Genomic DNA, 72089 nt, shown 5'->3' on the forward strand with positions numbered 1-72089 from the left:
GAACCTTCCACAATCCACAGGCTCCACATGAACCTTCCACAATCCACAGGCTCCACAAGCCTCTTCCACAATCCACAGGCTCCACAAGAACCTTCCACAATCCACAGGCTCCACAAGAACCTTCCACAATCCACAGGCTCCACAAGAACCTTCCACAATCCACAGGCTCCACATGAACCTTCCACAATCCACAGGCTCCACATGAACCTTCCACAATCCACAGGCTCCACAAGCCCCTTCCACAATCCACAGGCTCCACAAGCCCCTTCCACAATTCACAGGCTCCACATGAACCTTCCACAATCCACAGGCTCCACAAGAACCTTCCACAATCCACAGGCTCCACATGAACCTTCCACAATCCACAGGCTCCACATGAACCTTCCACAATCCACAGGCTCCACATGAACCTTCCACAATCCACAGGCTCCACATGAACCTTCCACAATCCACAGGCTCCACAAGCCCCTTCCACAATTCACAGGCTCCACAAGAACCTTCCACAATCCACAGGCTCCACATGAACCTTCCACAATCCACAGGCTCCACAAGAACCTTCCACAATCCACAGGCTCCACATGAACCTTCCACAATCCACAGGCTCCACATGAACCTTACACAATCCACAGGCTCCACATGAACCTTCCACAATCCACAGGCTCCACAAGAACCTTCCACAATCCACAGGCTCCACATGAACCTTCCACAATCCATAGGCCCCAAGATCAATAAAATATAGAATTTGGAAAATGTCTGACGTCACTTGTGATGGGAATAAACCATTGGTAAGCGGGGTTGTACGTCCAGTGCTAACCATTTCCATCTTCCTCCTGCAGAATCAGGTCCTGGACTTTTTCTGTAGTCAAGATGAACCAACCGCACCAAAGAGAAAGAGGTTTAGCGAGCCAAAGGATCCCATATAAAGGGTGTGCCCCTCACAAGTTACCCCCGGCCATGGTTACCTCTACCCAGGTTCCTGATAATTACTAGTTGTTAGTTGAAGGCCCTTTATGACTTATTAAATGAATTTGAGATGATAGTTTGTGTCGTCCTGTGCGCTGCAGTGTGAGACTGAAGATAGCGTGAAATAGCGGAGCAGTGGGCACAGCCCCTCCCTGACCATCCCAGACATTGGGAGATAGAGAGTTCTCGTGAAAACCCCTTAATCATCCTCATATGTAAGTTACTTGGGTCTCCGCACAAGGCAATTACATCTGTTTATTCCCGATAATTGCCTGCTCTTCAGAGGAGGTAGGAGCTGATTTCCATACAGCAGTCACTTCCTCTGTGTGGGGAGCGATGGCAGCAGGGACCCTTCGTCCCCGTACACAGGAGATGATTGCTGTATGGAAATGCAGCTCTCACCTCCTCTGAAGAGCAGGCAGTTATCAGGAACAAACTATTCATTCCCAATAATTGCCTGCTCCTCAGAGGAGGTGAGAGCTGCATTTCCATACAGCAATCATCTCCTGTGTACGGGGACGAAGGGTCCCTGCTGCCATCGCTCCCCACACAGAGGAGATGACTGCAGCAGTCAGCTCCTCTGAAGAGCAATTATCGGGAACAAAGTTGGTCTACGTGACGGGGCCTTTAACCGCCATCTACATCAGTCTTTACATCCTGTCTGGTGTGAACAGTAGTCCTATATATGCACATTGATGTGAACAGTCATTTCAGTCTACACCATGTCCCATAAAGCAGCGTAATCCAAAGCTGGCCAGACATTGGGCTGACACCTCTCCTGACCACATGCATGTGACCTGGGATGGAGTTAGGAGAGCAAGCTGGTGCTGGACACCTCTGATGCCAACGTATCTCTCCGAGGACGGGCACCTGCATCGGGAAAAGTCGTGAAACCCCCACATATGTGAAAAGCTCTAATGACTGGGCAGAGAACGTGGCATCACACCTGTATCTTCTCAGTTTTATAGAATGGAGCTCAAGAGACCCCCGTTCTCCCAGGAGGTGGGACCTCCTAATATGTTATGTTCTCATAGCTGACCTGTCTGCAGCCCGATAGGTAGCCACAGCCAGGGTAACACCAGGAAACCAGTTCCACCAGTCACCAGGACCAGTTCAGCGACCTGGAAAACACAAGTGCCAAGCAAGATTCCTGTGTCCAGCTAGGAAATTATGGGACTGTCACCTAGGACGGTCTGACCATGTAACCAGGACTGGGACCGCTCCCCGATCAGCCGCTGTCATGTGTACATCATACATGAGCCCCCCCACGATATGAGCGATGGTGGGGGAGACGCCCCACTATATCATCAGATCAGTTTTAGACTAGGGCGCCGCCAGGTGGTTGTGCTAAAATTGCAGCTTGCCACCATACCAAATTGCAGGCCTCTTGGGATAACCACATGAGGTCCACCTGATGGGCATCTGGAATTGGGCAGACTCATGGGTTCATACAGAATAAAGAGGCACCATTGTAGATGCATCGTGTGAATCTGGCCTTAGGACATCCTTTTATAAAGGTGATGTAATAATCACCTCTATATATCACTACCCCCTTGGTATCTACACAAGAGAGTCCTTATTCCCTAAACAAAGATGGCCGCCGCGCGAAGATCACATGACGTAGTTGTCTTGGGCTTCCACCAGGTCCCGCCTCCACTCCGCTTTTTCGGTTTCTGATTGGCAAAGGCTAAGCTGTCACGGCATCCGCTTGTACGAGCCGAGGCCTGGGCGACGCAGGGCGGGGCCAGCGCCTTACATCGCGGGGGCCGCATCTGATTGGTGGATTGTGCTGTCAGTCAGTGGCGACACCGAGCGACGTGAAGGAGCGCTGCCCGCCCCGAGCTGATGTGTCCCAGACCAGGAAGTGAAGTTTTTAAGGAGCTGAACTGAGTGGAGCAGGTAAGACGGGGGAGGACGGGGGCGTCGTGACCGTGTGTGTCGTGTATGTTATATGTGCAACTATGTCACCGTCCCATGATACATGTCAAGCTGGCCTATGCGGTTATCACGATCGGACATATCTGTCACGATATGTTATTATCATAAGAGGAATCCTACTTGTGCAGATAAGGTCATCACCCCCATCAGGATAGGGTTACAGAGGATTGTCCTGGGGTCCAGATCGGTGTCCCCTACACACAGAATGTCCACAGAGATACCAGAGGTGGGCGACCTGTCACATAGGGTGTCACCTCTGATGCCCCACACATTTAGCCACCAGGGTCGCAGAGGGTGCCAGTAGTGGGGCTCCTGGCATCACTGATGGTGGCAATAGTCAGGCTTCCGGGATCGCTGCGGGCCCCTGTAGCTGGGCTTCCGGGATCGCTGCGGGCCCCTGTAGCTGGGCTTCCGGGATCGCTGCGGGCCCCTGTAGCTAGGCTTCCGGGATCGCTGCGGGCCCCTGTAGCTGGGCTTCCGGGATCGCTGCGGGCCCCGGTAGCTGGGCTTCCGGGATCGCTGCGGGCCCCTGTAGCTGGGCTTCCGGGATCGCTGCGGGCCCCTGTAGCTGGGCTTCCGGGATCGCTGCGGGCCCCTGTAGCTGGGCTTCCGGGATCGCTGCGGGCCCCTGTAGCTGGGCTTCCGGGATCGCTATTGGAGTGCCGGCTGTCTTACTCTGAGGGCGCCAGTAGTCGGACTCCGGTTGCCAGCCTCCTGGGATTGCTGTAGTCAGGCTTCCCCGATCACTGAGGCCCACAGTAGTCAGGCTTCCCAGGTCGCTGTGGATACCAGTGATTGGGCTCCCGGAATCAATGAGGACGCCGGTCAAACATGTTTGGCTTTCCTGTCAATACACCATAAATCTGCAGAATGGAGAAACCTTGTCCAGATGATGCCACCAAAACAAGAGTCATTCCAGTTGCAATCACCAGTGGTTTAGGGTAAACTGCAGTACAACCACAGCGGAGGTTGGGGTAAAGTTGTGAGCTACAGGTGACGGCCTAACCTATAACGGGGTAGCTTCTGCTGATGGGTTCCTTTTAGGTTGTCCATCCATGTTATTCCTTATTATCCAGAGGTGAAGCTTGGATCTCCATCTCCTGGTGCCAAATCTGCAACTCTGAGCCCCCGAATGACAAGCCATTTATTGTATCGTCTCTCAGATGTGAACCCCGTATCTATGCACTTAACAGTACCCCCATAATGTGGGTCCAGTCTGTCCTCTAACCCATCATATATCAACAGCCCCAGTGCCCCTTTAACAGTGCCTAATTTATTACCCCCATACTATTGCTAGTGTCACTCCCTGTAAATCTTTTACAGACACAGTGCCCCCATAACATTGCCAGCTACTGTGCCCCCGTCACATTACCAGCCATCGTGCTACATAACATACAGTGCCCCCATCACATTACCAGCTATAGTGCTACATAACATACAGTGCCCCCATCACATTACCAGCCATAGTGCTACATGACATACAGTGCCCCATCACATTACCAGCCATAGTGCTACATGACATACAGTGCCCCCATCACATTACCAGCCATAGTGCTACATGACATACAGTGCCCCCATCACATTACCAGCCATAGTGCTACATAACATACAGTGCCCCCATCACATTACCAGCTATAGTGCTACATAACATACAGTGCCCCCATCACATTACCAGCCATAGTGCTACATAACATACAGTGCCCCCATCACATTACCAGCCATAGTGCTACATAACATACAGTGCCCCCATCACATTACCAGCCATAGTGCTACATAACATACAGTGCCCCCATCACATTACCAGCCATAGTGCTACATAACATACTGTGCCCCCATCACATTACCAGCCATAGTGCTACATAACATACAGTGCCCCATCACATTACCAGCCATAGTGCTACATAACATACAGTGCCCCCATCACATTACCAGCCATAGTGCTACATAACATACAGTGCCCCCATCACATTACCAGCCATAGTGCTACATAACATACAGTGCCCCCATCACATTGCCAGCCATAGTGCTCCATAACCTAATCGCCTATAGTGCCCTGATAGCATTTCCAGCCATAGTGCTCGATAACATTATCGCCTACTGTGCCCCCATAGCATTGCCAGCCACAGTACCTCATAACATACAGTACCCCCATAGCATTGCCAGCCACAGCACCTCATAACATACAGTGCCCCCATAGCATTGCCAGCCACAGCACCTCATAACATACAGTGCCCCCATAGCATTGCCAGCCACAGCACCTCATAACATACAGTGCCCCCATAGCATTGCCAGCCACAGCACCTCATAACATACAGTGCCCCCATAGCATTGCCAGCCACAGCACCTCATAACATAATCGCCTATAGTGGCCCCATAGAATTTCCAACCATAGTGCTCCATAACATACAGTGCCCCCATAGTATTGCCAGCCATAGTGATCGATAACCTAATCACCTACAGTGCCCCCATAGTATTGCCAGCCATAGCACTCAATATCGTAATCGCCTACAGTGCCCCCAGAGTATTGCCAGCCATAGTAATCGATAACATAATCACCTACAGTGCCCCCATAACATTGCCCCATTATTCCATCAGGCAGAGTGCCCTGTAGATATGACCAGCCCCTATGGGATTGGGTACCGCAGTACCCCCATTACATCATCGGCCCTTACGTTCACACCCATGGCATAGAAGTGTGACCTGGGGGGACAATATAAAGACCCCTTTAGGTTGAAGCCTACATTATGGGATGTTTCCTTACAAAGTCAATGCGTTTAAAGGGGACCCCTGAAACCAGGTACTTATTTTGGCAGGGTGCAGCAGTGACATGCGTGTGATGGAACCGGTGCACCGATGACAGATGAGACTCTTATTTTTAACCCCTGCACCTTGCCTGCTAATACAAAATGGCTTCCCGGTCTTGGAGAATCCCTTTAAGGCCTTGTGCACATGGGCGTTCTCCTACACTATAGGAACAGCGTCACACACATGACCCACACATATGGGGCCCAGCGGTATTTTACAAAATACTGCGCTATTTTGGGTCACGTTTTTTACAGAATCGGTGACGGAGGTCCTTCCCGGAGCCTCCAGCACCGAGGTGAACATGACCCTCATGGGGGACTTTTCTAAAGCTATCTAGAAGACAACCTGCCTTTGTTGCCCCTATCAACCATTCACAGCGCAGCTTTCATTTCTTAAACTCCTCAGGAAAAATGAAAGCTGCGCTGTGATTGGTTGCTATGGGCATCGACAGCTTTGATAAATGAGGCCTATAGGGGAGATTCAGCAAAACTGTTGTAAAGGAAAACTGGCTTAGTTGCCCATAGCAACCAATCAGATTCCCCCTTTCATTTTTCAGGCCTCCTTTGGAAAATGAAAGGTGGAATCTGATTGGTTGCTATGGGCAATTGAGCCAGTTCTACTTTACACCAGTTTTGATAAATGAAGCCTATAATATAGGTTTTATAATCTAGCTCTCGGCCCACAGACTCCTATAAAATGGCCATCGCTCGCAGGCACGTTTGCCCACTGTAGTGACAGGGGGCAGTCTACCCTGCCAGTCAGTAAAACCTCTCAAAGAGAGAGTCTGACAGGAAAATTCTCTTCGACCAATCGGAGCACAGCTTTCATTTTTCCAGAGCCGTTTTAGAAATGGAAGCTGAGCTCTGATTGGTTGGAAAGACTGTTTTGAGAAGTGAGGCTGTAACCCATAGGTGCCCCATTTAGCGTGCACCTATGCACCCATATTAATAAAGGTGTCCTCATGTAAAAGATAGAAACTTTAGTTTATGTTCACACAGCCTTTCTTGTGTATTTTACTCCCCAAATCTGCGTTAAATCCCCATTCCATTGTTTCCAATGGGACTCTTATCCGTACGGATTTGAAATCTGCGTCAAGAAGTGACCTGGCATATGAAAAACGTGATTGGGTAGTCGCAAACTGCTGATCTGCAGTGAACATACCTCTCGGGTGTCCAAGATTAGAAGAACATGGCTGTTTCCGCCCAAAACAGCGCCACCACTGTCCTCAGGTTGTATCCGGTATTGCAGCTCAACTTCAAATGAATTTAGCCAAACCCCAATACCAGGCACAACCCATGGACAGGTGTGGCGCTGTTTTTAAAGAAAGCAGCCATGATGAATGAGACCTTTAATGTCCATGTAGTCACCATGTATCTGACTGTTTCCCCTCCCCCACTTTATTAAAAGGATGACCACTTTAATTCGGCGTGGCCGACGTGGAGAAGAGGGCCCGGACAAGAGGGCCGATTCTGACGATTCCAGCAAAGACAAAGATGAGGATGCCGCGGGGGACTGTAAGGACATGAGGCTGACGCTTATGGAGGAGGTTCTTCTCCTGGGCCTGAAGGATAAAGAGGTGAGAATCAGAAGAAGCGGCCATGTTCATGATGTCCTGCTGCAGCTCAGACTTATTCAGGTGTATGGGGCCGAGCTGCAGTACCGGGTACTGCCAAATGGACGGAGAACTGCCATGTTGGGTACTACAGTATCTGACACGCCGGCTGCTGTTAAACTGTCAGTATGCTCGGCTGTTCTTTGTACCGCCGAGGACTGGAGCATGCTGGGAATTGTAGTTTCAGAGGAGATTGAGTGCCACCTGTCTTAGTGAGACACCGAAGCTCCCAACACAGCAGTTCTCTTGTCCACATGGCCATAGCCGCACATGCATCGCAATGTGGCTGAGCTGCAGTACCAAAACCAACCATGCAAGCGTGGGTGGCGCTTTTCCATTCCGTAAGCTGAAATTGTGTTCTTTGCGTGTGCCGGGGCCCTCCAGTTTGCCGTATAGAGAGAGAATGTAAGAAGATAAAAGTGAAAGACATGTGGCAGCAGTTTTAACCCATGGGGGTCCAGGTGCCGAGACCCCCAACTATCACTAAAACAAAGTGGCTCTGTACAAGTAGACCTAATCCGAAATGAAGTGAGGGGGTATGCTCAGCTGACAGCTTCCATGTCCATGTTAGATATTGGTAGCAGGGGTCTCCAACCGGACCCCCACTGATCAAATGCATTTTAAAGTGATAGGTACCCTTTAGGGTTTGTACACCCGCAGCAGGTTTTTTTGAGAGCTAGACTAAACACTTTTAAATATCTACCCTGCTCCTATTCAGACTGCAGTGTCTCCATGGTTACAGACTACAAACATCCCTATGTAGTCTGATCCTGCAGTCTTGTGTCAGTCCCTTTTTTCAGGGTTAGTTTGGAGACACATGACTCTATGGACGCCGTATCCCCGCAGCACTGGCCACACCAGCAGCTTCAGTTTAAGGTGCGTTGAGGCAATAGAAAGGGTTTCAGAAGTAAGCATACCCTTTAACAGTATTATTTCTAGTGTGACGGGCGAGGTGATCTGTGACCACCGCCCAAGTGTCCACCAGCAGGAAATTCCAGCCGGACCTGATTTAGAAATGATCTACAGGGTCCCTGTTTCAGGATTTGTGCTGCTGAAGATTTCCTTTTCTCACTGGTGGTCTAGTTGCTTGTGGGAGTATATCCACCTCTAGGATCCGCACCTCCCGTGTTACTGTACCATATAGTGAGAACTGCTCATGTGCGCAGCCACCTCTTCATTCATTCTTCATTCTGCTGTGGTTGTCTCCTCACCTGATTAGACTGGGGCAGAAGACCACCCTACTTTAGGGTGTTACTACCCTAATTAGCTCTTCATGCATGGACGTCCTGGTGAACTTGTGGTTCCACACAGCCACCAGTCTGAACATGCTGACCTGCAGTGTAAAGCATGGAGGAAGCTTCAGATGGCATTTTTTCCCCGATGATGGCGCCTCAGTCCTCGGACCACGTAACGGTGCATTGGATCTGTTTGGAGGTTCATAGGATTGTCCCATCTCCCTATGGAAACTTAGGCAGCGTAGCTTGTTCTGCCTCGCTTTTTGCGTAGTGCCGGCATGCCCAGCTGTTCCCGTAAGGCCGGGGCTGAGTCCCATCTTACCTTGGCAAGGGACACTCCCCCCTCTGTCAGGCTGTGCAGGGACATGCCCCCATCTGGTAACACCCATCTGGACCCTCGCTGCAACCTGCTTGTAATTATTTTGTAACTTCTTGCAGGAATAATAAAGGAATGGCACACCGCGAGTCATAGGGATAGATGCTGCGGAATTGTTATTACATGGAGGATGCAAGTAGTTCCTAAAACAGGAAAGGTGTGGATTATTTATTTTTTACGGAAAGTCGTGCGAATTTCTGCACGACAACCCGCAGGAGCTGTGATGCTCCGTTATTGAGTAGACAGTGCGCAGGCAGCAAGGCCCCATGCAAGCAGTGACGAGGCTGTGGAGATTGAATTAGGGCCACAAGCTGATCTGCGGCGGTGCCTGGAGTCGGACCCCCTACGTATGTGGTATTGATGACCTGTCCTGAGGATTGATCATCAATATGCCGATCCCGGAAGACCCCCGTAGGTGGACATTATGCTGCCTTTGCAGCATTTTGAGGATTTGTGACCACATAGGCATCCGGGGAATAAGGAAGTGTCACGTTTTTTTCCCCCCCCTTCTTCATATCCTGTTTGTAATGGCTGTAATGACCGTTCGTGTCTGGCAGCCGCTCGGAGTCCTCTTTTAATATTTAACCAGATAGTCGCTGCTCTGCCCTGTACCTCCTAAGTGGAGGCCTGGAGAGAAAATGGAAGTAGTAGTCCAGAAAAAGCTAGCATTCCTGGGGGTAGACTTCAGACATAATGGGTGGCTCGGCCGTTTCAAGAACTCCCATGCTAATGAAAGGAAAGAGCTGTTTACCTGTACGGAGGGGGGGGGGTGCAGGGGAGCCCCCCGGTTCTTCACATAGGTGTGGGACCTAGGTCTGAGTCATTTATTAAAGGGGTATTCCAGTCTCTGAGAATGAGGGTTAGGGTCCATTCACACGTCCGTTTTTTCTTTCCTGATCTGTTCCGTTTTTTGCGGAACAGATCAGGACCAGATCTGGACCCATTCATTTTCAATGGGTCCTGGAAAAAATCGGACAGCACAATGTGTGCTGTCCGTTTCCGTTGTTCCGTTCCGCATGTCCGTTTAAATATAAAACATGTCCTATTCTTTTCCGCAAAATTCGGATCCTGGTACAATACAAAGTCAATGGATCCGCAAAAAACGGAAGACATTCGGATGTCATTCCGTATGTCTTCCGTTTTTTGCGGAATCCGTTCCTGGAAACACATAGCAAATTTTTATTTATTTATTTTTTTCAATTTTTTTTCAAAGAAATCCAAACAACTTTATTTGATTATTGAAATGTATACATGTTTCCGTTTTTTGCGGATCCGCAAAAAACGGATGACATACGGAAACATTTTCAGGAACAACGGATCCGCAAAAAACGGACCGAAATTCGGATTATAGAAAAATACTGACGTGTGAATGTAGCCTTATTGTATGATTCTGTATAAAGTTATACCAATTTTTTTATATACTCGAATTGTTCGTGTTTTTCAAGATCTCTGCTTGCTGTCACTATGTGGAAGTATTCATTGTTTACTCCCATTGGATAAAAGAAAGGGCTGTTGTCTCATGTGGAAATTGTACCATAACTGATACAGAAAGTACATTAGAAAGTTGCATTACTCCTATTCACAGAAACCCCTTTAATTGACATGATATTTTTTATATTTTTTTTTTCTGTGTGCAAATGCAGGAAATGATTACACTGGAAATGCATTTTGTGACAGCGCCCAACAGGGGCAGATTTGTGTCAGTGTCCAGGCAGTGACCATGGGAGCTACGTATAGGGCCATATCTATGTTTATAGCAAATAGAGTTGAAACCCTGCCTTATCTAAGCTATGAGATGGCTCTGCTGACTCTGTCCTAGTCTATACTGCAACTGAGGAGCTACATACAAGGCCAAATCTGTGTTTATAGCAAATAGTGTTGCTACTTTGCCTTATGTAAGCTATGAGATTGCTCTGCTGACTCTGTTCTAGTCTATACAGCAACTGTGGGGAGCTGCATATAGGGCCAAATCTGTTTCTATAGCAAATAATGTTACTACTCTGCCTTATCTTAGCTATGAGATGGCTCTGCTGACTCTATCTTTGTCTACACAGCAACTGGGGAGCTACACACAAGGCCAAATCAGTGTTTATAGCAAATAGTGTTGCTACTCTGCCTTAGCTTGGCTCTGAGAGGATACTGCTTACTCTGTTCTAGTCTACACAGCAACTATGAGGAGCTGCATACAGGAGCATATATATGTTTATAGCAGGTAGTGTTGCTACTGCTGCTTTATCTAAGCTATGAGATGGCTCTGCTGACTCTGTCCTAGTCTATACAGCAAAGCGAGCCTCAGAAAGACGCTATGGATTATTTCTGCCATTTCATTACAGTGAATGGGGCTGAGCTGTTATACCAGACATGGCCTATGCGCAAGAGTGGGGCTGTTCCTGAATCAACAAAGCAAACCTTTCTATCTAATCTTATAAAAAGATTTGTCTCTGCTGCTTTCGACCATGAATCATGGGGCTTGCTGTATTGTGATGCAGATACATGACCATGCCCACTAGGGGCAGCATTGTGTGTAAGCGTGAGGGCTATAATAAGCAATAAAATTTATTTTAAAAAAAGCAACAAAAATCCAAAATTTCTCTCTGCCCAGAATTCACGGTGGGGTGCCACCAAAGAGGTAGATTATTTTGCATATGGCCACCGGCTCTATTGTTTCAGGACTGTGGGTGGTTGTTTTTTTCTTTGTTTTTTATGGGTTAGTCGTGCAGTATTAGGGCGGATTACTACTAAGCCTCTTTTATGACATTATCCTAGTATTAGTGCCTCGATTTAATTTAAGAATTACAATAAAATATGGCGGATGCTGCTGCTTCATCGTAATGTCGTCCAGCAGGCTCTAGAAGTTTCTCACCCATGGAGAATGCGGTTGCTATGTTCTCTATGCATGTGACGTGACTCTAGTAGATAAGAATGTGGGAGGGGAGGATGTCTACTGTATATGACTGTGACAACTGGTTTATACGTTAGGGCATCATATACACTCATGACTAACGATGGCCGCTACATTGAAGCATTGAGGCCTCGTCTAGATATCCATATCAGAAGTTTAATCTTTAAAGCCTCTAGAATAGACCTACACCAATCGGCCATAATATTTCGTAGATCCCTCTTGTTCCTCCACAAATCATGAACACCACAAGACCTCTGAAGGTCTGGCAGCAGATCCTGTAAGCTGTGAGGTGAGGCCTCCATGGATCGGACCTGTTTTTCCAGCACATGATGGGAACGGATGGAGATCTGGAGGGTTTGGAGGCCAAGTCAACATATTAAAACCTCTTTCACGTTCCTCAGAAACGTTCTCATAAGTGTAGGGGATCGGGAAGCATCGGAACTGGGTCGGTGAAGTAAGCAGCCTTTTTAAAGAAATTTTAGTCCTCTAGACAACCCCTTTAACCTCTTTTTGCTGCCATGTCTCCACCACTTGAGGATGCTGGATCAGTGGGATTCCAGAAGGCCAAATTATAGAACAACAGTTCTTGGGTAGACCTTTGGAGGAGGGGGGAAGAATTGAAGCACCATAAAGAGGAGATAACTTGATAAAGCATTGTGTTGTGTTTACTCTTCCACCGCCTCGCCCCCGGAAGAGGATTTGTACGTCCTGTAGATTCTCTGATATAAGGGCCCAACCTACCTCGCACATTTCTATTGTAGGTCGTGTCAGACCTGTAGGACTGGTTGTTCTAGTCCTGTCCAGGTAGTCGTCGGGCTTAACCCTAGCTCTGATTGAATGCCTGGACCCACACACGTTATGGTTCTTCTCATGTTTCATTGTCATCTCCGAACCTTTTTGACCTTCTCCATAGCAGCTCCTTACGGTATATACAGCTCCTTATCCTGCTCCACCATAAAACTCAGCGTGGCCTTTTACAACATAATTGATACGCGCAGCTGATATTTTACATTTGTTGCAAGACAATTAGTGTCTGGATGGCATCCAAATTATTTATTTTTTTCTCAAGTTGTTTTCTCACCAAAGATTTTATTGGCCTATTGATTAGATGGTTTGGAGATCTAGAGAGACCAATTTGGTTTCCTGGTGGAGGAGTGAACATTATATCTAGTAGATATGTCATAAAAGCCTATGTAGAGATAACCTCCTGGTCTTATTACCACCTCGCGATATACATGAGCCCCCTCCCCGCTCAATCACCTGATGGTGGACCGTTGTGATGGACAATCAGCCGCCAATACGTAACATCAAGGGTCAGCCCCAACCATTGAGAGCTATTAAAGGGATTGTGGCAAGATGGAATCCAGGTTAGGAGATCAGTGTGTTTGATCGGTGGAGGTCCATCCGTTCATTCTCCACCAATCGGCTGTTCCTGCGGTAGCTCTAGCACCAGAACTGCAACGCCATCCATTGTGTAGTGGACAGAGCTGGTAACCGCATTGAAGTGACTACTGCAGTAACCAGCTCCGTCCACTACTCAATGGAGTGCGCTGTAGTTCCAGTGCCAGAGCTGATGAGTGGTGGTGTCGGACCCCTGCTAATCACGTATTGATGCCATGTAATGTCTGGCCGCACCAGTACATGGCACGTGTGGACATGCCCTAAGGCACACCTCACAGGATGTGAATGGATTCTAAATCCACATCTGAATCTTCTCGTGTGGAGCAGTGTGAACCCGGCCCAAGGTATCTTGAAGGGCTACTCCCGTTTCAGCAATCCTTGTTAGACTTCTAGATCATGGAAAGTTGAACAGTTTTTGTATCCGTTCCCCACAGTTTTTTCAAGATCTCTGCTTGGAATTGACCTACACAGGATGGAAGCCTGTTCTGGTCATGTGATGGACACACACACACACAGGGACCTGCACTTGTCCTGGTCATAGTAAAGTTTCTATGCATGGACAGCAAGCAGAGATCTTGAAAGCCCTGGATTCAGAAAGAATATTGAAGGCTTGCATCATTTTCCGTCCTGGAGTTGGGTTTTCAGTTATGTGCGTCATCGTAGCTTTCCGGACACCTGCTGGTATGGGGCCTTTGTACTAATATTTGAGCTTGGAGTTCAGGACAGAAGTTGCACCTCCTCTGTTGGGCAAGCCTCTACCTGGCAGGGGAGTGCCTGTCACTATACGGACAACCAGAGGCGACGGCGCTTGACACCATGAGCTCTGCAAGGGATTATCACTGTTCTGTTAACCCTTTCCTGCACAGAATAGAGATGGGGAATGTCCCTGCATTATCCCAAATTTTTAATTAACCCCTCCCCACCTATGTCATGTATATTAGCAGGCTTATTGTACGCTCTCTGTTCATTTCCGTGTTATGTTGGAAGGCGCTGCTTCTGCATTTCACTAATTGCTAGAGAATCATTTCCAGGGAATTTAATATTGATGGCCTATCATTCATATTAGATCACGAAACCCCTCTACGATCAGCTGCTTGAAGAGGCTGAGACGGTATACCCAGAACAGCGCCATATATTGTATAGTGGATGTACTTGGTATTGCAGCCCAGGCCCATTCAAGTGCACCTAGGCCATGTGACTAATAAACATGACGTCACTGCCCTAGGAAGAGGCCACAGCTCTGATCGGCGTGCCGTGGCTTTTTCAAGCAACTGATCAGAGGGGGAGGGGCCCACGCCCACCGATCTGATATTGTTAGGATAGGTCAGTGATGGGCAAACTGCGGCTCTCCAGCTGTTGTAAAACTACAAATCCCATCATGGCCTGCTGTAGGCAGACTGGGCGTTGTAGTTCTACAACAGCTGGAGAGCCTCAGTTTGCCCATCTCCGAGATAGGTCATCCATATTGAACTCCTGGAAACCCCTTTAAAAGAAACGTAGTTTCCGACACAACGAGGAGCCTTCTGTATGCAGACTTATACCGTTCCCAGTCAGTTCAAAGGGAGCTGTCTACATCTATAACCCTCCTCCTGAGTAGCACATTAATATAATAAATGTATGCAGTAAGCTCCTGAGCTCCCTCTAGTGGTATCTACAAGCAGACAGAAGTTTATTACTCCAAGAGGCACATTTATGGCACATTGACAGTATATGCCATAAATGTCCTATGCGTGTGGTTCCAGAGGTGGGATCTGCACCCATCTTGAGAAAAGGGTATTTTTTTCGGCCGCTATTGAGGTGGCCTTGTGTGTGCAGACCACTTTTTCTCTATGGGAGTTTCAGAAATAGCAAAGTAAGCGTGTGTTCCTATGTTTAGAACTCCCTATAGAAGTGTATGCAAGGCCACCTCTCCATTCCTGGGGGGGTTCAAGGCTGGGCCGTGTTCCTGTGGGGGTTCCAGAGGTGGATATGATATAAATGTCTTATGACTGTGACATGAGGCAACGGATTTGGAGCTCATTAACATAAAAAATTATCTCCAACCCCTACAAAAGGAGGGGAACATCTTAAAATTCCTGGGGGTTCCCCCACCGGTGGCAGAAGAAAGCATCTTGATGGAAAATTACTACTTGGGGAATTTCCTTAGTGTATACCTGGAATAGAATTTCATGAGATAATTAATAAGTTTGCAGTTAGTAATGTAGGGGCAAATAGGCCACTCCCCTGGGCATGCCCCCAAACTGTACAGGTCTTCCCATTTATGGGCGAGGTTTACATATGCCCCACCCACTTTTGGTCCAGGACAGTCCCAATTTGCATCTGAAACTTAGGAACAGCCCCTGCAAATTCAGGACTATGTGAGATGGTCAATAGTATGGGAGTCAACCCTCAGGAACCTACCGATTAGAATAACAAGGGGGGCTTATCTCTTACTAGAGAGCCCCCCACCCTTTCTGCTTTTTGCAGGGCACCCCTATAGATGTACTACAGCTGGGAGAACTGCATTCTGGGTAGTGTTCGCATTGCACAATCTTCTCGCCGTCTTCGCTCTCATTTCTGGACAGCTGGAATGAGGTTTGGCATGACGCAGGCCAGTCCTCTCCTTGATGACGGACACATCCGGGAGAGATCTGGGTGGCTTGGCACACATGACTGGCACAATTATCACTTGGATGTATGCACAGTAAAGAGAGATGTCGACACTGAGCAGTGTCCACTTAACCCTTCGTCGACCCAGGCCATGGTCGTAATGTTGCTTTCACCTTTTCTCTAGTGATATCGCTCATTTAGGCAGCAGTACGTTTTTATTCCAGATGATAGACAACCTGAAGAAAAATATTAAATCTATAATATCCCACTTAGAAGCTAAGATATGACTCTTTGGATTTGTAAGCCCAAAACCTGAAAAGTGCATCTGATTAACACATTCCCTCCGATTATTATTTTTTTGAGGTGATTTGTAGCCCCAAAACCTGGAGTGAGACTCTGACGTCCTATTCCATCCTGATTTGTAGGCCCAAAGCCTGAAGAGGGCATCTGATGTCACATTCCCTCCGAATTTTTGAGGTGATTTGTAGCCCGAAAGCCTTAAGAGAGAATATGATGACGTCCTATTCCATCCTGATTTGTAGGCCCAAAGCCTAAAGAGGGCACCTGATGATGTCCTATTCCCTACTGTCTTCTCTGAGATGATTTGTAGGTCTAAAGTTTAAAGAGAGAATCCATAGATGACAAATGTCCTCATTTCTGTGAAGTGAAATGTTGTGATGGAGACATTAAATGGTGCCAAATCATAGAAAATATTGATGTCCCCACATATACACATTTGGCTGATTCTATATAGGCCGGGTAGGATGGAGATACGGTTGTATTTCATGGTTTGATGCATGTCAGGTCTCCAGGACAACATGGCAGGAAGGAGATGTGTTGTCATCAGAGTCTACTTCAGGCCTCTGACCTGTGTCTTGAAGCTATTATATCTCAGCAGAGAAGGAAGAAAAGGCTTTCACGTTTTTAGTGTGCATTAAAGGGGTTTTAAAGACCCAACAAGTCCAAACAACCGAACTTAACTACACAGAACACACCTGAAGAAGAAAGTTACTCGCCTTCCTGAATATGCATTAGTCGGCCGCTCCGGATCCCAGTGCTCTTCTGAATATTTTGAATTTGCCAACTTCACGTCCTTTACTAGGTTTCCAACCTGAGCTATGGACAGGACATCACTTCTGCTGTGGACGGGACCAGAACTATTCCTCTCTGGTGCTTGTGCAGATGAACGAGAAGGAAAGAAATAGTTCTAGCCTGTCTACATCGGAAGCAACCTCCCATCCATAGCTCAGACCGGAAAAATTATGGCTGTGGATGCGTGATTTTTAGAAGTGGAGCATTATGAAACTTGGTTTCCGAGTGGCTGATCATATACCTTCAGAACTTCCAGGAGTGATAAGTAATTAAAGAGTTATACCCATCGCCGACATCAATGGCATATCTCTAGGATATGCAATCTGTGTCAGATATGTTCTGGACACACCTGTGGCACCCCGCTCCTATCTCCAGAATGGGACCTCTGAAGCTACATTGGGAGATCCAAAAATGGCCAAGCAAGCTTGCTCAGCTATTTTTGGAAGTTCCATAGCGGCGAATGCTCGGTGTGCTCTCCTTTGCTTCATGCTTCTCATTTTGGAGATGGGAACAGGTCCCGCACCTATCTGACATTTATGGACGAGGTGGTCAGACTGTTTCACAGATTGAGCACCCTCATATGAAACCTCCCTTTAGGACAGTATTACACTTATTGTGATGTCAGTTTTTCCTGACTTGTCTCGTTTTGGTGCAGGGTTATACATCCTTTTGGAATGACTGCATATCCTCGGGACTACGTGGCGGTATCCTCATCGAGCTCGCCCTCAGGGGACGTGTTATTCTGGAGCCGGCTACTTTACGCAAGAAACGCCTCTTGGATCGAAGGGTAAGATCATGTACTCCTCTGCACATCGCTTTAAGAGCTTACGTTGGGGTTGTCCATCAGGACCATCTCCCATGGAAGGCTGTTTTTGTTTTATTTTTGTTTTTATTTTTACCTTATACCGTTGTATTCCATACCACAACCAAATGGTATGCAAAGTCCATCTGGCCTCCTAATGGAACATTGTGGATACTTCTGGTGTATGTCAGGAGCTTTATCCAGTGTATGCATTAAAGAAATCTCCATGTAATGGCAGCTGGGCAGGGTCTGCCAGCACGAGACCTCTTTCTTCAGAGAAGGTCCTAGGCGGAGACTTCTAAAATCTCTAAGTTGTGGGAGAGTGACCCTTTAAGGCAACCTCCCCCCAGGTAAAAAAATAAATAAATCACACTAGTGGTAGGGTGTGCATGCTTCTTTAAATGTCAGGAGCCTTACTACTTCCTGGTACAATAGGAAATCTATAAAACCGGGCAGGGTTCCAGATGGTCAACACCATGGTGTGTGTTCAGTCTGTGTGATGCGGAGCCAAATCCTTACCTGTCACAAGGTGGATGCGACACTTCTTCTTAAAGGCAATACTAAACTCCTGCAGTCAATAACAAAATGTAGCAAAATTCCTTTAAACCCGGATTCGATAATCCATAAATTCTCAGTCCAAGACATGTTGCCTCACCGAGCGCAGCCGAAGGTGAACAGGTCTCAGTGGAGCGTTTCTGCCCTTGTATGTCAACGATCAACACCGCCACCAATCAAAAATGCGCACATACGCGCACACAAAACTTCTTGCGGAGTGAGTAGGGTAGCTTTGTCATGCTGCACATGTTCAACCACCCTGAGGCGATTACAGGTCGTAGCTAATGCAAACAGTCAGCAGGCTGGACTAATGAGGTCAGAATTTCCCATCGTGGACCTACAGTGAGCTGGTGTAATATATAATACTGTAGTATGAGCTCCGACCCACCCCCTCCTGCTCCCAGAGCTGTCTCCGCTCAGCTAATCTTCCAGGGTGTGGTGTAATAACCGACGTCCTGCTATTTAGTATGTGTGCACTGACCTATAAGAACCCTAGAAAGTTATTGGCTGCACATAAGCTCTGCAGCCTCCGGTCTAATGACTACAACCTCCCTCAGACCCGTCGCACATTCCTTTTTTCCTCAAAACCTTTACTGACTGATGTTTGGAGTAGTTGTTTTTGTAAGATCCCTAGGTTGGGAAACACTGACTATTAAACAAAACCTTTTACGCAGCCTGAGTGTCGGGGCATTGGTAGGAATGCTCGTTCCCGATAATTGCCCTATGTCAAGGTGCTATCAAGCGAGGTCATTCTTTGGGTGATCACATCTTTCACACATCACCTTAAATGATCATTTCTGGGCCGAGGATCATCCTGTGTAAAGAGGGATGTGTTTCCAACAAACAGTGAATCTGTATGGGGAGGAATGATCGTAGCAGTGATAATTTATTCCCTTGCAGAGGGGATTAGTGCTTCGTGTAAATGCGGTTTAACAAACAGTAGTGATCGATAGCAGGAGAGAAGGACCACCCATGGCCAACCAAAAGGGGGGGTTTCGCCACCTGTGCAGGGCTCGGGTTTTTCTTAGTCAGGGGCATTTATTGGGTACAGTTTTGCCAGTTTGTTGAGACATGAGGTCTTGCTCTAAGTTGACCTTTTGTATAATTGCTTCATAGGTGCTGCTCAAGTCAGAGGCACCAACAGGAGATGTTCTGTTGGACGAGACCCTGAAACACATTAAGGCAACCGATCCTGCGGAAACTGTCCAGAGCTGGATAGAGTTACTGACCGGTAAGATTTGTGGAGCGTCACTTGGGTTGGGAAACCAGAGGCAAAGCAAAGGTGATCGGTTGAACTGAATTTCAAGGGGTTTATCAGGAACATGATATTGATCCTTAGGATATTACACCAATATCTGGTGAGGGAATGCGGGCTACCACCATCTTCTGGTGGTCATACATTTTACCTGCAGTAGCCTGCCAAGACAACGTCCTCCAGGTCAAGTACTGCTTTTTAATAGTGGCCATCCCTACTGGCTCAATGAGAAATCTCCATCCTGGGGCAAACTTAATCAAATATTATTATTATTATTTTTTTTTAAATGTACCCACCTGTCCACAGTCCCCCTTTTCCAGTGCTGCAGCTCCATTCCCAACCATTTTGGGTCCCCGTCTGAGTGGTTTGGTCTCGTGACCATAAAGCCAGTGATCGGTCATTACTCCGGGCAATAGCTGTATTTTAAGCCTTTGCTCATGGAGGTAGTGCCATTTCCATCCCCCATGGTCCCTGTAATTAGGGAAATCGTGCAGCCTTCCAGGATTCACAGGTCCTGGTCAGTGGTTGTCATGACCCACCTGGGAACCTGAATAACAAATGACTCCTAGAAAATCTGCATGTGCAGCAAGTCATTGTCTATTCAGGTTCCCTGGCAAATCATAGGAACCGCTTGACAGCACCCCTGGATCCCCTGGGGTTGACATATATAGCTTTGTGGCTCAGTAGGGCACCTTCAGTATCACTTTAAACGCCACCCCATTGGAGGCTGTCTTTATTGCACCTTTTCTGAGAAGCTGCAGTTTGGAAAGTCCTCATAGATCACCACTGAATCATTGAGAACTGGTATCCGTGTTGTGGACCGCAAAACATCCAACGGTCATGTGCATGAGCCCATATCATGTGTTGGCGCTTCCTTACGTAACATTTCTGACGCTTTATTTTTACCAGGTGAAACATGGAACCCGTTCAAGCTTCAGTACCAACTCCGAAACGTTCGAGAACGTATTGCCAAGAGCTTGGTGGAGAAGGGAATCTTGACCACAGAGAAGCAAAACTTCCTGCTCTTCGACATGACCACCCACCCTGTAACCAATACCACAGAGAAGCAACGACTTGTGAAGAAGCTGCAAGAATCTGTCCTCGAAAAGTGGGTGAATGACCCACATCGCATGGACAAACGGACACTGTCCCTGCTGGTCCTGGCCCACTCCTCTGACGTCCTGGAGAACGCCTTCTCCACACTGCCGGATGACAAGTATGACATGGCCATGAACAGATCCAAAGACCTCCTAGATTTGGATCCTGACGTAGAAGCCACGAAACCCAACTGCACAGAAATGATCTGGGCCGTATTGTCTGCTTTCAACAAATCTTAAGATCTATGGTGGTGGGAATTAAACCGGACGAAGGATTCACCCATATTGTTTTCCAGAACGTTCAGTGGGGCAGGAGAGATGCAGAGATCGAAAACTTTGCTTGAACATGAATTCTGAACCTCCAGCCCCCAAATACCCTTCCATCTGCTACCTACCCACATACCTAGTGTATTGGTAGAGCACATGGAAGCAGTGGACTCTGTAGCTACCGTAATACACGTTTTTGTTTTTTCTTTGTAGGGCTTAAAAAAAATAATCAGCAAGTAAGGTTCACTCAACAACCTGATAATTCTGGAGTCTTCAATGGTCCATGGTGATGTACATTGGTACAAATGTGCACCCCCTTCTTCCGTTCTAAATAGGCTGTGGACTCTTGAGTGGTCAGGTCACAAGAGAGTGACCGTTGTACCTAGTTGATGTCTCCTGCTCACGTTTTCTATGACTATCACACAAAAAGACATGTAGACTTTTTTGAAGGATATGTATAAGTTGCACAGATTTGGGCCATGATAAATGTTTTTTTAACTTTTTGTTTTTAGGTTGCGAAGCCACTTCTATAACTTGATCTCGTTAATTATTTGCAATGTAGCTTTAATAGAGAGGGGGAAAAAAAATTAAAATATGTTTCTTTAGGAACAGTACATCGGGATCTTCGTGATTTATTTATGCTCTTCACAGAAGTTCTTCCTTTCCAGCTTGTATTGGGCAGATTTTGTATCTAGAAGCCTTGATCCAATGCTTGGGTTGATAACCAGCCATTAGGGCATTTAAAGACAAAAATGTGTTTGGGCAAAAGTAGACACCTCATCTGGCTGCCCCATTGCATATGTTTATTTGTGGATCTTCTCACGTAGGCTTTTTACTCAGTGTTGACCATCCACAGTAGTTAGTCTGGTGGACATGTGGAGCCTTCCTGCATTAGAATAGATGTTTGCAATGAAGCTGGTTCCAGTGAACATCCATCGTGACCCCCCCATAAAGACATGGCTGGGTATTGTCTATGTACGGCAAATCAGAACCAAAGTTTGGGAACCTGGTCTCCATTGTGCTACCAACACCCAACTTTTTGGGTTACACTCGTTAAGGTTCTTATCGCCAGGTGCTAAAAACTTCTGAAATCAAGTTGCTGGCAACTGAAGCCTACAGGAGTTTGTCCATCTGTTGCTGCTGACTACGACCAGTGAGCGCTTGAAGATGCCATACTGTGCTGGTCTCCTGACGTCCAGTTTGCATGGTATCAGTATGACCTCCAGGGCATTCTCCCCTATTCCCACCCCTGTAAAACCAGCTTGCCATCCAACATTTTGGAACTGCGTTGCGATATGGAATTGTTCTAAATTACAAAAATAGTCACTGCTACATCCACCTCATTACCCATCTGACTCAACAAGGCCCCAGTTACAATGACCTCATGACTTCCATAAACTTTGCCGACTGATTGGAAAGTGGTGCTGGAGCGGACGTGCCCGCAAGCGACTTGTTTATTACCGTGGCCTCCAACCATAAAAAGGGGATATTTTTTGCTTTTTTTTCGATGCATTGGAAGAAAGGATGAAGATTTATTTCACAAAGCCTTCAAATTATTATATCATTTTTACATTTATTTTATTTTATCATATATTCTTTTAATTTCATTAAATATTACTGTCTGATCGAATACCCTGAAAACGTCTTTTTGTAAAACTTCGGAAAGAGAAATCAATGCACAAGGATTATTTAAGGAGTGTTTTATGTGGGCTGCCCGGATTATACCTTGAATTCAAGGGCCTCAAAATGGATGCCCAGCGTGAAAGTAACTGGTGAGAATGGTCTGGATGATGGACTAACGGGATAATCGTGTACACAGGACCAAAGTCATGATGTATTTGTTGCATTTATGAATTAAGTATCTTTCAAATAAAACTGCATAATATTTTAAAGTGTGAATTTCTTTTGTGGAATTGGGGGGGTCATTTTATAGTGTTTCTTTGGGTTTTTGTCTCTTTGTGTTGCGTTAGTGGGGGGGACTCGGAACAAGCCTGTGCAGCTTTGGAGGACCCCAGATAAAACCTCTTATGACCGGTACAGCTCATGTCGTCACTCAGACAGGACCAAATACTATAGTGCAGCACAATATACTTCCCCAGCAGAATTAAGTACTACAGTATACCATCTAAGAAACACAAAATAACTCCCCAGAAGCTACCCTTATGTCTATTCTGTCATCCTCTTCCACATCCGCTTGTCTCTAAGATATGGAGGAGGGGGTTGGTTGAAGAGTGAGATACACGGGCCACAGCACAGAGCCAGCTCCACCTTCAGCATGCTACTTGGGCTTTCAGTACTAGCAAGCATACAGGAGAATACAGCACTACATACATGTCTACTACATCCAGTGACGTTTCCTCATCTTCTCCATTAGGACCAGACCGCCATGACTACTACTTTCAGCCATATCTTCTCTCTGCTGAGTTTGCCACACAGACGTCTTAGATTCAACACTTTTCCATCCTCCTCCCCACCCAGGTGCATCAACAGTGTTATCCTGCTGTCACCCCCAAATAATGTGCCCGCTCTGCCCTCCAAATAGTATGCTTCAGAAAAAGTGTCCCCCAGTAATAATAATGTCCTCTATAGTGCCCCAATTTTTCTGGCTTCTACAATAAAAATGCCCCATCTCTCTCCTCATATAGTTCCCCTAGTAATAATAATGTCCCTATAGTGCCCCCAGTATTAATAATGCCTCAATACAGTGGCCCCAGTAGTAATACATTCTATAGCGCCACCAACAATAATAATATACTTCCACCAGCAATAATATTGAACCCCTATTATTCCTCCAGTGATGTCCACCACAGTACCAGTGCTACTATCTGTGAGGTAGACCACAGGCATCTTCTGAGAGAGTTTGTATGGGGGATACCATTGTACAGTAGGGACACCCTCAGGAAAATGGAGGGGATATGTCTTTAGCCTACATCATTGCAGACATCACTATATGAGGAGGCATTCCTCATACTAGGGGAGTGGAAGCGGTGGAGTTCTTCCTAAGTATAAGAGGTACTCACCTCTGTGAGCATATTGATCTCCTGATCCAACTTTTGCTGTTGGTTTTGACACCTAATTTATTTAATTTTTGGGGCCCAGGTCTTCCACAAGCTGAGGGGTACCGCTATGGGGAGCTACTGCACCCCAAGTTATATAAGTCTATTTTTGGACTGGTGGGAGGACACAAGAGTCTTTGTGGACCGGCATGATACCTCATAAGTCAGGCTTCACTGATGATGTCCTGATTTTCTGGAAGGGTATGAGAGGATTAATAGGAATTTGTCTGTGAACAAAATGAAGATGGCCTTTTTTTACTTATGACATCAATGAAATAGAAAGTTGTTTTCTGGACACAAAAATTGTCAATCAGAAAATCAGCGGACTCTCCATGTCCTTATTTCGTAAACTGATGGCTACAAACAGCCTCTTTATATGGGAAAGTGCACATGATTCCTCTTAAACAAGGTATTTCAACAGGGCGGTGTCCAATGGTAAGATGAAACTTTAAGGTCATGCACATCTTTGAAGAGGAGGCCAAAAACTTGAGGGACAAATTTAAAGCCTGGGGCTACACAGATATAGTTTTGAGTAAGGCATAAAAAAGAGCGAGATTGTGACAGAAGGGACCTCTGAGGTCTCCAACCATGTGAGGAAGAAAAATTGTGGGACTTTTGACCCATTGTCATCCCGAAAAATTAAGAGACTTTTGAGTATATTACAGTGTGATAAAGATCTGACAGATGTTCTTCCCTGTAGCCCTCTCATCACATAAAGGAGAGTTAGAAACTTGAGAGACAGACTAACCCACAGCCACTTTACTGAACCAAGGGTTGACACCTAGTTGGGAAACCATCCAAGAAGCACATACAGGTGTGGCCTGCGAGAATATACAAAGAACTATCGCCTTTACAACAGAACACTGGTCACACATGACTTCATAAATTGTGGCACTAGAGGTGTTGGGCAACATGCGCATGCCCACTGGACTAATGGACTACGTGGGCAAAACAAAGACGTGAGTTCAGTATTGGTATAAGGAAACATCAATGACATTGTTTATGGAAGAGATACCCCAGTGACTGAACACACAAAGGTGGTGACACTTGAAAAATTCAGTTTGCAGGTTTTGAATGAATAAAGTATTCTATTAGGAAGAGGTCCTGGGACAAAGGATACTCCAAAAAGAAGTGCACTGGATCTTTAGGATTTACTCAAAAATGGGTGTTGCGTCTGTTTTCAGAACCATAGAAGCCGTCATTTTCAAGTCCACAGCCTCATTAGTATTCACTTCAGCCCGACCCACTGGATATGGGTTGGGCTGTCCCCTAGCACAAAGCCTTTGACAGCACCATGACTAGATTTACAACTCATTGTTGGGATTTGAACCCCAGACTTTTTATATAACAGACACTGAAAAATGAAAAAAATAGCACACCGCTTACCAAAATCATGCAAAAATATATCTTTATGGACCAACATCTAAAACCAACACGAAAAAGTACTGACTTCCTAACCTACATGGACGTGCCCAGCTGTGGTCATATATACAGGTGAAACTCGAAAAATTTGAATATCGTGCAAAAGTGAATTTATTTAAGTGATGCAACTTAAAAGGTGAAACTAATATATGAGATAGACTCAGATGCAAAGCGAGATATTTCAAGCCTTTATTTGTTATAATTTGGATGATTTATGGCTTACAGCTTATGAAAACCCCCAAAATCTAAACAAATGTGATTATATGAAATCAATAAAAAAAAGGATGTTAAATAGAAAAATGTAGGACTTCTGCAAAGCATAATCATGCATATGTGCTCAGTACATGGTTTGGGCCTCTCAATGCGGCGTAGCATGGATGCTATCAGCCTATGGCACTGCTGGGGTGTTATGGAAGACCAGGATGCTTCAATAGCGGCCTTCAGCTTTTCTGCATTGTTCGGTCTCATCTTTCTCTTGGCAATGCCCTATAGATTCTCTATGGGGTTCAGGTCAGGCGAGTTTGCTGGCCAATCAAGTCATTGAACCAGGTTTTGGTACTTTTGGCAGTGTGGGCAGGTGCCAAGTCCTGCTGGAAAATGAAGTCACCATCTCCATAAAGCCGTCTGCGGAAGGAAGCATTAAGTGCTCCAGAATCTCCTGGTAGAAGGCTACATTGACTCTGGACCAGCACAAGCATCTTGCATTGTGTACCTCTCCATTCTTCCTCCAGGCTCTGGGTTCTTGGTTTGCAAATGAGATGCAAAAGTTGCTCTTATCAAAAAAGAGGACTTTGGACCACTGAGCAACAGATCAGTTCTTTTTTTCTTTAGCCCAGGTAAGACGCTTCTGACGTTGTTTGTTGTTCAGGAGAGGCTTGACAAGAGGAATACGACAGTTGAAGCCCATGTCCAGGATCCGTCTACGTGTGGTGGCTCTTGATGCACTAACTCCAGCCTCAGTCCACTCCTTGTGAGAGTCCCCAACACTTTTGAATGGCCTTTTCCTGACAATCCTCTCCAGGCTGTTGTCATCCCTGCTGCTTGTGCACCTTTTGTCTTCCACACTTGTCCCTTCCACATAACTTTCTATTGACGTGCTTTGATACGGCACTTTGGGAACATTCAACTTTTGCAATTACCTTTTGAGGTTTTCCCCCCTTATGGCGGTGTCAGTGACGGTTTTCTGCACCACTGTCCGGTCACCAGTCTTTCCCACGATTGTGATTCCTACTGAACCAGACTGAGAAACAACTTAAAGGCTCAGGAACCCTTTGCTCAGGGGGTATGGATTAATTCGGGTACTTTCACACTTGCGTCAGGATTGCAGCAGGCAGTTCCGTCTCCGGAACTGCCTGCCAGATCCGGCAATCCGGAAGCAAACTGATGGCAATTGTCAGACGTCTGACAAATGCATTGAAATACCTGATCCGTCTTTCCGGTGTCATCCTGAAAAACGGATCCGGTATTTAATTTATTTTTTTACAGTTTTTAAGGTCTGCGCATGCACGGACCGGAAGAACGAATCCGTCAATGCGGCAATTTTAATTGATACGTTTCAATGGAATTCCGGCAAGTGTTCAGGATTTTTGGCCGGAGAGAAAAATGCAGCACGCTGCGGTATTTTCTCCGGCCCAAAAATGTAAGAGGGACTGAACTGATGCATCCTGAACGGAATGCTCTCCATTCAGAATGCATTAGGGTACTTTCACACTTGCGGCAGAGTATTCCGGCAGGCAGTACAGTCGCCGGAACTGCCTGCCGGATCCGTCAAAACTTATGCAAACTGATGGCATTTGTCAGTCGGATCAAGATCCTGATCCGTCTGACAAATGCATTCAAATGCCGGATCCGTCTCTCCGGTGTCATCTGGAAAAACGTATCCGGCATTTATTTTTTTTAACATTTTTGCGGTCTGAGCATGCGCAGACCGCAATGCCGGATACGTTTTACAGGAACACTCGGGGCTGGCATTAATGCAAGTCAATGGGGAAAAATGCTGGATTAGGCAAGTGTTAAGGAATTTTGGACGGAGAAAAACCGTACCGTGCTGCAGTATCACTTCCGTCCTGAAAAGTCAAAAAGACTGAACTGAAGACATCCTGATGCATCCTGAACGGATCGCTCTCCAGTCAGAATCATTAGGATAAAACTGATCAGTTCTTTTCCAGTATAGAGCCCCTAGGACGGAACTCAGTACCGGAAAAGAAAAACACTAGTGTGAAAGTACCACTTTGAGCCTAGAATATTGAACCTTTTCACAATATTCAAATTTTCTGAGATTGTGACTTTGGGGTTTCATAAGCTGAAGGCCATAATCATCCAAATTATAACAAAGGCTTGAAATATCTCGCTCTGCGTGTAATGAGTCTCATATATTAGTTTCACCTTTTAAGTTGCATCACTGAAATAAATGAACTTTTGCACGATATTATACATTTTCGAGTTTCACCTGTAGATATGACCACATCTGGGCACGTCCATGTAGGTTAGGAAGTCAGTACCTTTCGTGTTGGTTTTAGATGTTGGCCCATGAAGATATATATTTTTGCAATTTTTTTCATTTTTCAGTGTCTGGTATATAAAAAGTCTGGGGTTCAAATCCCAACAATGGGTCGTAACTCTAGTCATGGTGCTGTAGAAGTCTTTGTGCTGTTTCACCTGTAAATAGACAAAGCAAGTAAAAATCGTAGAAATGAAACACCATCAAACCACAATGTGATGTACAAGTTGTGCTCATAAGTTTACAAACCCTTGAAGAATTTATGATTTCGTAACCATTATACAGAGAATATGAAACTTTTCTCTCACTCATGGTTAGTGGTCGGCTGAAGCCATTTATTGTCAAACAACTGTGTTTACTCTTTTGGAATCCTAATCAGGCTTGGACTGGCCCACCGGGGAATTCCCCGGTGGGCCCCTAGTCTCCCACCTCCTGCACAAGTGACTTACTGCACTACATACATATATTCAATGTACAGCACCTCAACCAGCCTACGGTGGACCCCAGGTACCCCAGTCCGACACTGATCATAATCACAACACAAACTACCCAAATCACCCTGATCAAAAGTTTACATACCCTGGTGATTTGGCCTGAAAACATGCACACGACTTGTTACAATGGCTATTATAATGGCTGTAATTAGTGGGGGTGTATAAAAGCTCAATGACTTTCTTGATCCTTGCATCTTTCATCCCGCGCTGCACTTATGTTGTTTGGATTCTAAGTCATGGGGAAAGCAAAAGATTTTGGGAGGAGGCTTAGGATGTTGGAGTTCTCCGATAGCTGCACTCTTCTTTGAATGGCACTGCGATGCTGACAGTGGTCATGGTAAACAGGATCACCTGCTCTGACTAGTTGACCTACTCCCCCACCGCCTACATCGGGCCTCCTATCTGAGGAGGGCAGGTGGAGCTCATTCTCCTCCTATTCAAAACGGATTGGATGAAGGATAAGCTAGGCGTCCCCGCCCCTCTCTGACATGGACAGGGGTGATTGGCCTGCACAATTAGGGTGGGGTTAACTTGGACATAAAAAGGCACACAGCAGAGCTGACCACACCATAAGTCAGATGCCTCCAGACTGCACACCATGTAGCCTGCTCTCTCTCATAACAGTTGGGACAGGAAAGCGTAGGGATAGGTTCCAATCTATTGGGCAGTCTTTCTGAGGATGTTACTCAGTATACACTGCAGGGTGCAATTAGGGACAGCAGTACTGGAGTGTGATGATGGTCACTTGTAGGTGGTGGTTGACTTTTAACCCCATATTAAGCCTGCTATGAGCAGTACCTGGGGGCACAGTATATTGGTGGGAGATGTCTCTTAACCCCGGAGATAGAGCCCTCAATAAGAGTATCCTTTACAGTTGACCTGCACTGGGGGAGATTAGGTGGACGGGACACTAATCACCACACTGGTGGACCCATTCTACATATAGTAGCTGTTAACGTAATTAACACTGGCAGCGTCAGATTGTTACCTACCTGGCCAGCGCTCGGCCTGCTGGGAATCATCCTGGTAGCGTCTGTAGCCAGTCTAACCCTGGTGCAAATCACTTCCAGATATAGCGCTATACAGTGCCCGCATAACTCCTAGATATAGCGCTATACAGTGCCCACATAACTCCCAGATATAGCGCTATACAGTGCCCACATAACTCCCAGATATAGTGCTATACAGTGCCCACATAACTCCCAGATATAGTGCTATACAGTGCCCACATAACTCCCAGATATAGCTCTATACAGTGCCCACATAACTCCCAGATATAGCGCTATACAGTGCCCACATAACTCCTAGATATAGCGCTATACAGTGCCTGCATAACTCCTAGATATAGCGCTATACAGTGCCCACATAACTCCCAGATATAGTGCTATACAGTGCCCGCATAACTCCCAGATATAGCGCTATACAGTGCCCGCATAACTCCTAGATATAGCGCTATACAGTGCCCACATAACTCCCAGATATAGCGCTATACAGTGCCCACATAACTCCCAGATATAGTGCTATACAGTGCCCACATAACTCCTAGATATAGCGCTATACAGTGCCCACATAACTCCCAGATATAGCGCTATACAGTGCCTGCATAACTCCCAGATATAGCGCTATACAATACCTGCATAACTCCCAGATATAGCGCTATACAGTGCCCACATAGCTCCCAGACATAGCGCTATACCGTGCCCACATAACTCCCAGATATAGCGCTATACAGTGCCCACATAACTCCCAGATATAGCGCTATACAGTGCCCGCATAACTCCCAGATATAGCGCTATACAATACCTGCATAACTCCCAGATATAGCGCTATACAGTGCCCGCATAACTCCTAGATATAGCGCTATACAGTGCCCACATAACTCCCAGATATAGCGATATACCGTGCCTGCATAACTCCCAGATATAGCGCTATACCGTGCCCACATAACTCCCAGATATAGCACTATACAGTGCCCACATAACTCCCAGATATAGTGCTATACAGTGCCCGCATAACTCCCAGATATAGTGCTATACAGTGCCCACATAACTCCCAGATATGGCGCTATACAGTGCCCGCATAACTCCTAGATATAGTGCTATACAGTGCCCACATAACTCCCAGATATGGCGCTATACAGTGCCCACATAACTCCCAGATATAGCGCTATACAGTGCCCACATAACTCCCAGATATGGCGCTATACAGTGCCCACATAACTCCCAGATATAGCGCTATACAGTGCCCACATAACTCCCAGATATAGCGCTATACAGTGCCCACATAACTCCCAGATATAGCGCTATACAGTGCCCACATAACTCCCAGATATAGCGCTATACCGTGCCCACATAACTCCCAGATATAGCGCTATACAGTGCCCACATAGCTCCCAGATATAGTGCTATACAGTGCCCACATAACTCCCAGATATGGCGCTATACAGTGCCCACATAACTCCCAGATATAGCGCTATACCGTGCCCACATAACTCCCAGATATAGCGCTATACAGTGCCCACATAGCTCCCAGATATAGCGCTATACAGTGCCCACATAACTCCCAGATATGGCGCTATACAGTGCCCACATAACTCCCAGATATAGCGCTATACAGTGCCCACATAACTCCCAGATATGGCGCTATACAGTGCCCACATAACTCCCAGATATGGCGCTATACAGTGCCCACATAACTCCCAGATATAGCGCTATACAGTGCCCACATAACTCCCAGATATAGCGCTATACAGTGCCCACATAACTCCCATATATAGCGCTATACAGTGCCCACATAACTCCCAGATATAGCGCTATACAGTGCCCACATAACTCCTATATATAGCGCTATACAGTGCCCGCATAACTCCCAGATATGGCGCTATACAGTGCCCACATAACTCCCAGATATAGCGCTATACAGTGCCCACATAACTCCCAGATATAGCGCTATACAGTGCCCACATAACTCCTATATATAGCGCTATACAGTGCCTGCATAACTCCCAGATATAGCGCTATACCGTGCCCGCATAACTCCCAGATATAGCACTATACAGTGCCCACATAACTCCCAGATATAGCGCTATACCGTGCCCACATAACTCCCAGATATGGCGCTATACAGTGCCCACATAACTCCCAGATATAGCGCTATACAGTGCCCACATAGCTCCAAGATATAGCGCTATACAGTGCCCACATAACTCCCAGATATGGCGCTATACAGTGCCCACATAACTCCCAGATATAGCGCTATACAGTGCCCACATAACGCTTAGATATAGCGCTATACAGTGCCCACATAACTCCCAGATATGGCGCTATACAGTGCCCGCATAACTCCCAGATATAGTGCTATACAGTGCCCACATAACTCCTAGATATAGCGCTATACAGTGCCCACATAACTCCCAGATATAGCGCTATACAGTGCCCGCATAACTCCCAGATATAGCGCTATACAGTGCCCACATAACTCCTAGATATAGCACTATACAGTGCCCACATAACTCCCAGATATAGCGCTATACAGTGCCCACATAACTCCCAGTTATAGTGCTATACAGTGCCCACATAACTCCCAGATATAGCGCTATACAGTGCCCACATAACTCCCAGATATAGCGCTATACAGTGCCCGCATAACTCCTAGATATAGCACTATACAGTACCCACATAACTCCCAGACATAGCACTATACCGTGCCCACATAACTCCCAGATATAGCGCTATACAGTGCCTACATAACTCCCAGATATGGCGCTATACAGTGCCCACATAACTCCCAGATATAGCGCTATACCGTGCCCACATAACTCCCAGATATAGCGCTATACAGTGCCCACATAACTCCCAGATATGGCGCTATACAGTGCCTGCATAACTCCCAGATATAGTGCTATACAGTGCCCACATAACTCCCATATATAGCGCTATACAGTGCCCACATAACTCCCATATATAGCGCTATACCGTGCCCACATAACTCCCAGATATAGCGCTATACAGTGCCCGCATAACTCCCAGACATAGCGCTATACAGTGCCCGCATAACTCCCAGACATAGCGCTATACAGTGCCCGCATAACTCCCAGATATAGCGCTATACAGTGCCCACATAACTCCCAGATATGGCGCTATACAGTGCCCACATAACTCCCAGATATGGCGCTATACAGTGCCCGCATAACTCCCAGATATAGCGCTATACAGTGCCTGCATAACTCCTAGATATAGCGCTATACAGTGCCCGCATAACTCCCAGATATAGCGCTATACAGTGCCCACATAACTCCCAGATATAGCGCTATACAGTGCCCACATAACTCCCATATATAGCGCTATACAGTGCCCACATACCTCCCAGATATGGCGCTATACAGTGCCCGCATAACTCCCAGATATAGCGCTATACAGTGCCCACATAACTCCCAGATATAGCGCTATACAGTGCCCGCATAACTCCCAGACATAGCGCTATACAGTGCCCACATAGCTCCCAGATATAGCGCTATACAGTTCCCACATAACTCCCAGACATAGCGCTATACAGTGCCCGCATAACTCCCAGATATAGCGCTATACAGTGCCTGCATAACTCCTAGATATAGCGCTATACAGTGCCCACATAACTCCCAGATATAGCGCTATACAGTGCCTGCATAACTCCCAGATATAGCGCTATGCAGTGCCCACATAACTCCCAGATATAGTGCTATACAGTGCCCACATAACTCCCAGACATAGCGCTATACAGTGCCCACATAACTCCCAGACATAGCGCTATACAGTGCCCACATAACGCTTAGATATAGCGCTATACAGTGCCCACATAACTCCCAGAAATGGCGCTATACAGTGCCCACATAACTCCCAGACATAGCGCTATACAGTGCCCGCATAACTCCCAGTTATAGTGCAGCTCTGAGCTGTATTTTCGGAGTGGCGGTCTGATCTCCGGGTGTAGACGTGCGCTGGCGATGATCCACATGAACTGCAGAATTCCAGCATCCGAGACACTTTAGCTTGTCTTCTTGTACAGTTAAATCAATAGCGAGCAGGACTTATCATTCCGAGCACCTGAGAGGTGGATTCAGCCCCGAACGCTTCCATTGACCGCACGGCGGGAGACCGGCATCACTCAGCTACACGCAAAGCTTCCTCAAGAAGCTTTGAAATATTGCGAGCAGATCAAAGAAAACATAGAACCTAGAAATGATGATTTGACAGAAGACAAGTCCTCCATACTAAGTGCATTCGATTGGCCATTTTTTATTTTTATTTTCTACTAAGAGCGCCACCCTGGTCTATGGGCTGTGCCTGGTATTGCAGCTTTCAAGTGAACTGAGGGCGAGCTGCAATATCCCCATTGGACAAAAGATAGAACTGTTTCTAATTCTGGAAACCTTAAAAAAAGATGCCCCCCCCCCCCCCCCCCCCAACATCCCTAGTGGGTATCTTTAAACTGGAGGCAACGGAGTCTTTAAGGATCTAGATTATTTACTTCAAGGGTATGTTCACATTTGAGCATCATCTTACATCTTACATAAGAATATAATCTACATAAAGTGCTGAGTCAGTCTGTAAATACGTTATATATGCTTTCTCCAGAGCTGCATTCATAATTCTGCTGGTTGTTATTGGAACCAGTCAACAGGTTTGTTGTCAGACCCACACCAGACATCTTAACTGGGTTCCTATAAAGACCTGATTTCTGGAAAGTGTACACTTTCTGGAATTCAAATCACCAGGACTAAATTACAGGGGCCAGGACTGGACTGCTTTACAGAGGAAAAGGTGAATCCCACCGGTGGGCACCTACACCCCCATGAGGGGCAAATGGCACAGTACGCCTGGGGCACTACCTACAGGAAGGCAAAGTACAGCTTCTCAGCCAGCCTAGGTCCATAGCTGGCTAGTGACGCCCCTCACCAGGTCCTACCTTCTGGGAGTTGTAGTCTTCCCTGTAGATTGCATTCCAAAGAAACCTCACACCTCAGGGGGAGCTCACACCTATCAGCCGCCATGCATCCGAAAACTGAGCCGACATGTGGTGGGCCTCTAAGTTAACATAGAGGTCTCTATGGTTGGCACCCTAGGTATAGCCAACCCTGAGGTAGGGTAACATAGTAATACTGCAAATGGCCTTTACACAATGAGCAATAAATGCCGTCTCAGGGTCCGTCACCAATCGGGTGAATGGAAACCTAACAGTTCCCCTCCGCCACTTTCTCCATGTACTTCATTGGAGACGTATCCACATGAAGACTAACCTACTTTGAAGTGTTTGAGGAATCTGAATTTTACCAGTGGGCCCTAGGCACCCCGGCAGAATAGTGAGTGCAGCTCTGGAGTATAATACAGGATGTAACTCAGGGTCAGTACAGGATAAGTAATGTATGTACACAGTGACTGCACCAGCAGAATAGTGAGTGCAGCTCTGGAGTATAATACAGGATGTAACTCAGGATCAGTACAGGATAAGTAATGTATGTACACAGTGACTGCACCAGCAGAATAGTGAGTGCAGCTCTGGAGTATAATACAGGATGTATCTCAGGATCAGTACAGGATAAGTAATGTATGTACACAGTGACTGCACCAGCAGAATAGTGAGTGCAGCTGTGGAGTATAATACAGGATATAACTCAGGATCAGTACAGGATTAGTAATGTATGTACACAGTGACTGCACCAGCAGAATAGTGAGTGCAGCTCTGGAGTATAATACAGGATGTAACTCAGGATCAGTACAGGATAAGTAATGTATGTTCACAGTGACTGCACCAGCAGAATAGTGAGTGCAGCTCTGGAGTATAATACAGGATGTAACTCAGGATCAGTACAGGATAAGTAATGTATGTACACAGTGACTCCACCAGCAGAATAGTGAGTGCAGCTCTGGAGTATAATACAGGATGTAACTCAGGATCAGTAGAGGATAAGTAATGTATGTACACAGTGACTGCACCAGCAGAATAGTGAGTGCAGCTCTGGAGTATAATACAGGATGTAACTCAGGGTCAGTACAGGATAAGTAATGGATGTACACAGTGACTGCACCAGCAGAATAGTGAGTGCAGCTCTGGAGTATAATACAGGATGTAACTCAGGATCAGTACAGGATAAGTAATGTAATGTACACAGTGACTGCACCAGCAGAATACTGAGTGCAGCTCTGGAGTATAATACAGGATGTAACTCAGGATCAGTACAGGATAAGTAATGTATGTACACAGTGACTGCACCAGCAGAATAGTGAGTGCAGCTCTGGAGTATAATACAGGATGTAACTCAGGGTCAGTACAGGATAAGTAATGTATGTACACAGTAACTGCACCAGCAGAATAGTGAGTGCAGCTCTGGAGTATAATACAGGATGTAACTCAGGATCAGTACAGGATAAGTAATGTAATGTATGTACACAGTGACTCCACCAGCAGAATAGTGAGTGCAGCTCTGGAGTATAATACAGGATGTAACTCAGGATCAGTACAGGATAAGTAATGTATGTACACAGTGACTCCACCAGCAGAATAGTGAGTGCAGCTCTGGAGTATAATACAGGATGTAACTCAGGATCAGTACAGGATAAGTAATGTATGTACACAGTGACTGCACCAGCAGAATAGTGAGTGCAGCTCTGGAGTATAATACAGGATGTAACTCAGGATCAGTACAGGATAAGTAATGTATGTACACAGTGACTGCACCCCGGCAGAATAGTGAGTGCAGCTCTGGAGTATAATACAGGATGTAACTCAGGATCAGTACAGGATAAGTAATGTATGTTCACAGTGACTGCACCAGCAGAATAGTAAGTGCAGCTCTGGAGTATAATACAGGATGTAACTCAGGATCAGTACAGGATAAGTAATGTATGTACACAGTGACTGCGCCAGCAGAGTAGTGAGTGCAGCTCTGGAGTATAATAAAGGATGTAACTCAGGATCAGTACAGGATAAGTAATGTATGTACACAGTGACTCCACCAGCAGAATAGTGAGTGCAGCTCTGGAGTATAATACAGGATGTAACTCAGGATCAGTAGAGGATAAGTAATGTATGTACACAGTGACTGCACCAGCAGAATAGTGAGTGCAGCTCTGGAGTATAATACAGGATGTAACTCAGGGTCAGTACAGGATAAGTAATGGATGTACACAGTGACTGCACCAGCAGAATAGTGAGTGCAGCTCTGGAGTATAATACAGGATGTAACTCAGGATCAGTACAGGATAAGTAATGTAATGTACACAGTGACTGCACCAGCAGAATACTGAGTGCAGCTCTGGAGTATAATACAGGATGTAACTCAGGATCAGTACAGGATAAGTAATGTATGTACACAGTGACTGCACCAGCAGAATAGTGAGTGCAGCTCTGGAGTATAATACAGGATGTAACTCAGGATCAGTACAGGATAAGTAATGTAATGTATGTACACAGTGACTCCACCAGCAGAATAGTGAGTGCAGCTCTGGAGTATAATACAGGATGTAACTCAGGATCAGTACAGGATAAGTAATGTATGTACACAGTGACTCCACCAGCAGAATAGTGAGTGCAGCTCTGGAGTATAATACAGGATGTAACTCAGGATCAGTACAGGATAAGTAATGTATGTACACAGTGACTGCACCAGCAGAATAGTGAGTGCAGCTCTGGAGTATAATACAGGATGTAACTCAGGATCAGTACAGGATCAGTAATGTATGTACACAGTGACTGCACCAGCAGAATAGTGAGTGCAGCTCTGGAGTATAATACAGGATGTAACTCAGGATCAGTACAGGATAAGTAATGTATGTACACAGTGATCCCACCAGCAGAATAGTGAGTGCAGCTCTGGAGTATAATACAGGATGTAACTCAGGATCAGTACAGGATCAGTAATGTATGTACACAGTGATCCCACCAGCAGAATAGTGAGTGCAGCTCTGGAGTATAATACAGGATGTAACTCAGGATCAGTACAGGATAAGTAATGTATGTACACAGTGACTGCACCAGCAGAATAGTGAGTGCAGCTCTGGAGTATAATACAGGATGTATCTCAGGATCAGTGCAGGATAAGTAATGTATGTACACAGTGACTGCACCAGCAGAATAGTGAGTGCAGCTCTGAAGTATAATACAGTATGTAACGCAGGATCAGTATAGGATATGTAGTATAACTCAACTGTATGCATAGATTATTTTTGAACTGTAATATGGTGTCCATCGGTGGACCTACCCTTTAAGCTATCTGGATAGTGGCTACGCAGATGAATGACGTGTTGCTCAGCCGGTAACCCTGAATGGTTTGCTGAAGGGATGAGGAGCGTTCTCCCTGATCATCAGCCTCTGTCTCAGCACATCACCGCTTACCGGGCTCCATGATGCCACACACCAGCGGTAAATTATTACAGTAAATAAAACGTGAACTTTGATTAAGGAGCACATTTAAAAATCAATGGAAAGTTTAGCAAAAATCCTTTTAGCCTCGGCTGATATACAATTCATGTATAATTCCTCAACCTGGGCGAAGACATTTCCCAAATCACCTCTTAAATTGTTCTGACACGGTCTGCTATGTCCTGACACCCCGGCCAGAAATTAGTGGGGCAGCCGCCATTACTTATATACTAATATTATAGAAGGGCAATGCTATCTCAGAAACCCTCATCCACAGGAATCCTGGCCCCTTTAAGTATTTGGTGGGTCAACCATAGGAGCTATGAAATCTTTATAGAGACAAGCCCCGGACTATACAGGGGGTGAAAAGGGGCAGGAGCCCGCATCTTCAACCATCCAGTTCCTTTAAGTTCTTCTAAGGAGAAGAAGGCAGACGTCTCCCATCAGTGTTTGGGCGATGAACTGATTGCTGGAATCCCTTTATTCCCTGTTCCCAGCTCTGCCTAGTTATATTGGGGAGGGATTGATATCTAGGCAGGTTTTCCATGCAGGAGACTGGGGAAGTATTTGCAACCCAACAACCCACTCCTACTCTCAGATTTTTCTTATGTGGACGTGTCCCTCCCGGTAATACATGTTAGATCTGCCAACTGCCTTATGTGTGTTTTACTGTCTATCTACAAGCTGTGTGAGCTGCCCTCCTTGGGTGCTTTACCCCTCTCCACTGTCTAATCATGTACAACCTCCTACCCCTCCCCGCTGCTATGTCTAAAGCCTCATGCAGACGGCCCGTGAGACACCAGACCGGCATTGTAGGAGCGCAACCAATGACGCCGTGCACTCCTGCAATGCCAGTCCGGTATCTCACGGACCGTGTTCCACGGACATCTGCATGAGGCTTAACAGTGAGAGAAGGGAGGGGGAGAGCAGAGAGAGCTGCCAGAAACAAGAGCAGAGCCCCTTATAGATTTATGTCAGATTTAGCAGCACTACAAGGTAGATGAAGGACTTACACACTGATCTGCAATGTACAATATCCCCCCCCCCCCCTCCCTGCTGCTATGTCTAACACTGAGAGAAGGGAGGGGGAGAGCAGAGAGAAGGGAGGGGGAGAGCAGAGAGAGCTGATAGATACAGAAGCAGATTTTTGTCAGTACCAGCTAGATGAAGGACTTACACACTCTCTACAGAAGCAAAATGGTAGGACATTTTTTAATGAAGACTATTTAGAAATAACCTTTAGTTTAATATTAGGGATACAATAATGCAACTTTTTAAGTGCCCTATACTATTTCTGCCCTGGTAAGCTCATTGTGGGGGAGGGAACGGACCCTGTTCCATGGACGACTAGCTATACATTGTGGAATTTCCTTAAAGAACATGCGTTACTGCCCCTTCCATTCAAGCAGGGTAGTAGGGGCTCCCATTCTCATGATTGGTGGGCGCCCTAGTGGTCAAAACCCTGCCAATCAAACACATCCCCTAAGATGTCTTAATGGGACCCCTTTAAGAAGCACCTCTGGTATAACACAGCCCCCTCTGTAGACAGGAGGTAACCTATCTGCTACGAGGGGGGCCTAGTGCATATAAATCTATTGATCCCATTGGGTTTAATATGCCAGTGCCACTATGAAAGGCTTATGGGGTTCAGCTGTCTTTTTTGTGGGGTGGGGGGCACTCTTCTAGCACTATGAAAGGGGTGATATAGATGACATTATCAATGGAGATTCTTTCTCATCATCGAGCATAGCCTACACTTATAGTTTACATAGAAAAAAATAAATTCTGCAATCCTAAATGCCCCTGCCTGAAAATTATTCTTAAAAATATGGGTAAAACCCTGTGTAGTGATGTCATACCCTGGTTATACCACAAGATGGCAGCAGAGCCCTCTTGTAATATTGCATCTGTATATGACTAGCTATCACAGCAGGCTTATTCTCACTATTGCCTATGGGGGAAAAAAAGTTGCAACTATTGGAAAATTTCTTATGTGGTTTGCGATTGTCACATGTTTGATTAAGTCAATTTTTTAGATTTTACTGGTTTAGTGAATTTGAAGGGTCTGCACCGTCCCATAGGTGTCGTCACCCAGCTTTCCTATTCTCTTACACGCCAAACGTATAACTGTATAATTAGGCCTACTGTATGTGCCATTCAGATGTCTTAGAAAGCTGGGCGACAGCCCCTGTAGCTGGTCCCGTGAGTTAATAAGGGGGGTCCTTAGTTCCAGATTTTATGTTTTCTATCAGCTAGACCAGAAATGAGCACTGAGGACCCCTTACATGGACCAGCTGGTCCAATAGGAACTGTGTAATGCCGCATTTCCCCTCTGGAGGCGCTGCAGGAAAATTGAACACTTGCTGTAGGGATCTCCAACAAATCCCTGGCACAGATTTTCATCAGGGGACTTTTTTAAATGAAAATATGTTTTCCAAAGTTTTACGCAGCATTAAAGAAGGGCCTTCGAATTTCAATAATCCAGTTTCATCTGGAGGACTGAGGAGAAGAATGTTCAGAAATTTTTGGAAATTTTTTTGTGTTGTAGGTTTACTGTACATACTCGCCTTACGCCCATCTTGCTACTGTACCAAAGCTGTAATGACGTGACTGTGAGAGACCTACCAAATTACAGAGATTGCATTACTTTTATGGACACTGTGCAGTACCTCTTCTTGCCTGTTGAGGCACTGCAGGAGAATAAAACACTTGCTGCTAGGTTCCTTCAAAGGATTACAATTTATCACGGAGAGTCCCAGCAGAGTAAGATAGCTAGTCCCCAGAAAATAAGCACCAGTAATTTTTTTATTTCCACCATACAGTTTTATTTTTATTTTTTGTTTTGTTATGTTTTTTTTTTCATCTTTTTCCCATTTTTCCCATTTTTCCCATTCTGTCCACTATAACGTCAGTATTTTTAAGACTACATAGCTATTCAAGGGTCTTTTGCCATCATTTTCAGGTACCTACTGTATGTGGTATTCATTAATTTATGGGGTGTTTTTTTTTGTTTTGTTTTTTAATTAGGAAATGCATACAAGAAGCAATTCCAGCATTATCATTTTTATTTTATTTTTTACTTTCACGATTAAAAACTAATTGCATAACTTAATGGGTCAAGATAAATGTGAGGAATATATAATATGTAAATAAAGTGTTTTATATCTTTTGCTTATTTTTGTGTTTTTTAGCATATTTTTAAAATTTATATGTATATAAATTTTGAGAAAGGCTTCATGCTGGAGCCGAAACGTCGCGTCATTTATGGGTGAATAAACACATCCTCTTTTTTCTACTACAATTTGGAGTGCTGCTCTGCTTTTTATTTTTATATATATATATAATTTTATTTTATTTTTATTTATTTTTTTGAGAATCGGGACTGCGTAAAAGAAGCAATTCTGGCATTATCTTTTTAATTTTATTTTTATTTTCACGATTTAAAACTAATTGCATAACTTAATGGGTCAAGATAAATGTGAGGAATATATAATATGTATATATATCTTTTGCTTATTTTTGTGTTTTTTAGCATAAAAAAAAATATATGCTGTCAAATAGACAGTAAAAAATAGTTGATTTAATAGAAAAAATAGTAAAACTCCGGTAATGGGACTATAAATGTTAAAATATATATATATATTTTTATTTATTTTTTATTTAAATTTAATTAATTTTTTTTTGAATCGGGACCGCATAAAAGAAGCAATTCTGGCATTATCGTTAACAATTTTTTTTTATTTCACCATTAAAAATCAATAGCATAACTTTACGGGTCAAGACGAAAGTGGGGGATTTATCATATGTATATATTATGTTTTATATCTTTAATTTTAGCTTAATTTTTTACATTTATATTTCATTTGTTAACATTTATAGTCCCATTACCGGAGTTTTACTATTTTTTCTATTAAATCAACTATTTTTTACTGTCTATTTGACAGCATATTACTGCCTGAGCCTGGATCTCCTACTCTCAGACTATTTATAAGCAGCCCTATAGGACCCTTATTAGGGGTGTCAGGATTTCCCAGTCAGCCCTGATTCCGTTGCTGGAGTTTACAAAGGGAACCCCCTCAAGTTACCCCTACTAATCGCAGTGCATTCGAGGTTAGATCGTCAGGGATCGGCATCTCCACCGATCCTGCCCACTATTTCGGGAGTGTGCCTGCCGGTGACTATTACGCATGTGAGCCAACCTGATACCTATATTATTTTTGGTAAATTCGGGGCCTTTCAGCCAAACGCCTGGGAACTCCCCCAACCATCTTATCGTCGAAAAGTTGATTTATTTCAGTAATTCAATTAAAAAAGTCAAACCCATATATTCTATAGATTCATTTATTTCTTTTAATGTAGATGGTTATGGTTTACAGCTAATAAAAACCCAAAAGACAGAAACTCAGAAAATTTGAATATTGTGAAAAAGTTGAATATTGTAGGCTCATGGTGTCACAGCTCATAGACACAAGACACCTGCAAAGGTTCCCTAAGCCTTTATATGGTCCCTCAGTCTGGTTCAGTAGGCTACACCATCATGGGGAAGACTGATGACTTGACAGTTGTCCAGAAGACAGTCATCGACAGAGTGATGTATCCAAGCATAATAATGGAAAGTTGAGTGGAAGGAAAACGTTTGGTAGAGAAAGTTGCACAAGGGATAACCACAGCCTTGAAAGTATTGTCCAAAAATTTGTCAAAATTTGTGGGAGATTGACAGTGGCTGGAGACAGTGCTTCAAGAGCCACCACACAGATGTATCCAGGAAATGGGCTACAACTGTCACCACTAATGACCCAGAGACAACGTCAGAAGTGTGAAGTTTCCACAGTCAGTGATGGTTTGGAGAGCCACGTCATCTGCTGGTGTTGGTCCACTGTCTTAGCCCAAAGTCAGCACAGCCGTCTACCAGGGAATTTTAGAGCCCTTTATGCTTCCCTCTGCTGACAAGCTTTATGGAAATGCTGATGTCATTCTTCAGCAGGACTTGGCACCCGTGCCCACTGCCAAAAGTACCACTACCTTATTTAATAACCACAGTATCAAAGCAAACTCGCCTGACCTAAACCCCATAGAGAATCTATGAGAGGCACCAGAGCTGAAGGCCTCTGTCAAAGCAACCTGGGCTTCCATAACACCTCAGCAGAGCCACAGGCTGATCTCCTCCATGCCACACCGCATTGGTGCAGTAATTCATGTAAAAAGAGCCCCGACCAAGTACTTAGTTTACAGTAGGCCAACATTTCTATATTAAAATTTATTTTTAATTGGTCTTATAATCAAATTGGTTTTCATTAGCTCTAAGACATAATCATCAGCATTTACCTCTTCCTCACATGTTAGAGCGTCAAAGATGGCGCCCGCTCCACCGGGTACCTGCTGTTTCATCCAGCAAACACCCACAGTTAATGTCCGCGATCGGTGGTAATGCCGACCGTGGATATTTAACCCCTCAGTTGCTGTGGTCAAGTACTAGGCTTTCAGGCTCATTTTTAGTATATCCCAGTTCAGGCCAGCAGGTGGCAGCACTGAACTGGGATATAGCGATTTCTGTACAGAATAACGGAGCAAATTCCATTATTCTGTATAAGTTGCAATCTGATCATTGCAAATTGTGGTCCACTTGGGGACCTAACAAAAAGTTTAAAAAAAAACTTACGTTTTAAAAAAAATTGAAAAATAGAAAAATTCTAATAACCCCCCTTTCCCCAAAATTAGAATAAATAAACAATTTTAAAACATAGCATCATGGGCATCGCTGCGTGGGAAAATGCCGGTACGATTAAAATGTAAAAAAACATTCCATATGGGGAATGGTGTAAAGGAAAAAAAAAAAAGACAGATTTGCAGTTTTTTCATCACTTGATCTCCCCAAAAAGTTGAATAAAAAGTGATCAAAAAGTCATACAAATCCGAAAATTGTATTATCTAAAACTACAGATCGTCCTGAAAAAAAAAAAATTAGCCCCCACACATCCATGTAGACATAACTATAAAGAAAAAAAGTTATGAACGTCAGAATATGGTGCTAAAAAGAAAAACATTTTTTCAAGTTTTTTTTTTTTTTAGTACTATGCATATGTGGTCTCGCCAAATTCATACCGACCTGGAGAAGGAAGAGCACAAGTCAGTTTTATCACATAATGAAAGCTGTAAAAAAAATAAAATAAAATAAAACTGTTATTTGCCAATTCCACCCCATTTTGAATTTTTTCCCCACTACTTCCTATGCCATATTAAATGATGTAATAAGAAAGTACAATTTGTACGGCTATGTGAGCGGAAAAATAAAAACGTTATGGCTCTGAGAAGTCTAGGAAAGTGAAAAGTGAAAACACAAAGACGGAAAATTCTTTTTTCGATGATATTCAAATTTTTTGAGATGTACCTGTATGTGGGGGCTCAAGCTTCACCCATTTTCAGCCCAAATTACCGGATTTGTCTGAAAATTAGAGACAGTTCCTACAAATTCGGGACTGTTGGCAACTATGTGGTGCTTCTACCATCTGAAATGAAGGTGGGGGTCACCTACTGCTGGGACCGTACATATGAGGTATCGTTCCGATTGTTGCACATTTTGGCAACGAGCAGGATATAACAATTTGCCGCCACTTTAAAAGACATGTACTTATGGTCTCTAATGCAGATGCTGGTGTCCGCTAGCAGGGGAATTACCTGCGCGTATACTTACAAATTGAAATGAATTAGCTATGCGGTTTTATCTTAAAGAGCCGTCGACTCTCTCAACTAATTCATCTCTGTGAAGTCTAAACCACTTATTAATATCTAATACTGTCAGCTTCGGCCGCGTGCCGCAGAGCCCTCTGTACACAGCTCCCGCTCCCCTTCTGCTGATCTCCAATATGGCCGACCCATCAGTCAAAATATCAATACGACTGGAGATTAACCTCTTCATCACAGATCCTGCATGGAGACAGAACATGAGGCTGGGCGACCATAGGAAGAATGTTTACCTTCCCCCCATAGTCTAGCACTCTCTATATCTATGTTGAAGAAAGCTGGGGGACAGTCAATCCTGAAGAAGATCCAGGGACTACTTCCTCTCAAGGTTTTGTTTTGATTTGTGACAAAAACAGAGGCTTAGGAGACCACTTAGGATGCTCATTGGCCATCCAGGAGGCTAAAAGGCCAAACCAGCCGTATATTATAATGCACCATTGATTGTACAACCATCAAGTGTGCTGTACCTCTGACTGTGGATAGAGCATCAATGCAGCACCCATACATCAGTGATAGAGCATCCATGCAGCACCCGACAGAAGAAAAGCAGTGGACTGTTTGCCCTTTTGTTGCAGGAGCCACTAAGAAGGGACCAAGGGTTGAATAGGATGGATTCATCTGATCTACTTAAACCTCTCAATGAAATCATGCCGTTTCCCCGTGAGACCAGGCAAACCTGGACAAATGCCAGTGCACACTGAGGTTAGGTGGTGCATGGCAACCAAGGTAAGCATGCTGAAGATGGGTTAGACATAAGGCCTACTGAGACCCTGTCCCTCAATGTGCAATGTACACCCAAAGCTGACCTTGGATCCATGTCCATGGTGGAGTTGAGGGCTCCACTAGGCTAATAATGGCATCTTATGTCTTTAGAGGAAAGTCCAAAGGCAAGTGTTGCCTCTCAACTCTGTCCAGATAGGGAGGAAAACTGTACACGACCAGTAGCCAGAATCATTGACCTGGTCCTGGATATCCATTTGCATCTCATATAGGTGTATTAACTGATCACTGGAGAAATGTATTCTTCATATTCCAAAATAAAGGACAAACATTTGGTCAACACTTCTTGTTGCTGAAGACATTGACTCCTTTGAGGAGTAGATGTCTGGTACAGTGGTGCTGGACACCCATTTGATCCCATTTGGTCAGTGAACACCCAATGGACATTTTTTAATTAGTTGTCCAACTCTACCTCAGCTCTCCTTAAGACTTTCCTGTTCTACAAACCTATTATTCTAGGTATAGATTTCCTTAGATCCCTGATTTTTAAGCTGAGGAGCACAATACCAACCAGAGAAATGGCTGTTACACAAACCCATCCTTCTAGGTAGAGTTCTCCTTGGATCTCAGATTTTTTTTTTAAGCTGTGGAGCACAATACCAAGGAGAGAGATACCTGTTACACAATTGTTCTACTTAGAGTTTTCCTTGGATCCCTAATTTTGTGTAAGCTGAGGAGCTCAGTGTCATCCAGAGCCATGTCTGTTGCACAAACCCATCCTTCTAGGTGGAGTTCTCCTTGGACCCCTAATTTGTTTTATGTCCAGGAGCACAATACCAAGGAGAAAAAGGCCTGTTACACAAACCCATTATTCTAGGTAGAGTTCTACTTGGATCTCTTTTTTTAAAAGCTGAGGAGCACAATACCAAGCAGAGAGATTCCTTTTACACAAACGCATCTTTCTTGGTAGAGTTCTCCTTTGATCCCTAAATTTTTTAATGCTGAAGAACACAACACCAACCAGAGAGGTGACCATGTGTAACAACCCAGAGTGGTGTTACCACTTTTGCATCTTGCTACTGTCTTTATTGGTCTAACCTCATGTCTTCTTATGCATTTATTCCAGGTCCTCCACACTGTGCATTTCTAATGTCATGTAACTGTTCATGTAATGTGCCTGGTTCACCAGAAGGTGGCAGCAAACATGGCAGAGATATACTTAGATAGAATGGAACCTTCCATTCCATTCCATTCTAACCCCCCCTCTGGAGAGAGGTGGGCGAGTCCTACTTCCTGCAGGAAGGGTGGGAACCAGTTACTTAGTCTAACTTACCCCCTGCTAGGGGAAAGGTGTGCAGGGGAACGCATCTGCTGGACGTGTCCAAGTCAGCCAGAGCACCTTAAGCTCTGCTGGCCATGAGGCCAAAGCTTAAAGCCTTAGAGTCAGACTACAGAGAGAAAGTGTAGCTTACAGAGGAAGACAGGTTACCTATTCAGCTTATCAGTACAGCAGAGAGAGATAAAGCAAGCAGAGTTATTGAAGAAGCCTGCCAGTTTCATACTAAAGCCTGTTAGAACCAAGACAAAGCTTGAAGACTGGGTCTGGACTCAAGTTACTGTTTCTGGACTCAAGTTATTCTGTTAAATCCCTCAATTATCCCCCCTATTTATTGCTTCGGAGCCAAAGCCTGGGGTCCAGCGGTATCCAGGTAGGAGCACCGTGACACATATAGAGAGACATTTTAGGCCTCACTACACCACTCAGCATTCCTCAACCTAGGACGCGCGTTATAGTAGGGCCCTAGGGGGGGAGGCCGCCCGTCGGACATGCTGCAATAGACAATGCATGACGACGGAGAACTTTCTCTGCCGCCTTCGATCGGCTGCTAAATATGTTTCTTTGCATTTCCCGCCCCAAACCTCCAGACATCGATGCTTATTACAATACACCGGGCTCGGCTATCAATGAAGCCACACAATATAAAAAACAAATTAAAAAAAAATTACAAAATACACATTGTTCTCCACATAAAGCAAAAGACGACAAAAAAGGGAAATGAACAAAAGCGCGGAGTGAGGAAGAGAACGAGGGAGACACATCTAGAATTACATGGGCAGGAGAAGAGAGGAAGAGAGAGCAGGGACTAGGAGACCGGGGAGGTATTGATTGGTGTCTGTCAGGTATTGTGGAACAATGGAGCAGATTCTTGTCTGGGCACTGCACCAAAGCACAGATCAATGGGGACATCGATGCTGGAGGAAGGATAGGCTCCGACTCCATAGCAACGCTACAAGGAGAAGCGATGACGGGGAGGCCACTTCCAAACTTAGCTGTAGACAACCAGTGACCCAAATTTCTGTCATATGGGTTCCCTCTTGTAATAGATTTAAAGTGCACCTGTCCCCTCGGCAGCCATTTTGTCGGAGAACGTTGTGTTTCAGTTCTGTAGAGCCCCAACACCAGTCCTCTCTACACATGGGTTACCCCAGCTATATGCCAGGCATCGTAAATATTCAGAAAGTCCGCGGTTTGCTGAAAAACGAAACGCGTTAATGAATAAACAACGCGGTGGTTATTCCTGGCTCCGGGATTAGAAAGGGTGTGGACCGTGCATCCTAAGATAGAAACAAAGCGATCCAAATAAGCTGGATCATGGTGATATTATTTGGCGGCATTATTTGAGCACGGTTAGGTGGTATTGTTTAAGAATTGTATGGTGGCACTTGAGCAGTGTATGATGGTATTATTTGAGTACTGTATGGTGGTATTATATCGGTGGTACTTCAGCACAGTATGTTGGTAGTAGTTGAGCATTGTATGATGGTATTATTTGAGTACTGTATGGTGGTATTATATCGGTGGTACTTGAGCACAGTATGTTGGTAGTAGTTGAGCATTGTATGATGATATTGTTTGGGCAGTGTATTGTGGTATTATTTGACTACTATATTGCGATAATATTTGAGTACTGCATGCTGGTATTTCAGTGGTATAATTTGAGCACAATATGGTGGTAGTAGTTAAGCACTGTACGGTAATAATATTTCAGTACTATATGTTGGAATTATTTGAGTACTGTATAGTGGTATTAGTTGAGCACTGTATGGTGGTATTATTTGAGCAGTGTTTGGTAGAATTATTTCCGTAGTATAATTTTAGCACCATATGGTGGAGTTATTTGAGTACTGTATGGTGGTATTATTTGAGCACTGTATGGTATTATTTGAGTACCGGATAGTGCTTTTATTTTTGTGGTGTTATTTGAGCACAGTTTGGTGGTATTAGTTGATCAGCGTCTGGTGGTATTATTTGAGTACTGCATGGTAGTATTATTTGAGTACTATATGGAGGCATTATTTGAGTACTGTATAGTGCTATTATTTTTGTGGTATTATTTGATCACAATATGGTGGCAGTAATTGAGCACTGTATGGTAGTATTATTTGAGCACTGTATAGTTGTAATTATTTGAGCACTGTATGGTGGTATTATTTGAGTACTATATAGTGGTATCTGAGTACTCTATGGTGGTATTAATTGAGCACAGTGTGCAGATAGTAGTTGAACAGTGTATGGTGGTATTCTTTGAGCACAGTATAGTGGTTTTATTTGAGTATTATATGGTGGTATTATATGAGTACTATATAGTGCCATTATTTCAGTTATATTATTTGAGCACAGCATAGTGGAAGTAGTTCAGCACAGTATGGTGGTATTATTTGAGCAGTGTATTATTTTGGTGCTATTATTTCAGCATGGTATGATGATAGTTGTTGGTTACTATATGGTGATATAATGGGAGCACTGTATAGTGGTATTGTTTGCGGACAATGTAGTAGTAGTTGAGTACTGTATGGTGATATTGTTTTAGTACTTTATGGTGGTACTATCTGAGTACTGTAGGGTGATATTATTTGAGTACTATATAGTGATATAATTTTGGTGGTATTATTTGAGTACTGTATGGTAGTATTATTTGAGTACCGTAGTTGTATTATTTGAGCACAATATGGTGGTAGTTGAGCACTGTATGGTGGTATTTAAATACTATATAGTCATATTTCAGTATTATTATTTGAGTACTGTATAGTGATATTATTTTAGTGGTATTATTTGAACACAGTATGGTGGTATTATTTGAGTATCATATGGTGGCTTTATATGAGTACTATATAATGATATTTCAGTGGCATTATTTGAGCACAGTATGGTGGTAGTAGTAGTAGTTGAGCACAGTATCTGGTATTATTTGAGTATTATATGGTGCTTTTATATGAGTACTAAATAGTGATATTATTTTGGTGGTATTATTTGGGCACAGTATGGTAGTAGTAGTCAATCCCTGTATGGTGGTATTGGTGGTATTATTTTAGTGGTATTATTTGAACACAGTGTGGTGGTATTATTTGAGTATTATATGGTGGTTTTATATGAGTACTATATAGTGATATTTCAGTGGTATTATTTGAGTATTATATGGTGGTTTTATATGAGTACTATATAGTGATATTTCAGTGGTATTATTTGAGCATAGTATGGTGGTAGTAGTCGAGCACTGTATGGTGATATTATTTGAGTACTATATAGTGATATTATTTCAGTGTAATTATTTGAGCACAGTATGGTGGTAGTAGTTGAGCACTGTATGGTAGTATTATTTGAGTACTATATAGTGATATTATTTCAGTGCAATTATTTGAGCACAATATGGTGTTAGTTGAGCACTGTATGGTGGTATTTAAATACTATATAGTCATATATTCAGTATTATTATTTGAGCACTATATGGTGGTATTATTTGAGTACTGTATAGTGGTATTATTTTAGTGGTATTATTTGAGTATCATATGGTGGTTTTATTTGAGTACTATATATTGATATTTCAGTGGTATTATTTGAGAACGGTATGGTAGTAGTAGTTGAGCACAGTATGGTAGTAGTAGTTGAGCACATTATGCGGTATTATTTGAGTATTATATGGTGCTTTTATATGAGTACTATATAGTGATATTATTTTGGTGGTATTATTTGAGCACAGCATGGTGGTAGTAGTCGATCACTGTATGGTGGTATCATTTTAGTAGTATTATTTGAAAACAGTATGGTGGTATTATTTTAGTATTATATGGTGGTTTTATATGAGTACTATATAGTGATATTTCAGTGGTATTATTTGAGCACAGTATGGTGGTAGTAGTCCAGCACTGTATAGTGATATTATTTGAGTACTATATAGTGATATTATTTCAGTGTAATTATTTGAGCACAGTATGATGGTAGTAGTCGATTACTGTATGGTGGTATTATTTTAGTGGTATTATTTGAACACAGTATGGTGGTATTATTTGAGTATTATATGGTGTTTTTTTAATGAGTACTATATAGTGATATATTGGTGGTAGTAGTCCAGCACTGTATGGTGATATTATTTGAGTACTATATAGTGATATTATTTCAGTGTAATTATTTGAGCACAGTATGGAGGTATGATTTGCTGGTATTACTCTTATTCCCGCACCGCCCTGTGTGGCTCTTATATTTAGGCTCTGTATTCTATAGTTGTTCTGCGCAGGGTGCTGGTAATGGTCCATCATGGTATAATAATACTTTCCTAGCTTTCTCCCTATCCCTGTGTAAGACATCTAATGGATACTTACCATCACATGTCTGACCAAATCACCCGACCACAACATCCCAGACATGAGCTGACAACAAATTATTTGCAGGAAGCGGCACTCGAGGGGTTAACACAAGGAGGTCATCTGGCGTGACCTATATTAGCAGGTCTTGTGGTTTCTAGCACAGGAATGAAGTAAAATATTAATGGCGATGTGCAGATATTAGCATGTCCAGACAGTCGGTGATGGGTCTCAGGGCCTAAATTCAGATGATTAATAGGGTCGGCTTTCCCTTTCCTTCACTGTGGCTTTAGGGCGGCTTGACTTATGGGATTCCTGGAAGACGCAACGTTTTAGTTTCTCCTCTCTCTGCTCATTTCCAGGAATCCCACGCGTTTCAACCTCTCGTCCCAGGAGAGAGAGGTTCTACTAGTTCTTCCAAGGGTCTTACAAGAATCCTGAAGCTTCCAAGAAGTGAGCAGCATCAGACACCTGACCCAGTGCAAATGGTCCTGCCTCCTACAGGATCACATTTCCATGTAAGCTGAAGGAAACATCATGAATTTCTTAAGATGTTGTTTATTCCTGATTGATTTTTTTCGAGAACCAGAACCTTCTTGCATATTTAGATGAGACAAACGTTTAATTTAAATGGGTATGAAAACAGCAACATGGTGGCCAGTCAGCATCTCCACCAATGGTTTCCCTAGGTTTCATGTAACTTCTCCATAGGCCTTATGTATCAACATAAGCCTTAGAGAACATGAGGTCTTGTAGGCCATAGCAACCTTGGTTGAGTATGAAATGATGGCTGTGATGAACAAAAAGGTTACTTCTCCATATCTATTCTTTCAGTGATACGCCATACTTATAAGAATCATTTGTGGGTGGGGTTACATCTTAGTAACTCCACCCACAAGTATAGATTACACCTCCATAAAACAGCTTTATTTTAAGGGATTTTGAGGGAGTCTGTCAACAGTTTTGACCATGCATTTGGTAAGGGCAACGAAGAGACATACAAACATACCTTTTGTGGAGTTTTTCTCACCAGGAGTAGTGTGAATATGAACTTTTATTCTGCCAGGTTCTGCTCCTGCAAGTGCCCAGTAGGCGGAGCTTCACTGTGAAGTTCTCTGCATTGAGCTGCTTCACAGAAACTCCCCTCTGCTCTGATTGGCAGCTGCTGTGGTCTCCTGGTTGGATGCTACAGCTAAACCTGGCAGAATAAAAGCTCATATTCCCACTACTTCTGATGAGAAAAAAGTCACAAAAGATATGTTTGTACTGCCCTTACCTAGCACTGTCAGCAGTTTATCATGGTCAAAACTGCTTACAGACTCCCTTTAAAATGGCTGCCTATTATTATTATTATCACTATTCATTTTTACTTCCTTTTTGAGTTTTTTTTGGTCAGGCATCCATTTTAACTCCCACCCGGCACAGCAGCCATCTTAGGTCCTCTTTGAACACCATTATCAGAGACGGCTATCATGAAAGGCGTTCCTGAGGAACAATACATTTATTGTCTGTCGTGTGGGGAGAAGGGTTAAGTATATAGACAGAGCAGAACAAAATTCCTGAGGTATTGATTTCTGTGCTCCTGTCTCCAGCGGTTCCCTGTAGTTTCAATCAATGAAGGTAACTGGTAAAACTCACTGGGGCTCCCACCACCCAGAGTCATAAAGCATCACGTCTCCTGCACAAGGTCTGCAAGTCAAATGTGACCATTTCCTTACCACAGGCGACAGATAGCGGCTCCTAGGGTTCCCAGAATCCCCCTTGACACGACAAATGTGTGACAGTCACGGCTTTCTGTCATAAAGTCTATAAAACGGGTCTAACCCTGACATTACAGATGGGCGTAGAGTTCAGTCCAGTAAATGGCAGTCAAACCACTGGGCCGATTATCATTGATTTTCTTAGAAATCATTCATACCCCCACAGACCAATGTAACACAAAACCATGGCCGCATCCTGGAATTATACACATAGTCAAGGGTTTGTCTTCATCTGCTAGTGTCTTAGAGAAGGTGGACGGGGCAGCGAGGTGCGACGAGGGTGCAGAATAGACTTACAGTTTGAAGAGGACAGGCGAGGCGGCCATTAGTTTGATGACTTAGTAGGAGAGGGTCTTACAGGGTTGAACCGGCCTCCACCACATCCTGACTACTAGCCAAACATTAAGACCATCGATGTTGCCCAATATCTTTGGGTAGCCCGGTATGATCATAAACCCCTACCTTGAGGGACTTTTGTAGAGGTTGTGGTGTTCTCTCATGTGATTGAAGTCTCCTTATATCATACTTACCAACTTTTCTAAGTTGACCTGCGATAGTACATAGAGTTTATTTTTATGGCTGTGGACATACCCTCTTTTGGGTACTCCACCCCTTTCTTGTATAGGGCACACCCATTTAGTGACACAACACGCCCCCTCAGACCACATATGGGCACAAAAACTGTGTCAGATAATACAACATCCAAGCACCACACACAGTTATACCTTAAGCAGCCCTCCATGAGCTGTGTGGGAGATTTGCCAACTTTGCCAGGAGTTCACAAGGTCTGCCCTTTTTCCAGGAGCCTCTCATATGTTCAAAGGAAGTTGGCAAATATGCTTAGGAAAAGGGTCTAACTTTAAACATCTGGGCCAAAAGGGAACATCTGTAACAGGCCCCCACCTGCCATGTACTGTTTGTAAAAATGGTGTTGCAGAGGGGCAAATGGTGTCGCTAACTGTGATAATAAGACCACACACTGCCTAGTATGCAGTAGTTAGTGCCTACCAAAAGTGACTCAAGGATGAACAACCAGTGAACTAGGGCACCTAAGACTCATTGACACCTGGGGAATGAAGACTAGCCCATGTGGTCCAATCTTGCAGGCTCTACTCTAGACATAACACAGTTTTAGGAGCATTTCTTGAACTTTCAACGACTTTTTCCGAGATCTGTGGTCTACCATAGATGATACAGTCCAAAAAAAACTCAGCTTTGCATTCCCCTTCGTGGAGTTTGAGTCATGTCCTATCAGAGGAATGTACATTACATCCCTTGATGCAAAGAAACCTCTACTGGTGGAATCTACACCTGGTAGTCCTGCCAGGCTCACAGCCCCTTGGTCTGGTGATTGCTGGGGTAACTGGCTATGATTGGTCAGGGACAGGGCAAATATCAGCACTGGACAAACCTGGGCCAAAGCCAGGGGTTTGGGCTGTCCAAAACTGTATGCGTACACTTGCTCTATGCTTTCCCAGCTAAAGATGAGGTGAACATGAGGCCACTTTGACTGTTGCCCAGCATTCCTCATATGCCTGGTGTTGGCCCTGGACAGTTCTCTAATTCAGCTTTCAATTAGAGGACCAAAGGCATCAACAGCAACAGTTCATCCCTGGCTGTAGTAAATACAGTAAATAAGATGCTCCTGTGACGTGGAGCTTACAGTCTAATCACATTAATACAGGCAAAAAGTTGGGTAAAAAGGGAGGTTAAAGGCCACAGCAGGGGTCAGACACTTATTTGACATTTTTCCTTAACAAGTAGAGTCTGAGAAGGTATAAAAGGATGGATCGTCTTGTTAATGGAAATGAAAGACGTGATGCAGCGTCAGCAGGCGGTTTATGTGAGAGACATTTAAGTGTCAGAGCTGTACAGAAGACCTGCAGTCTACAGTGAGCAGGATGTTTTTGTTGGACACAGAACCACTTTATGAGTGTGATAAACTAAGGGTACGGCCATAGATTTGTTGTGGATTTTGCTTCTTTTTTTATTTCCCATGTTGACTTACCCTTATAGGTCTGTGGGTATGACAATATGTTGTGAGGACACCAATAATGATAGTTAGGGGTAACTGAAAGTTTAAGCATTAGACCACTGTCCAAAGACCCATGTCAAGAAGGGGCCCACGATCTCTGAAGCTGGATATAAACAATCAATAGAAGAACAATTGTTAGGCCGACATCCATTTTTACCAATTTTCCCACATACGTACCCGTTCATTTCATCCAAGTGTGTATATGTTGTCAATAGAGAGGAGTAGGCCTCTGCCAGACACCTCTGGTAGTGACTTATCTCCTGGAAGCACAAAAGGATCGAGTGAAAAACTTTATTTAGCCCAGTCCCTCTCTCTCCCAACATCATCTGTTGGGGAAGAGAAGAGATCTCCCAATACACATTAGGCTGTTGGTTGAACCTTCTTTAGTCAATTAAAATACTCCTTCTGGTAAATGCTCCTCAAATATACCAAAACCAAGAGGTTGGTAAAGAGACCATGACTTTTATTGCCCAGGGGCACAGGTCAGTATGAGTCCAACCTTATGACAACCAGTTATGGTTATTTTAGACATTTTCTTTTACAACTGTCCAAAGGTTCATTAAAAATTAAATATATTATAATTTTTTATATATATTTTTAATTGTATTATTCAGTCTGTTACTGGTAGCAGTAACCAGCATGATCTTGGGGATCTACTTTAAAAATTGTGGTCACAGGTCAGCCATCTATGTCATCTACAGTACATAGGGGGCCTCCAAGCTCTCCCTCGACAGATTATGCTGAGAAAAAAAGGATCGGATGTGTTGAATTTCCATTCTTGTTCTTGGAGGAGATAAGCTGCCGCTAGAGATGTCTGAATCTCGACTATAGGCATTGCCACAAAACTGCTTTTACACTAGTATTGAAATCGTTTACAATTTTTGAGGTTTCTTTTATATCAATGGAAGAAGTGAAAGTGGTCTTCCATTTTGTTTCTTGAGAGCAGCAGAGGTTTGTCTCTGCTAGAAAGAAAGGATCTGCATGTTAAAATACAACATACTTGATTCTTCTTTCCCCTGACATCTGGGGAGAGTTTGGAGACCCTCATATGTGAAATCGGTGGGGTTCAGCTGACGTTTCAGTGTATGGTCACCCTAAAAGTAGGTTTCTGAGACCCTCAAAATTTAAGGTAAATGGGGGGAAGGGGGAGTGTTATAAAATAACAAATGGATCCAGTGGTCTCTGTTTCTGGTTCTGCAGTGATGACATTCCTAACTAAGGTCCCTGTTTCTGGTTCTGCAATGAAGACATTCCTGACTAAGGTCCCTGTTTCTGGTTCTGCATTGATTACATTCCTGACTAAGGTCCCTGTTTCTGGTTCTGCTGTGATGCCATTCCTGACTAAGGTCCCTGTTTCTGGTTCTGCAGTGATGACATTCCTGACTAAGGTCCCTGTTTCTGGTTCTGCAATGATGACATTCCTGACTAAGGTCCCTGTTTCTGGTTCTGCATTGATTACATTCCTGACTAAGGTCCCTGTTTCTGGTTCTGCAGTGATGACATTTCTGACTAAGGCATCTGTTTCTGGTTCTGCAGTGATGACATTCCTGACTAAGGTCCCTGTTTCTGGTTCTGCAGTGATGACATTCCTGACTAAGGTCCCTGTTTCTGGTTCTGCAGTGATGACATTCCTGCCTAAGGTCTCTGTTTCTGGTTCTGCAGTGATGCCATTCCTGCCTAAGGTCTCTGTTTCTGGTTCTGCAGTGATGCCATTCCTGACTAATGTCCATGTTTCTGATTCTGCAGTGATGACATTCCTGACTAAGGTTCCTGTTTCTGGTTCTGCAGTGATGACATTCCTGACTAAGGTATCTGTTTCTGGTTCTGCAGTGATGACATTACTGACTAAGGTCCCTGTTTCTGGTTCTGCAGTGATTACATTCCTGACTAAGGTATCTGTTTCTGGTTCTGCAGTGATGACATTCCTGCCTAAGGTTTCTGGTTCTGCAGTGATGACATTCCTAACTAATGTCCATATTTCTGATTCTGCAGTGATGACATTCCTGACTAAGGTATCTGTTTCTGGTTCTGCAGTGATGACATTCCTGACTAAGGTCTCTGTTTCTGGTTCTGCAGTGATGACATTCCTGACTAAGGTATCTGTTTCTGGTTCTGCAGTGATGCCATTCCTGACTAAGGTCCCTGTTTCTGGTTCTGCAGTGATGACATTCCTGCCTAAGGTTTCTGGTTCTGCAGTGATGCCATTCCTGACTAATGTCCCTGTTTCTGATTCTGCAGTGATGACATTCCTGACTAAGGTCCCTCTTTCTGGTTCTGCAGTAATGACATTCCTGACTACCCGCATGATTGCTGCAGCCAATCACTGGTCTCAGTGTTCACGTGAGATATCATTATGGCAGGACCAGTCTCTCTTCAGCGATGACGTTCCACGCTACCCCAAGTGAATATTAATGCTGTGGTGTCAGAAACTGAGACTGGCCGGGGGGACCCAAGCAGTTGGAGGATTGGATATGTGAGTAAAAATTATTTGGTTATTTTATAACACCATCTGCCTTTACATGATCCTTCAGGGCGTCTCAAAATAAAATTTCTAGGCCATACCCTTCCAATGCTGTCCTTGCTTCCTCCACCGGCTGACCATGTAAATTGGGGTGAAGTACAGAACCAGGATTACAGATATATAAAAGATACAGCCGATCCCAACTTTAGCTTCTGCCCACTCTCTCAATTCTGCATGGAACCCTTTTTAAAGTCAAGCGCATCAGATGCTAGATTCTAAAAACCTGTCATAGATTGTTAAAAAAAAAAAAAAAATGTTTTACAGGATCCAATACAATAGCACAACATCCTTTTTGAATAAAAAAAAAAAAGGAATCTTAAAAAAGTCATCCTTGTGAAACAGAAGCAAACAGACATTTTGGGTATTAGTTGAAGCAAAAAATATATAATAAATAACATATATAAAAATATAAAATGTCTACAAAAAAAATATATAGTGTAAAAAATTTATAATATATAAAAAAATGATATATAAAAATAAACTAACATTATAAATGTATAATATAAAAAATTTAAATGCTTTCATTGACCTGATCTATAATGGGATCTCTAATTTAATCAACTGAAAAAATGCCAATATTGTAATAGGAGCTCATCTGTAGTCACAAGCAGAAGCCTCCCTCTCGCCTATAGGCAGCTGTAAATATATTCTTTGTGTACCTTATACAAACAGAAAAATGTCCTCCATTAATTTCTTCTATTTTTATACGATATCGTTGTTCCTTCTTCCGTAATTCGGTGTAAATACTTAAGAGTTTGTGTGCGGCTGGAAGAATTATCTCGCTATGTTTATGCACATAAAGGGGTTAAGGGCCTGGATGAATTCTCTCCGAGTTTCTATGGCAACGTCTGATGTATTGGCCTATTGATCAGCAAATAGATATATTGAGGCCTGAGATCTTGGACGGCCCAAGTTATGCTGCATGTTGCACATTTTTCTTCTAACCGTAGGCCGAAATCAATAGCAGACACCGTTTCCCACCACAGCTTCTCTCCCCTTCTCCTCCTTGGTCCTACCTTGTGAGACAAAGCCCTGGCATCTACAGTGACTCACACAATATTTCTCTGAGAACGGTAGAACGGGAATGTATATTTTTGCATCTTTATGTTTAATCAAAATTACCCCCAACTGGAGGGAATAAAAAATACAGAAACTAAAAATGTGATCTTGAGATTTTCTTCTCTTGAAAATACACACACCTACTGGAAAGAAAAATGTTGAGAAAAAATACATCACGTGGATTAGGCTGTTTAACAGTGAATAAGAAAAAAAGAAAAGGAAATAAAATATAGTAAATGTGAGAAAAAAATACACCTACTGGAAAGAAAAATGTTGAGAAAAAATATATCACGTGGATTAGACTGTTTAACAGTGAATAAGAAAAAAATAAAAGGAATTAAAATATAGTAAAATGTAAGAAAAAAATAGATATTACATAAAATAAAAAAAATACCTGACGTTTAATAGAATATTTAAAAATGAATTAAAAAAGTAAAAGGAAATAAAATATATTAAAATGCAAGACAAATAGAAAATTAAAATATACATTACAACATTTAATAGAATATTAAAAATTGAATAAAAAAAATTGAAGGAAATAAAATAAATACAAATATGTTTAAACTGTTTTTATTCAATTCAATTGTTTATACATGTAACATGTTACACAGTATCTAATAATACACATGTTTACATATATAACAACAAGGGTATACTTTCAGCAAAAAATACTTCTATAGTACGATAAGTTTTGTAGTGCGTGGGGTATATCCCCTGTTCTTTCTTCATAAGCAAATACTGAGCATAGAGGAACATGAACTAACGAGAGGAGAAAAGAAGAGAGGATAATAGAAGAGGGCAGAGGAAAGAGGGTGGGGAAGGTAGTAGGGAAAAAGGGGGTGAGAAGGGGGAAGACGGGAGGGGGTAAATGGCATTAAGATCAGTCACTCACGTTGTGAGTATTGATAAAAGTTCTGGAGATCCCTGAAAGTCAATCCATTGCGACCTCACCTTATAAAATTTGGTCGATTGGCCAAAAGCTTCAGCGGAGATCTCCTCCATTCTGGTTATATGTAACATTTCTTGATACCATTCACTGACATTACTCGCATGTGTGGTGCGCCAATGTCTGGGTATCACAGATCTGGCTGCGGAGATATAGAATCTTAGGATGTTTCGTATCTGAAATGCAATGGAGCCAAAATAAATACAAATATAAGACAAAATAATACTGTACATATAGTATATCTATATATATATATATATCTATACATATATGTGTGTATGTGAAAAATATAGATACATAATATAATGGTATATAAAATTTACTAAACTGTTCAATTTATAAAAAATTAATATATAAAAGTGGTATACAACATGTAATAGAATATTTAAAAATGAAGCTAAAAAATATAAAAGGAAATAAAATATATGAAAACATGGCACAGGAGGAATTGAAAATGTTTTTAAAATATAATAAAAGTATATATAAAATAAAAAAAGTCTAAAACATTGATAACAGTAATATCTGCATAAAATTTAAAATGTATTGAAAAATATAAAAATATTTAAAATATATAGCGCTTAAGCTCCCACATTTCCCCAAAAATGCTTAATGCATATGTTACTCTTTATTTTTAGACATAACTTTTTGGACATCAAAATATCTTTTAAACATAAAAAATATATGTATATACATTACAATTTTAAACAATTTTTATATTATTTTTAACCTTTTTCTTTTTTTTGTCCTTTTTTTCTACGTGTCACACCAACTTCACTTTCTCAGTATCAAAAACAGTTTTTTTTATTTTTATTCCCAGATGGCCCAGAAATGTAATCAGGCCCTTTTTAAAACTTCCTTGTTCCCCAAGTGACCATCCCATTTAGAGAGAGGGACACACGGCACACTTTTGCCCGTAAAGGTCACATTTAAAGGTCACGGTATTTTTGATAAAGAAAAAAAAGAACATTTGTGGTGAAGGCAGCTGCAAGGTACATAAATGAGCCTAACACCATGGCGGGCGTGCAAATGCACAGCACGCGTCTGTCCAGTCATCACGACCACGCGGCTCTATTCTGGTGCACTGACCTATTGACCCATCTTGGCATTCCTTTCAGCTATAGTTGCCGGGCAGCAAATTCAGAATGAGTTGGTACCAAACTTGGTGTTAGCGTTGATATACTGAACCCTAATGAAGAAATACGCTGAAACACGTTCATTAATAATACAAAGTATATTCCCATTCTTCATTATTCTAACACTCATATTCTATTTATGTGAATTTTTTTTTTTTTTTTTTTTACTAATGCAAAACTTTTACATTTAATTGCACATGGTTTCCTGGTGTGAGTGGAAGTGTTATTTGTGAAAATGAAAAAAAAAAAGAATTATTTAAATAAAAAAATAAGAATATATAAAAACTAATCCAAATATACACCAATTTTATATAAATTATTTTTTTATAAATTATTGTTGATTATTATATGAAAAACAATTTACCTATAGTGATTGTCCAATGATATTAGAAAATATACTGAATAGTGAATGTTGTATTTGGTTTACTAGTAGAGGCCACGTATCAGATTTCTTCTTTAAAAAGAAAAATGAAAAATAAAAAAGTTGAAAAATGTTAAAATTTAACAACAAAAAAATAAAAAAAAATATATATATATATTTTGTTCAATTTTAACATTTTTAAACTTTTTTATTTTTCATTTTTCTTCTATATATATATATATATATATATATATAATCTGTAAGAAAGCAGTGCTTTAGAATAATAATAATTTCAAATAATAATATAACAGTTAATGTATTTTCTAAAAAATGAATATATAACAATTAAATAAACCTGAAGTTGATGAAGCAAATGCTTTAAAGGAATATAATAAACTCGGAAACATTACTATATTATTGAACTATAAATGTATGGTCGGTTGTCTCTTAGGATCCACATTTAGGCCTCTCAAACCCCAACTAATTTAAAACGATTTAAAATTGATTAAAATTGCAAAAAAATTACAAATTAAAATAGCATAAAACACAAGAAATGTATTTAAATAGTAATAACTGGCACCGGGCGACAAAGTTTCATTTTTCAAAGCCTTTTACACCATTTTTTTTTGCTTTATTACTTTACATCCTTAATGTTTTTTTTTTATGTTAGAAAAAGTATGAGTTAATATATTTAAGCAATATATAAACTTTTCTAAAGAATTAATTTACTTAGCATTCATTGGCCCTGTGACATTTCAAATTATGTTTTTTTTTTTTACTTTTAATTAGATTTTGGGGTATTTTATTCCTCTTAAAGGAATATGCATTGCTCCGTCAACAAATGGAGTCTATACCTGGACACCGGGGAAGAAAAAAGCTGCTATGAAAAGATGGCAACACAACTACAGTATAACAATATAATAGAGAAGAAAACATTGACTTCAAGATGTCTGCATTCATCTGCAAAACTTAGAATTTTTTCTTTTGACCTTCTTCAAGGTCGTACATATGGTTACATTTTGATAGGTGATGGGGATCTGTGTCTTACGGAGAGGTAAATACTGAAGTGCAGATGGTGCTTTTCTGAAGCCCCTAGGATGGACAAGATGTCCACTATCTGACACCTGACAGGGATAGGTAGCAAAGCAGTGGGCAGTTGGACATTGCCTGTATACAGAGGTCACTATATGTTTCATGGTGGATCTTCCTCCATTCAAACAAGCTGGCTCCTCTTCTGTCATTATCCCAGTGGCAGAAGGGACTGTTGACCTTTCACCTTTGTGGCTTTGCATAGGTCATCTGTCACATCCCAATCAATGCCCCGCTGTATAACCTATTTAACCCTGTGAGGCTGGCCTCTCTCGCTGCTCTTTCTTTTTTTTTTGGCATAGTTCTAGTAAAAGGAGTGCACGTTGACATATCGTCCTCTAATGCTTTCTCTTGACATCACTTTAAATTAGATCAATTCAAAAAAGTTTTAGAGATAATCATCATCGTAAAATGAACTTAATGCAAAATAAATTAAAAAAAAATCAATTTGACAATGGCTTCAAAAAATTATAAAACAATTTGACTTACACAATTTTTTTTTACGGTTTTCACTTGGGTCTCTTTATAAAAAGAAAAATCAACAGGAAATATTATTCACATATTAATAATTAAAATTACAACAAAGTCAAACAATTATTACTATTACTATATTATTAAAGTATTACTATTTTTATATTTAATATCTTCATGGCCTTCCCAGTGGTTAAATTAGGCCTTAACCCAGCGGGTGATGGCCCACTGGACGCCAATAGACTCCACTCTGTGAGAGCCATGTACAGTTGCAAGAAAAAGTATGTGAACCCTTTGGAATGATATGGATTTCTGCACAAATTGGTCATAAAATGTGATCTGATCTTCATCTAAGTCACAACAATAGACAATCACAGTCTGCTTAAACTAATAACACACAAAGAATTAAATGTTACCATGTTTTTATTGAACACACCATGTAAACATTCACAGTGCAGGTGGAAAAAGTATGTGAACCCCTAGACTAATGACATCTCCAAGAGCTAATTGGAGTGAGGTGTCAGCCAACTGGAGTCCGGTCAATGAGATGAGATTGGAGGTGTTGGTTACAGCTGCCCTGCCCTATAAAAAACACACACCAGTTCTGGGTTTGCTTTTCACAAGAAGCATTGCCTGATGTGAATGATGCCTCGCACAAAAGAGCTCTCAGAAGACCTACGATTAAGAATTGTTGACTTGCATAAAGCTGGAAAGGGTTATAAAAGTATCTCCAAAAGCCTTGCTGTTTATCAGTCCACGGTAAGACAAATTGTCTATAAATGGAGAAAGTTCAGAACTGCTGCTACTCTCCCTAGGAGTGGCCGTCCTGTAAAGATGACTGCAAGAGCACAGCGCAGACTGCTCAATGAGGTGAAGAAGAATCCTAGAGTGTCAGCTAAAGACTTACAAAAGTCTCTGCCATAACCTAACATCCCTGTTAGCGAATCTACGATACGTAAAACACTAAACAAGAATAGATTTCATGGGAGGATTCCACAGAGGAAGCCACTGCTGTCCAAAAATAAACATTGCTGCTCATTTACAGTTTGCACAAGAGCACCTGGATGTTCCACAGCAGTACTGGCAAAATATTCTGTGGACAGATGAAACCAAAGTTGAGTTGTTTGGAAGAAACACACAACACTATGTGTGGAGAAAAAGAGGCACCAACATCAAAACCTCATCCCAACTGTGAAGTATGGTGGTGGGGGCATCATGGTTTGGGGCTGCTTTGCTGCGTCAGGGCCTTGACGGATTGCTATCATCGAAGGAAAAATGAATTCCCAAGTTTATCAAGACATTTTGCAGGAGAACTTAAGGCCATCTGTCCACCAGCTGAAGCTCAACAGAAGACAGGACAACGACCCAAAGCATAGAAGTAAATCAACAACAGAATGGCTTAAACAGAAGAAAATACGCCTTCTGGAGTGGCCCAGTCAGAGTCTTGACCTCAACCCGATTGAGATGCTGTGGCATGACCTCAAGACAGCAATTCACACCAGACATCCCAAGAATATTGCTGAACTGAAACAGTTCTGTGAAGAGGATTGGTCAAGAATCTGCAACTACAGGAAACATTTGGTTGAAGTTATTGCTGCCAAAGGAGGTTCAACCAGTTATTAAATCCAAGGGTTCACATACTTTTTCCACCTGCACTGTGAATGTTTACATGGTGTATTCAATAAAAACATGGTAACATTTAATTATTTGTGTGTTATTAGTTGAAGCAGACTGTGATTGTCTATTGTTATGACTTAGATGAAGATCAGATCACATTTGTGCTGAAATCCATATCATTCCAAAGGTTTCACATACTTTTTCTTGCAACTGTATATCGTACAGGAAATGGTCATACAGCTTCCTACATTAGTCATGGTGGTCACATGACAAAGGATGTGATCACCCGATTCTCTGAATAGGTTAGACCTGCCAAACCAGATCTCCTGGAAATGTCATAATAGATTTAGTATTTTCAATGGCAGTTATAGGTGAAAATTGTGCTGCAAAATAGTAAGGGTATAGTTATAATGTCCTCTTAGGTTCAATAATCCTACAGATATTCTACCTGATGCTGCTCATGGCTTCCCATTAGTCGTTTTGATGGTTCTTAACCAGGTTGCTCTAACATGTAGTTTCTGCTGTTGATATTTCATAAAAGAGTGTTGAGGACAACCACTATGATCTTGCAATATGGAGTTGTCGGCTATTCAACAACAGTTTGACAAAACCTTGATCCCCTGAGACATTTAATGGCACTTTTGGTTGGCTTCCTCGTCACCTCTACATCCATAAAATCCAAACCATGCTTGTCTTTAGGACCTCCCACTCTTCTCGTTGATTTTGGAACTCGCCATTACTTTTTATTTTTTGAGATTATGGATGGTCCACGCTTGTAGTTTTATTGCATGAGTTTTTGTGAGTATCTTGACTTAAAGGGGATTCTTTGTTTTCTGCAACTTGGTCTACAAAGACAAAAGTCTAGACTACTTGGTTGTATAAGGAGGCCACATCTTATTCAGGTAAATTTGCTCTGGTCCTGCTTGTGGGAATAGTTTTAGTTCATCATTGCTACAGATATGGTTGTGTGGGTGGTAGAAGAAGCTTTAGTTACATCTGAACATCTCAATCAGTAACAATCTGTATGGAATAGGGTGGGAATGCCACAGGAATAGCTCATGACCAGGAAACACAGCACGTTAAATGCTCATTGAAGGAAATATGAAGTTTTATGCTATGCTCATTGCCTTTAGACCTTCATGAAAAGGAAAAAAAAAATCTTAGCTCTATGATTTATATATACAATACATGAATGTATGTTGGGTAAAAAATGTGGTCTTGCAAATCCTCTCAAAAGTTAGACTTTGAGAATCACGTCACTAATGCAGAAAGAAAACCAGGCAAATATTGGATGTCTACTAGAGCAAATTTTGGCCATTACAGCACAAAACGGTCAAATAGTTTCAAACAAACTTTTTGGTCAAAAACAGAAGTGTTTAATACATTTCTATTGAAATATTAGCCGTTGAATGACGTGGTCATATGATGGTACATCACTATGGACGAAACCCAGTGCCAAGTCATGATACCACATGGCGGTGGGATAGTAGTCCAATATAGACATGTATTACAACTTTTTTGTTCTTTTTCATCAAAGGTTCCTGGGATTATTCTTGGTCATCTCCTAGGTTTCTGTGAAATGCATTTAACTAAATGTAATTATATGTTTCTACATATTGACACAGAGCTCCTAATATAATGCTATCGATAACCATTGATTATTGAGAGTATCTGTCAATGTTGCTTCTAGTTTTGATGAAATCCTCCGCTTTTAGTGGAAACCCCCAGGCAACATGATACAGACACCCATCCCACACTTCACACCTAAAAAGCGCCATTAGGAAAGATGTCATCTCTGAAAAGATCCATCAAGTGCCTCGCACTCCTGGATGTCTTTCACATGCAAGGACACTTCAGTACACACCAGTCCCTCGGGGGAAAAAAAAGGAAAGACAGACAAAAATTCTATGAGTAAAAAGACCAATAGGTCGCCCTGAAAAGCATAAGCATGGCTTCCTTTGTTTAATACTTCAGCAGTGTGTTGCCTTACAAGATTACGCTAATGACTGAAGAAACCCCTCTCCTGTTTGCTTTTCTCAGTTCTGAGGGTACTGAGTCGTTTCTCGAGTGGAGGAAAGTAGAATATCCATGTCACTCCTAGCACCTTTTATCATCAGGACTTCAAACCTTGAAGCCTTCTGCACGGCCTCTAGTGTCTACTGAAGTGGCTATTAGTCCATCTAACATGTCCTTACTTTAATCTTAAGAGCAGCATCACACTCCTTAACTGTGCCATTACACTGACATGTTTTCTGCCCGGCCGTCAACGCTCTTGTGGCTAAGTGGATACCATGTGGATCTCAATGGCTGACCCCCAAGTCTATTAAATGCTTAATGCCATCCTTGTAATATATCTATTTAACGATGCTGCTCCCATTCTTGAAGGCTTGCAAGCCATTACAAAGACTCGGAATAAAGACAACTTTTTTTTTGTTCCCCTCTTCTGGAGACACCTGGACCATTTGAGGTTGGAGATCTTGGTCTACTCCCATTGTTGGACTTCCTCGTAGAAAAAAAATAATGTGCTTGGCGGGTCAGTTGATCAATATGTGGTTAGACTGATGGAGAAATTCTTCTTGGAGATAATACATTACACCAATTTGTGGTGGCAAGCTTTGTCTCAATGAGAAAATTACGGAACTTGCATGGTCCATTCAATGACAGTTTGAGTTTTGCCAGCTTAATGGCTTTGAACTGTATAATTCTGGGCATGTTTGTACCTTAACGGGGTTATGCCATGACTGATGTAAAAAAAATCATCACAATCTCTTTCCAACAAAGTTAGAACCAGCCCTGTACCTCACATGGATCCAGAGATCTCCCCATTCATTGCTCCTATTGTTCTGCTAGATTCTCTTCTGGCTGGCAGATCAGAGGTTGTGTCCTTTCTCAAGGTGTGTGTCCTTTATGCTGCAGCTCTCTCCCTGTACCTGATACAGCTTCTAACAGAAGTTATGGCTGGTGGCATGTGAAGATTTAAACTGAGCATGTGCAGGCACCTCAGTGAGGTGGACAAGAAATAAGGAAAAGAACAAACAGCAGGTGGCGCTATACAGATACATTTTATTGACTAGTTCAGAGGCTATACTACATTTTTAATTACTTGGAATTACAAAAGCATTTAGATCCAGGTGCTAGTTTCAAAAATGTAGAATGTGTTTTGTGGTGTAACCCCTTTAAGTGTGTAATAGGGTCCATCAAAGTTCCCTCAAGGATCTATAAACAGGCAAGGAACAGGTAAGTAAGTTTAATGGTGGTGTGGCCAACTCCACCTTTTTCTTGCTGGTAGTTTAAGTGAATGTCTCATCCAAGACATCCCTTTACTTTGGGAATCATAGTGGCAATCTGTTGATCACCAGTGATCAGACTCTTTGAACTGCCGTCAGCTTTTAATTTTTCCTGTAGCGGCCACTACAGGAGAAATAAAGTATTACATGCAGCTATTGAAATAAGTGGTAGCCCATGTATTACATATATGAACTGGGTCCACTGCTTGATATGACTTATAGTGAAAGGTCCAGAGGGGACATTTATAGACCCAAATAGAAGGTAGGGAAAGGTGTTGTCAAGATGATTTAGCAAAATAAGAAACCTAAGAACTGTAACGTATAGATTAGGGTACAGACAGAAGCTGCAGTTTAGAGGGCAACCCAAGGGGCCCATGAACTTACATGAGTGCAGAACCATGACTTTTCATGCCAACTGCTCACTATACTGAGCTATCTTCCTATACAAATAAACATATGCATTATCTATAGATGATATATAGATAGATGTCACCCTTCATGAAGTGGAACCAAAATTAGCATGTTCTTCTGGACCTAGAAAGCTGAGATTAATCTCTACAGGAGCTACATTCAGTTGTGTGGAGATGTGGGTGGTATAGGCGAAATACTGGTAGCTGCCATTCATGTCTTCTCCTCTAAACCATAGGGAAAGTGACAGTGATGACATCTGGACTTCTGGAATGTTACCTATCAATTATTAAGAACATCTTTTTCTTCTGGGAACACTTGAAAGATAAATTGAATGTTGCTGATATTGGAAGACCCTGTCACAGAATAATGACGTGTCACCGAAATGACGTCATCCCGAGCCATGAGCCAAGGACCAAGGAAAGATTCTCATTGATGACATGAAGGATGACCGATTGACTGGACTGGATGTAGCCCCTGAGTTTGCTGCCGCTGTGCAGGGCATCATATGTGAGGATCCTGGCATGTGTATTTTAAAGAGGTTCTCCATGACTTTAAATGTTGATGGCCTATCCTTAAGATAGGCCATCAATATAAGATTGGTGGGAGTCCAACTTCCAGCACCTCCCACCAAGCAGCTCATGAAAGAAGCTTGGAAGTGCTGCATCCCCCACATTGTTTCCCAAGTACAGCTCCATTCACTATGTAGTGGCCGTGTCGGGTACTGCAGCTCACTGCTCTTCGGTCCCATTCAAGCAAATAGGAACTAGGCTGCAATACCAGGTGCCACCACTGCAAAACATACGGAGCTGTAGCTGGTGAACAGTGAAGGAGATGTGGCCTTCATGGTAGGCTGTCTCAAGGAAAACTCTAAAGAATGTGTTGCCCATGCTTCTAGGAATCATGGAGGAGCAAGGTACTAGGAAGCATAGAGATATAGAAACTATCCTGAATGATCAGATAACACTCAAAACACTTATAAACGCCAGTCTTAATAAATAATATTAAACAGCATTCAGGTCTAGCGCAGTGAAGCTTACTCGCTACATCCCTGGTGGTCTAGGGCTGTGAAGGGGTTCATATCAATATACTTGGTGGACTAGGACAGTAAGAGGGTTTAATTCCATTATTTCTGGTGGTAGTGGGAAGTGAAGTGTTTGATGTAAGATCCCTGGTGGTCTAGGGCAGTGAAGAGGGTAAAATCTATATGCCTAATGGTCAGTGGCCATGAGCAGATTAAGAAGAGTATCCTGGTTGTGCTAGGCAGTAAAGGAAAGTGGTCTACAGCTGTGAAACACCTAATGTCAGTATACCTGGTGGTCTAGGGCAGTAAAGGGGTTCGTGTAGCAATCCCTGGTGGTCTAGGACAGAAAAAGGATTAAATTTAAGAAGTGAATGGGGTTGAGCGCCATAGAAAGCGCAACCACTATACAATGTACGGCGCTGTGCTTGGTGAGCAGGGAGAAGGCAACAGCACTCACAGGACCACCGGTTCCTTCTCAGATAGGGGATCGGTGGGGGTCCCGGGTGTCAGACCCCCCACAGATCAGATACTGATGACCTATCCTGAGGATATGATCCTGAGCGGTTGACCGCGTCAGCTCACTGGTATTCCTCCCTACACATGCATGCTCAGCTTGGCCAAGCATGCATGTGTTCTCAGGACTGAGAGGAGGAAGTCACTGACTGACTCTTCTTTTGTCATTGTAATTGTGTCCCAAAATAATATTTTATGCCTTTAATATTCATAATTGTCAATTTGTCCCAAAATAATATTTTATAATTCTGTAATATTCATCATTTTAATTTTATGTCCAAAAAATATTTTATAATTCTGTAATATTCATCATTTTAATTTTGTGTCAAAAACTTTTATTTTATAATTCCGTAACATTCATCATTTTAATTTTGTGTTATCAAAATGGTATTTTGTGTCACCACATAATATTTTGTGTCCCAGGGTCCCCACTTCTGTCGTAGACTTTCTGCCGTGGATTCTGCGTGACGTCATCATATTTTGCAGTTTTACGGACATGGATTTGAATCCCCTGCAGATGAGGGCAGCGTGGAGGTAACAGGTTCCAGCTCCACATGATTTGCCACAGTTACAGTTTCCTATGAATGACTTCAAGTGCCTTTATCTATCCCTTCCCCCCAAAGGTCGGTGTGGTGCCCTCCACCCTAATTACCATGCCCATTTACTGCAAGCCAAAGGACTGGAACAGCTGGCCGCAGGTGGACAGAGCAGCCCCTGACCCCCCCGGGGGAACGGCATTAGCTGACACATGGTCGAGCTCTCAGTCTCTCACTAAAGCCAGGACTAGTGGGGGACCTATAACCCCAGCCAACTGTCCTGGAGACGAGACCACACAGCGGAGGAGGCAGAAGACAGGAGTAGGGGGTGGGATATCCGGGGCACGCTGCGATAGAGGCCGACTGATAAAGCTGCGGTGCTATATATGTTTGTCCTGGTTGCCCATAGCAACCAATCACTGCACAGCTTTCATGCCTTACAGTGCCCTTGAAAAATGAAAGCTGTGCTGTGATTGGTTGCTATGGGCAACAAAGAGTTTATATACAGACGTGGACAAAATTGTTGGTACCCTTTGGTCAATGAAAGAAAAAGTCACAATGGTCACAGAAATAACTTTAATCTGACAAAAGTAATAATAAATTAAAATTCTATAAATGTTAACCAATGAAAGTCAGACATTGTTTTTCAACCATGCTTCAACAGAATTATGTAAAAAAATAAACTCATGAAACAGGCATGGACAAAAATGATGGTACCCCTAGAAAACACAGAACATAATGTGACCAAAGGGACATGTTAATTCAAGGTGTGTCCACTAATTAGCATCACAGGTGTCTACAACCTTGTAATCAGCCATTGGGCCTATATATATGGCTCCAGGTAATCACTGTGTTGTTTGGTGATATGGTGTGTACCACACTCGACATGGACCAGAGGAAGCAAAGGAAAGAGCTGTCTCAAGAGATCAGAAAGAAAATTATAGACAAGCATGTTAAAGGTAAAGGCTATAAGACCATCTCCAAGCAACTAGATGTTCCTGTGAGTACAGTTGCACATATTATTCATAAGTTTAAGATCCATGGGACTGTAGCCAACCTCCCTGGACGTGGCCGCAGGAGGAAAATTGATGACAAATCTAAGAGACGGATAATCCGAATGGTAACAAAAGAGCCTAGAAAGACTTCTAAAGAGATTCAAGGTGAACTTCATGCTCAAGGAACATCAGTGTCAGATCGCACCATCCGTCGTTGTTTGAGCCAAAGTGGACTACATGGGAGACGACCAAGGAGGACACCATTGTTGAAAACGAATCATAAAAAAGCAAGACTGGAATATGCCAAACTACATGTTGACAAGCCACAAAGCTTCTGGGAGAATGTCCTGTGGACAGATGAGACAAAAATCGAAGTTTTTGCCAAGGCACATCAGCTGTATGTTCACAGACGAAAAAATGAAGCATATCAAGAAAAGAACACTGTCCCTACTGTGAAACATGGAGGAGGCTCTGTTATGTTCTGGGGCTGCTTTGCTGCGTCTGGCACAGGGTGTCTTGAATCTGTGCAGGGTACAATGAAATCTCAAGACTATCAAGGAATTCTAGAGAGAAATGTACTAGCCAGTGTCAGAAAGCTTGGTCTCAGTCGCAGGTCATGGGTCTTGCAACAGGACAATGACCCAAAACACACCGCTAAAAACACCCAAGAATGGCTAAGAGGAAAAAATTGGACTATTCTAAAGTGGCCTTCTATGAGCCCTGACCTCAATCCTATTGAGCATCTTTGGAAGGAGCTGAAACATGCAGTCTGGAAAAGGCACCCTTCAAACCGGACACAACTGGAGCAGTTTGCTCATGAGGAGTGGGCCAAAATACCTGCTGAGAGGTGCAGATGTCTCATTGACAGTTACAGGAAGCGTTTGATTGCAGTGATTGCCTCAAAAGGTTGCGCAACAAAATATTAAGTTAGGGGTACCATCATTTTTGTCCATGCCTGTTTCATGAGTTTATTTTTTTACATAATTCTGTTGAAGCATGGTTGAAAAACAATGTCTGACTTTCATTGGTTAACATTTATAGAATTTTAATTTATTATTACTTTTGTCAGATTAAAGTTATTTCTGTGACCATTGTGACTTTTTCTTTCATTGACCAAAGGGTACCAACAATTTTGTCCACGTCTGTAGGATGAAGGAATCACAACATCACCACACGGAGCTTCTCCACAGGTTTAGTGTATCATGTAAGAACCAACCTGTAAATTGACCCCTGTAAAAGGGCCCTAAGCCACTTGGGGTCCCTTAACAGTGTGCGCCTGCCTCAGATGCCCCGTCACAGAGATGGTCTCGTACTGTGCCACAGATATGCTCCAAAGGCGCTGCCATAAAGATACCACTATACAGTGCCACTGATTCCTGCCACAAAGATGTCCCACACTGTGCCATTACTGCCCCCCGTGAGCCACACAGTGCTACAGCCACAGAAGTGCCACCATATAGGGCCACTAATGCCTGC

The 72089-nt window shown here is 43.1% G+C and overlaps 1 protein-coding gene across 1 annotated transcript; it reads left to right on the top strand.

Annotated features, from left to right (window-relative positions):
- The first annotated feature begins 2728 nt into the window (after positions 1 to 2728).
- GOLPH3L (golgi phosphoprotein 3 like) lies at positions 2729 to 22781 on the top strand. Its single transcript, XM_044272269.1, has 5 exons — positions 2729 to 2862; positions 7114 to 7282; positions 17569 to 17700; positions 19387 to 19501; positions 20435 to 22781. Exons 2-5 carry the CDS (start codon positions 7115 to 7117, stop codon positions 20860 to 20862), a joined length of 843 nt encoding a protein of 280 aa, XP_044128204.1. The 5' UTR covers positions 2729 to 2862; position 7114; the 3' UTR covers positions 20863 to 22781.
- The last annotated feature ends 49308 nt before the right edge of the window (positions 22782 to 72089 follow it).

This window comes from Bufo gargarizans, chromosome 11 (assembly GCF_014858855.1).
Source record: "Bufo gargarizans isolate SCDJY-AF-19 chromosome 11, ASM1485885v1, whole genome shotgun sequence".
Lineage (NCBI taxonomy): Eukaryota > Metazoa > Chordata > Amphibia > Anura > Bufonidae > Bufo > Bufo gargarizans.

Bases quoted from the DNA above. Each gene is read 5' to 3' on its own strand.
- GOLPH3L (XM_044272269.1), top strand. From the start codon at position 7,115: ATGACCACTTTAATTCGGCGTGGCCGACGTGGAGAAGAGGGCCCGGAC. The intron at 7,283-17,568 runs GTGAGAATCAGA...GTTTTGGTGCAG, and splicing joins TGGGCCTGAAGGATAAAGAG to GGTTATACATCCTTTTGGAA. The intron at 19,502-20,434 runs GTAAGATTTGTG...TATTTTTACCAG, and splicing joins CTGGATAGAGTTACTGACCG to GTGAAACATGGAACCCGTTC.